This window comes from Rhinolophus sinicus, chromosome 13, assembly GCF_057876585.1.
Source record: "Rhinolophus sinicus isolate RSI-liver-muscle chromosome 13, RSI-T2T, whole genome shotgun sequence".
Taxonomy (NCBI): Eukaryota; Metazoa; Chordata; class Mammalia; order Chiroptera; family Rhinolophidae; genus Rhinolophus; species Rhinolophus sinicus.
The window spans coordinates 3,209,393-3,278,145 of NC_142513.1; the positions used below are offsets into that span (position 1 = coordinate 3,209,393).

Genomic DNA, 68,753 nt, shown 5'->3' on the forward strand with positions numbered 1-68,753 from the left:
TCTGAGAATCTAAGTTTCCATCGTGATAGAAAAGCCTGCAAGTATGTAAGCATCGTCATCGTTGTTTTATGTAACATGCAGTCCCTAAGAGGGGATATTTGTTACTGGAGCCAGTGCTTCACTGCGCGGCCCTGACCCTTAAGAAAACTCCTTACTTGCTTCTCTTCTCCAGTGGTTACAGTACATGCGTTTGTCAACTACTTTGTTGACGAAAAATGGAAGTGGAAGGAGCGAGTGGATTTGGTACATTTTGACACTAAACAAACTTGTAGCACATAGGAAAGCAGTGTGCAGGGCTGGCTCGTTCTTTTCTAATCAATCATTCAGGCACTTGTTCTAATAGGGCCACTCAATGACTTACTAAGGCCATATGGCTCAGCACTTTTCCTTCCCAGCCTTAGGACCAAGCAAACAGCTGTTCTTTCAGATCAAGGCAGTTTGGCCTGTGGGTATATCCTTCCGCCAGGCCTGCTCTGGGTCGCCAGCTCAGGTGCAGCCTCGGCATCTCTCTGCTCTGGCCTCCAAGACCAGTCTTACGAGACTGACCCACAGCCATGCTGGGGGCACTGCTCAGACTCAGGCACCTGGTGGTTCTCTCCCGACACTCTTGTGTTCTTCCTGGCTTTGGGACCTTCATCTGTGCCTTGCAAGTTCCACATTCCGGTGACTGTCCAGCTTCATAAACCTGTCCACACTCCTGTTGACCCCCATCAACACATAAGGCATGGAGTCACCTAGTACTAGCTCTTGACTTGCATTCCATTGATTCCTTTATTCACCAACACATGCTTATTGAGTAGGTGCTATGTGTCTGGCACTGTGCTAGGTCGTGGGTGGTCACTGGAGATCCAGCTGTGAGCAAGACAGACCCTCTCTCCACACTGTCCCCTCTGACCCAGTGCTCTCACCAGAACTAAGAAGATCAAAACCTAGGGTTCTTGCAGGCCCCCAAACCCCTCTGATCCTAAGTGCTGGGCTTTGGTTTGCTTCCTAGTCTAGAATGGTGAGTTTACTTTATACTTCATGGAAAAATCTCTTGGCCATTTTTTTGTAAGAGAGGCAAGTCTTTATTTTCCCTGTTTCACAAATAAAGTGGGTTGTGCTGGTTGCTTGGTTGCTTCTTGGCCAAATTCTAACAGATGTGAGTAGACCTTCCATTTTCTCAGCCAAAAAACAAACAAAGGTGGAAAGGACACACTCCTTTGTTTTATTCTGTCTCATTTTGCTTTGTTCTGTTTGGGGGGAAGCACGAGCACACACGATAGGAACGGAAGTGGACCTCTCTGCATCGGCTCTTCCTAAAGGTTTTCCAACCTGATGCTCATGTGCATAAAGGTTGTGTCTACACATGGCCAACGAGGTTGGCCACCCAATGTTCTGGCTTTCATCTTGGATGCCAATAATCCAGTTTCATCTTTCTTTTACGAACTGACTCAATCAACCAGTTAGGGCATCACGACAACATGGAAAGCAATGGACTCCCAGGGAAACAGAGGAGGGGCTACCTGCTGGGCCCACAGGTACATGCTGCTCAATAGTGTTGACTCCCAGGGCCTTGGCTATTCCTCTCGGAGTCATATTCAAGAACCTTCTCCCCTCACACTGTTCAGCTTCTCAGTGTCCTTCCCAGTGTCCTGCGGTCCTTCTGTCCTGGGGGCAGAGTCTTAATGATGAAATACTGCATTATTTTAAAGGGCCCTGTCAGTCCTTACAAGATGGTTCATGGCAAACAACCAACTTTCTATCCAACCTTCCATCATTTTGTGCTTGTTTTTAACACAATTTCTTAAATGTACATACAAAAAATGTGACACTTCTGCAGAACAGATCTCCTAGGAAGACCATAAGAAAGCAAAAAGCTGATTCCACCCCAAATTCTATGAACAGAATCCAGCAAGTATTACTACACTTCCACTTACATTCAGAGCATTGTAACGCACCCACCTTCTCACAGAAAAAAGAAGGGGAACCGGGCAGGTCACACTCTGTGTTCTGCTGTGGCTGGCGTCGTCCCCAGACCCTGGGAAACCAGGCAAGTACATTACACAAGTTTTGCGTTGTTATAGGGTCACCACTCCCTCCCCCCGTCCCCACAGCGTAATCTAGTGAAGCGAACATGGCTGGGAAGGCACTGTCATCTCTTTGCTTCCATTTCTTAGCTGTAAAGCAAGAATAATAGCCCCCACATCCTTTCTTTACAAGCCATCACACTGGCAAAGGAAAGGATCTGTGTGATGTGCCCTGAGCCGCTTTGATAAAAGACGAGATATTTATTAATCCTAGAATACTCATGGGTACTCATTATTGAATGGGTTGGACCCCAGGGGTTTGAAAGAGGTGCCCGTTGTTCCTTTGAAGCTGCAGTCAGCTAAACTGCTTTCAGGAAGTGGATGGTGGCTGTAATTGTTCACTACCTCAGCCGTTCATGCTGCTGGCCACTGAAATGTTATATCCGAAAGGTCATCAAGATAAGGTCAAGCCAGAAATTGACCGCACAAAAAGGAGCCGTCTGAATCCGTCCCAGGCCAATAAGCAGTTGCATTTGTCATTCCATGTTTCCAAGGTCCCCTGTGGATGGGGCTACTTGGAAGAGGAGCCCCCTGCAAAGCCTGGTCTCTTTCTGGATTGGTCCATTTACCTCCTGCAAAGATAGAAAACTATTAATAATTTACCTACAGCACAATGGAGGGGACCACCAAGCTCAACAGCAAGGGAAGAGCCAGGCCCTGTCCCCTTTTGTAAATCTAACCATGCCTCTCGCAGAGAGGGGGAACCTCAGTGCGAAGTATCACACACACCCCCCTTGATGACACGAGAGGCAAGCAGTTGACTTGATATGTTGGCTCTAGTTACCAAACAGCAGGTCACTGTCTGGGTGACTTCAAATAGGAAAAGTCCTTTACAAGAGGAGAGAAAAACGGAAAACGTGCCTTATATCTTCTCATAGGAATGCTGCTATGAGCCGTCTTTGGTCTTCAGACACTCAGCAGTTGGCCAATAGACCTCTTTTCACCTTTCCATCTCCTGAGGTGATAATAGAGACCAAACAAAATACATTAAATGAACATGAAATAAGGGATTGCAAGAACTGTTCATTTCAGGGCACGTGGGCAGTGATGACATTTTTATTATCCTTGTGAGAATTTCTGGCCAGGTTTTATACCTTTGTGTGTGAGAGTATATGTGAGGGAGTCTTTCATGGCAACAGCTTTTAGCATAGAAAGAGAATAAAGCTAATTTCGATATGGACTGCCTGATTATAGGAAGGCTGCTAATAAGATAAATTGAGTTAGCTCTAAGAAATTGGCCTTAATTTTTCAGGATGAGGAATTACTGGAATAGCCAAAGTCCTCCCAAGAGAAGAGATTCATTTCTTATGACAGGAATTCAGGGATAACTGGGTTAGATACTTAGGTAAACAGAAAACAGGGGGGGAAATATCACGTAGATCAGAAGTTCTGGACAGTTACTCGAAATCTTCAGTCACTAATGGGAACAAAATCGAATTTGACTTGAGAAACTTGTTAAATTAGAAGTAATGTGAGGTTCCTGAAACCGGGGAGCTCCCCTTCTCAGAGACAAGCAGGTGGGCTCTGCGCCTGAGGTCCCAGCAAGCCCCGGTGTTCCCCTCGCTTCCTGCTCCCTTCTTCCCGGTCAGTAAAATCCTCAGAGAGGACAGGTTATGGGATGTTGAAGTCTCAGGCTTGAGTTGTGCGGTCCACTTCTGTCTGGCTCATTCTGTGGCCACACTGACTCTGGCTGTCCATTTTGTAAGGGCTGTCTGGCTCACAAGTGAAAAGGTGAGAGTGTGCAAGGAAGGGCTCACTAGTGGGGCTTCCTAGAAACGCCTCACACTGTCTCCTCTCCTCCCACCTCTGCCCTTGGCTGTCTCTCACCCTAAGTACTTATTGTATCTTTCTCCTAACTAATCTTCGCATGGAGTCTCAGTTCCTGGGGTTTAAGAAAGCCTTAGTTTTTAGTATATAATTGGTGCCCAATAAGCCCACTGAATCCACGTAAAACCAACACCAAAATTTCAGAGTATATAATAGAAAACAAAAATGGTGGCTGAGACTTTGTCCTGAAAAAAATGAAATATAAAATGATGGTAGTAAGTTTATTTACACAAACACACGCACACACCTATATGCATATATGTCATGATACATATATTATAACATATAATTTATATATTATGAGATACACACACACACACACACACACACACACACACACACTTGGATTAAAATGTAAATCTATGCAAATTCTTATTACATCAAATGAATCAAGTGCTAGTTTTGGCCATAATTTCCCCACCAAACTGTAAAAAGCACTGCCTGATGTGTTTGAATTTCACAGACCAGATCTTTGCATAGATATTCAAGGACTTGATCAATCTTCCCATGGGTCTGTCCCAATGCTTAGCCATTCAAATCATTGACTCACGACATGCTTTTTTTTTTTTGACTTTCTCTTCTCGGTTGTTAACGGCCTTAGTTGTAGAAGTCATCTACTGGTGGCTTCATGTGTGATGGAGGAGGTCTCTCGCACCACTCTCCTCAACCTGATAAAATCCTGCACCTTGTCCAAGAGTTTCCATTTCACTTTCCAACCATTTGTGGTACATGTTTAGCCATGGACCACGAGGGAGAGACTAACTAGCAAACAACTGGGCTCAGCAAGTGAGGGTCTAGGCTAATGTTTTCACTGGGCACCAAGTTTCTAAGTATTTGGTTCAGTAATGAATATTTCCATGTTTTGATGATTCCCTGTGGAGCCACGTTACAGCAAGGACTCAAAAAATGAAGAGTTAGATAAGAAGGCCCCCCCCCATCCCTTTAACACAGAGGTTGTTATGGTCTGAATGTGTCCCCTCAAAATTCACATGTAGAACTCCTAACACCCTATGTGATGGTATCAGGGGGTGAGGCTTTTGGGAGGTGCTTACATCATGAAGGTGGGGCCCTCTTGAATGGGATTAGTGCCCTTAGAAAAGAGGCCCCCCAGAGATCCCTCGCCCCCTTCCACCATGTGAGGACATAATGAGAAGCTGGCAAGCCAACCATGCTGGCACCCCAAACTTGGACTTCCAGACTCCAGAACTGTTAGAAATAAACTTGTTTCTAAGCCACCCAGTCTGTGGTACTTTGTTATAGCAGCTTACAAGCTAAGCTAGAGGTCATCGCTTTGTACTTTAAATTGCTGTTGTGGACACACACAAATTACGATAATAAGGTCTATATTAAATCCCAACAGGAGCACAGAGGCAGAAACAAAGCATTGTACTGAGCAAGGTCAAAGGCATATCTGCGAGGCACGCAAGGGAAGTGGAGTATTTTCACAGTCTCAAGACATGAGTAAGAGTCTTCAGGGCAAATAAAGGGGCAGAGCATTCTAAGCAGAGTATGCCATGTACAAAGTTCAAGGGTGTGGAAGTGTGGCCTCTTGATGGATGGTGAGTAATGGATGTAGCTGTAGGGTTGTTGAGTTGGGAATTGAAGAACAAAAAATCAAGGCCAGACTGTTAGTTGTAGCCCAGGGCCTCTACACTGTGACACTGCTGACGTTCGGAGCCGGGTACTTCATTGTTGTGGGGGGACTGTCTCTGTCCTGGCCACTGTAGGGTGTTTAGCAACATCTCTGGTATCTACCTACTAGATGCCAATAGCACCCCCTCCTTATATGCGACAGCAAATGGTCCCCAGACATTGCCTAAAGTCCCCTGGGAGAAATCACCCTTGTTGAGAACCACTGGTGTAGTGTAAGCTCCATGAGGATAATGGCCTAGAATAGGTGACCAGTGGCTGTTTCTTGAATGAATAAACAAGGGGGCAAAGGCAAAAAGATTGAAAGGAGGAAGAATATGTTCTCTGACTCCTGTAGAAATACAGAGATGAATGTGGATAAAATACGTGGTTTTTTTTATTGGGGAAGGGGAACAGGACTTTACTGGGGAACAGTGTGTACTTCCAGGACTTTTTTCCAAGTCAAGTTGTTGTTCTTTCAATCGTAGTTGTGGAGGGCGCAGCTCAGCTCCAGGTCCAGTTGTCGTTGCTAGTTGCAGGGGGCGCAGCCCACCATCCCTTGTGGGACTCGAGGACTTGAACTGGCAACCTTGTGGTTGAGAGCCCCTGGCCTATGTGGGAATTGAACCAGCAGCCTTCAGAGTTAGGAGTGTGGAGCTCTAACCGCCTGAGCCAAACGGCTGGCCCCAAAAGACATTTTAAAGAGAAGGGAAGGAAAGTTGAAGAAGTTCACAGTGAATTCAGAGATAAAGGGGGGTTTGAAGTTTGAAGAGAATGAGTAAGACACAAAAGCAGTCACAAAGCTAGGAAGTAGGCCCTGAAGTGAGACACCCACTACTGGAGTCTAGGAAAGGTGGTAGGGAGCTTATTGTTTTAATTGTTATGTATTTCGTGTATATCAGGGGAAGAAATACTGGGTCTCTTTTGATAGCAGTTATTTAAAGTTTCATTCACAGTGTATTTATGAAGAAGCTGATGTAAAAAACTTAAGTAATAATGGAACAGATGGTATGAAGAGAGGGAAAATTGTGAAGATGGCGTGTGAATGACCGAAGTTTGGAAATAAAGGGAGCTGGGGCCCAGCTAAAGTTAGAGCACATGACCTCATCCATTTCTCCAGCCAGGCCTGTCTCTGGGCCCCGTGGGTCACTACCATCAGTGCTGTCATCTGCCCCTTCACTTGCCAAGCCCTGATCTCGGCCCTTGAGCCAAATCCTTTTCTGTGGTCTAGGAAGCCGCACTGCCCACCATTTTCTACGAAGGGGCTGCTGTTCATTCAGTCAAGGGTCTCTCTGCTCTACACACCAAACCCTCACTTTAAATATCTTCTAGTTTTTTCTTGATTGTGTTTTGGCTTCTCAGCCAGATATGAAGGTCCTTGCTGGTAGGAATCACATTTGCATTTTTCCCTCCCTCCCCCCAGGGAAGGGTGTGGGAATCTGGGGATTATGTGTCATCACTGGGGCAAGCGCCATAACAGCCAGTCACCTACTTAATTTCAAATTAATGACCTGATAATGACTTCCCTATTTCTGTGAGAGGTACTGTCAGAGATGCAATGCTTAGGTATCTGAAAACCATTCGATTCCTTTGGGTGTTTCTAAATGTGTCTCCAGGAGATAATGTATGTAAGGGTCTTGCTCTCCAAATTCAGGTACTAGGTGGTATAATGTCCACCTTGGGGACACAGAAAAGATACTTGGGTCCTAGATCTCTGTCCTTCCATGGCTCCACCCCCATCACTCTGCATGCAGTGAGTAAAATGGACTGATATAGCACGGGGGGGTGGGAGATAGGTGTCATTTAATTTTCACAACTTAAAAAACACACACATACAGAAATCTCGAACTGGGCAGAATAATATTCTCTAAAAGAAACAGAATAGGAATCCTGGATGGTGAACAGCTTCATGAAGGTCCAGGAACGGGATGGTTCCTGAACCAGTGTTTTAACATCCAGCAACATTAACTCCACATCTTAATCAAAGCGGAGGCACTCTCCACAACCCTTAAAGCATTACCTCCCCAAGAATTCACTCTAAGTACTGCAGGGCTCTTTTTTAAGTCCTAGGTACCACAAATTGCACTTATCCACATATTCTTTCCTTCCCGTCTAATGTAATTTTTCTGTTTTTCAATATAAAGGATTCAGCTTTTTTTTTTTTTAATTATCCTCCCTTCTAAATTAACCTGGCTTTTGTTTTTAACAATCAAATGAGCTAAGAAAGAAAATGAGGCAGTGCTTCTAACTAGCTTCTAAATAACCAGATGGAAAGATATTCCTCCACAGTCATCATTCAAAACGTCAAGATTTTCTGTTAGGGGGTACAAGGTTGTAGATTGTGCGGGGAGCAGAGGAGGGAGGCTTATCCCGAAAGCTGGGCCAGGCATTTTGTCCACTAAACAAGGCTCATCTGTAGATGAAACCACTTGGCATTCCCTCCTGCCCCCTCACTTCTTAGTCGTTCATTCATTTATGCAACAAATAATTGTTATGTAGGTACATGAGGATCATTGAACAAGTCTGGCAAGAACCTCACCCTCAGGGGCTTACAGTCTAGTGGAAGTTAAACTGATAAACTAGACGATTTCAGTAATTCATTCCACAAATAATGATTAGTTCATTTTTCAATCATCATTGAGCCTTTCCTATAGGCGAGGTACTGAGAATCATTATTATGCAAGAGCGTGTAAGGGCTTCCATTCAAACGAGGTTAATCAGAGATGATCTCTGAGTGGTGCTAAGAAAAACGCGACAGGATATTGTGATGGAGGAACGAAGCGTTGGAGCATCTTCTGAAGAAGGTTGACGAAGGCGGGCCTGGGGGGTGACATGTGAATTAAGACCCGTGTTGTAAACCCGGGGCTGTGAAGCTTTCCGTCTATCCGTCTGGCACTCGTGCTTCCTAACTGCACCCGCGTCGGGGCACTAGTCACACTGTCTGACGTTCGTTTCTCCTTGTCTGTCTGTCTCATCCCCACCCAGGGTCCTAATCTCCGGGAGGGCAGATGGTGTGAGCACAGAGTTGATGGGACGTCCCAAGCCTGGGTTGAGACAGGAGGTGACCGGTTGACTGGCTGGATGAACTCTGGAGCCCCCCAGTCTTGGCTGAGACAGGAGGTGGGGAGAATTTTCTAGGGGGGGGCCGTGAACACTGCTCAATGAGCACCGCGGGCACTGTCCCCGAAAGCCCGCTGACCGCACCCGTCAACAGGCCTCCCAACGCGAGGCGAGTACGGGCCGGGCGGGTTTGCACAGGCGCAGCGCACTGGTCCAATCCGTCCAGGAACCCGCTGGGCCTGACCCAAGTCGGCCCAAAGGTCAGCGGTCCCCGCGACACCCGAGAGGGGGCGGGCCGTCGGCCGCGTGCCGCGCCTGCGCAGCACAGCCGCGGCGCCGGCGTCCCCGAGAGCAGCTCCCGGAACTGCGCCGGCGCAGTGTGCCCGGCGCTAAAGGGCGGGGTTTCATTGCGCCGCGCGCAGGGCTGGGGCAAAACCCGGGCCGGGATAGGGCGTGGGGCAGTGCGTCGGGACGTCCTTCGCGTCGGGCCCGACGGCGCGTGCGCGCTGCGCGGCCGGCAGGGTGGCTGGGAGGCGGGGGGCCGCGGCCAGTGTGGCTTCTTTCCCACTTTGCGCTGCCCGGCATCGCGCAGGCCCCCGGCACCATGAAGATCTGGACTTCGGAGCACGTCTTTGAGTAAGTTCGGGGCGGGGGGCTGGGGTCACGGGGCAACTCGGGGGTGGGAGGGTGGGCCCGGCTGGAGTGCTGGTGAGGTCGAGGCGCCCCGCAGGAAGCTTCCCGACGTCGGGCCTACGGGGAGGGAGCTGGGCCTGAGCCCCAGGAGGTTCTGGGGGGCGCCCGGGGCGCTCTGGGCCCCAGGAATGGGCCCCAGGCGAAAGAGCCCCGACCTCCGGCCCTGGGGAAAGGCGGGGGCAGGCGGGCCGGCGGAGGCCGGACCCTGGCGGCCTGGCCCCTGGCGGCCTGGCCCCTGGCGAGGTGGGAGCGTCGCTCAGCACGAGGTGCTTGGCTGCCCTCGGGGGCGCATGAGGCCCCTCGTTTCCACTTCCGGCCTCCAAAACCCGTGGGACATGGACTCGAGGATCCCAGGAGGAGGGCGTGGGCCTTGTCAAGGCTCGTCGCCCGCCACCGTTTGGGTGGAGTTCCTTACCTCGGAATGTGAGTTTGATGAGCTCAGGCGCCCAGACGATGGAACCTTCCCGGCTGCTTGTTACCCTGAGGGCCAGAGCCTGGGAGTCGGGGTCCAAAGTTCAGTCGTGGCTCCGACACGCTGTGTGACCTTGGGGAACCCTTTTTCTGAGACGTGGTCCTGTCAGGGCCGGCCTGTGCACGAGGGGTTTGAGGCCCCGTGCAGTCACATCGCTGGGTTAGCAAGAAATGTTTAGTAACGGAGATGATGCCTTACCCCCACTGGTGGGAATTAAATGCCCTTCTGGTTCCATGATTCCACGTACAAAAGAGCCACATATATAAGCAGCTGTGTTTTTGCCTAGATAGTTATTCAGTTATCCCTAGTGATGCAGAATTTCTTCTTTGTGAGTGAGTGCGGGGTGGTGTCTCGTGAGACTGAAGAATGGAAGCAGGGACCAAGGAGAAGCAAAGTTTTAAAAAGAGGATAGTTTATTGAAAGCAAAGGGCTGAACTCCCGAGTGGAAGTGGGTCCCAAGTGGGGGTGCCCAGTGACTAAGGCAAACGCTCTTTCTTTTATAACTTCCCTTGCCTGCTTGGGGAAGGGGGCTGGCACCTTGTAATGGAATTAATCAGGTCTGTCCTGTTTGCCCATCCTGAAGGGATTAACCATATAACCCATTCCTATCTATCAGATCTGCTCCGTTTGTCTGGCCAAAAGTGATTTATGAGATAACTTATTAACCTCAAGTCTACTTCAGAGCCTGGAGTGTCAGGAAATGGCTATCTTTTGTTTACTCCACCAGGGACCTACTTCCCCGTCTGTCTAACAACCTGCTAACTAACCTGTCTCACTAGCACTCTGTATTTGACTGATTCGGCTTCTTCGCATTGATTTGAAATGTGTCTTTGTCCTAAGCACTGTTGTCATCTATATATTAATCCATTTCTGAGCTATCTGCTCAGTTTCACTGATCTTGCTATTGTAGCCACACTGTTTTAATTTTTATAGCTTTGTAGCGTGTTTTAGTTAACTATTTGATTTCTTTAAGCAGTGTTTCTGAGGGCAATTTTAAAAGATGTTGAAAACTTTTTACAGACTCAGTGAAACAGACACAGCCACGAGTCCACTGGATCCTGGAAAGTATAGAATGTTAGAATCAGAAGGGAGATTTCTTTTCTTCCTAGTTTATTGTTCCACGGGAAAGACCCAAATGCTGTAGTCTTTCTAATGATCTTTAACCTGGTCATTCTTCACTGCCCCATTTCAGCCCTTGGGATCGGGAATGGTTTCTTCCTTGCAGTCCTTTTCTGGATTTAAATGCTTCAAGAGTTCTTGGCCCTGTGTCTCCCTAGAACTTGCTTCTCCTGTCACCCCTAACACACTATGCCCTGGCTTGTCCTCTACCCCCACTCCCAGTCTTTCTCCCCTTTTTACTTTAACGTTTCCCTCTATTCTTCCCCTGTAGTGTAAGTGTTCCATGCGATTCTATCGTTAGCCTTCTTGTCTTGAGTTTCATCAGTGATTCTTCTCTTTTGCTCTCTCATTTTGTCCCAGACTTCCCTGAGATTTGATGAAAGCTCTAGGACCCTCCTCCCAGAAGACAGACATATTCAAATAAATGCTGTACATGTCCTGGGAGAAGAAGCCCTGATCCTGACTCTCCCCACATAATCAGGGCTTTTCCATCAAAGTCCCAGCTGATAGCTACACATTTATGCCACCCAAATCTGCACCTTGGGCTCTAGCATCTTGAACTTCAAATCCTTATTTTCAGGTCTTACCAGATAGCTCTACTCATATGTCCCGCAGGCTCTTCAACTCAGCATACCTGAAATTGAAGTCACAGTCTCCCCTCACAAGTCTTACACCATTTCCTTGTGTATCCCGTCTTAAGGATATTACTTTCAACATCTAAGTCATTATTCTGTGTCTTACCCATCTTTGCTTTTCCAACACTTCCTTCGAGGCCCAGCATATCGTTTGCATCCAGTTGAAGTCATTCATTGATTCCTTCAACAAATATGAATGCCCACTATGTGCCAGGCACTATTCTTTGGATTGGTTACATTTTGGTAAGAGAGTCAAGACATTGCTGCCACTTAAGTGGAGTTGACAGTGTCTCCCACCTCATTTTATAGGTGAAGACATTGGGTATGTCAGTAAGCTGCCCCCAGGTTCTCCAGACTGCCCTTTGGTGCTGTCTTTGAATGTCTTCCAGCGTGAGGTCTTGTCACATAATTACATTGGTACAGTTAAAATTAATGGTTGGAGGACGATTGTAATAGGCGTCCTTTGTCATGTTTGAGCCAGTTATGTTTCATAAAGCCGTCTCAGTGAAAGCCAAGTCAACATCGGTGTTTTCAGATTGGCTCAGAGAAGAGAGGATTAAATTGCAAATACTGCATAACCACCCTGAAGTCATACAATTACTAATTTTTTAGACGGGACGAGGGAAAGAGATAAGTGCAAGGAAGCCCGCTAACCCTGGTATGTGGCTAGATGGAAACAGGAAAGGGTGCATCTGATTTTCATTTTAGATAGTTACCTTAGTAACAATCAATGTTTGGCCTGTATCACTTCTACTTGTGGGGACTGTTTAGATTTAGAAAGTAGCTCCACTTATATACCTGCATTGATTGCCTGAGATTAAAAACAGAATGAGGTTCTTTTATATAATATTATAGCAAAAATGAAAACATTAAAAATAACGTCACTAGTTGTCCAGGGTCCTGGGAACTGAATGGTGTTGAGATTTTCCCTGTTGGCAGGAAGTAGCTGTCAGACTTAGTTCTCTGAAAAGTTAAGTTACCTTTCATACTCGGTGTAGTTCATAAGGGCTCTTTTGAAAAAGATGTCTGTTGTATAAGCATCTTACGCACATAAGTTGTGAAGTGAACAAATGTGCATCATATTTGAATCTCCCAGGCACGTTGCTTTTTCTAGAAGATAAAGATCCTGCAAGTTCCATGATATTGTTACCATTTCAATTCCTAGATGATAAGCAAATGCTTATTATATTAAGAATAGTAGAAAAATAGCACATTAGGAGCATCTTAAAAACATTTTATTCTGTTAGTGACCTTTTCAAAACAAATCAGAATCACTCCTTTGAGAAAAACAATGCATAAAGATTGGAGGGGCCACTGTTACTTATTACCTTAATATGAGAAAAACATTTTTAATACCATATTTAACTCAGTAATGCTGTGGATCTTTTTGTAGTTCCTGTAAGAATTTACAGTGCATGTAAGTTCTTTTACTTGTTACTTCTTTATAACAATAGAAATTTTAAGAAACTGTACTGGGGTACTCTGTAGGCTTCATGGATATTAATGGAACCGTATAGCCTGTGTCCTGGAAAAATACTGAAACCTACATGTGTTTAAAATATAGATAGAGCTCCCAGAATCATCTCGCAGTCAATGTTCCAGAAAATAATTGTCCCTAGATAAATTAATTAAACTGAACAATAATTTGATGGGTTATAAAGCTGGCTTAATTTATATGCATATTTTAAATGTTTGATTTTGGTTTATGTTGGCAGGCACCCATGGGAAACTGTTACAACAGCTGCAATGCAGAAATACCCAAACCCTATGAACCCAAGTGTGGTTGGAGTTGATGTATTGGACAGACATGTAGATCCTTCTGGAAAGTTGCACAGCCATAGACTTCTCAGCACAGAGTGGGGACTGCCTTCTATTGTTAAATCTGTAAGTGTGTCTCTATTCCTGTAGAAATGTGACTGCTGGAGAAAAGTTTTCTAAACCACATTATAATTTCAAATAGGTTGTGGGAGCTAGTTCCGAATGTCATTTCTGCATCAGTTCAAATTGTATTATAATAAACTTGAGTTATGAGTGTATAATGAATTAGAAATATTATTACAGTCTTCATGAAGGCACCCGATAAAACCTTCTGCAGGAAGCCAGCTAATGCTCTCAAATCTAAACGGAATTATTCTCCTCCTGCTTTGCCACCAGCTGGAGACCCATAGTAAAACTTGGGAGTCATGGTCTGTTAGTTGGTGGCCGTTAGCTCACAGTTGCTGCGGTCAGTGGCAGGTCGTGTACATTCAGTGAGGAGCAAATCCTTAGACTCTGCTGTTGCCATATTGGTTCCAAGCTCTGGCACTCCTCCCCATACATTCACAAACCGCATTCCATTCAGATACAAGCGAGCAGGCTTTAGTGAGTTGCTTTAATCAGCAAGAAACTGGAATGCCAGTTTATAATTGAGAGAACTCTGGTATGATAAGTGGACCCAGTTTTCAGTGAAAGAAGTTCTCTTTCTAGAAGGTAGGTCCACTCAAGAGAACTAAAGTACATATTTGTCAACAGCAAATGTCCTGATTGTTTCCTTTGTACAGACCGCTGCATCAGGTAGTGGGGACACAGAAATGAGCAAGACCAGGGGATTGGCTGGGGGTCAGCACCGGGGGAGTAATACTGCATGTGAGGTACTGTCTTTAGTGAGGTTCCTGCTTTTCTGCCAGGACAATGAAGCCACGACGCCCTGTCCCTTAGACTGCTCTAGGAACACCCCAACAGATACTTGCGCTCTCCTTTTTCTAGATGCCATGTGTCCCCCAAAGGTTCTGATGTCCGTATTTCAGGCTCACTGCTCCACAGTCACACGGTTTCAGCGTCCTGCCTTATATTGCAGTCCTTCTCAGTGGGTTGGTTGCCAGTTGCCTCTGGGCAGGGTTTCTTTCTGTGTCTGAATCTTATGTCATCTGTGGTGTGTGGATTCCTGTCACTCTCAAATGGGCCTCCTTCCTGACCTTTGTCTGATGCCTCATGTGTTTTATGAAATATTTTTGACGCAAGACATTAACACATTTTACTTTCAGATAAAATATTGATACACTTGTTAAGAAATCCTTCCTCCTCTGATTACTAATTCTGGATGTTTTATTTAGCTTATTGGTGCAGCAAGAACCAAAACATACGTGCAAGAACATTCTGTAGTTGATCCTGTAGAGAAAACAATGGAACTTAAATCCACTAATGTAAGTTTTGGCTCCCTTTTGTTTTTATTTTAAACTATTTGGCTTAAGTTTTTGTCTCCTCTGCAGTTGACCTACAGAGGAGTATAGCTGTCCATGGTGGCGTGGGAAAGCGAAACTGACATGCTGGATTGTCTGCCTGTTGGCAGCTTAGCCTCACTGCTCTAATGAGCCTGCTTATTATTTCTGGGGGACAGCACTCAATAAAATGAATTTGGGATGCTGTGCATATTATTACTATTGTAATACTTTTGTCAAATTTATTTTTTAATAAAAAGTAAGCAATGAATAGTGAAATTTAAGTTTCATTTACATAGTAACATCAAAGTGGTTTATTTGTTGTATATTTAGCTAGCAAGATTTTGGCTTATTAATTAGTTTGGAAATGTTTTTAACCTTGGTTTCCCAAATGATTTGATTTTTTTTATTCTATAGATTTCATTTACAAATATGGTTTCAGTAGATGAGAGACTTGTATACAAACCACATCCTCAGGACCCAGAAAAGTGAGTAAAAAATGTTTTAACAACCTTACTTTACAGGGTATTTTAATTTTTTTCAATCAAATATTTCCTTAAAAAGTGGAAGTTAGATCATTCTGAAGCTGTGTGAATTTGTTTTGTTCCAGAACCGTTTTGACTCAAGAAGCCATAATCACCGTGAAAGGAGTCAGTCTCAGTAGTTATCTCGAAGGACTGATGGCAAATACGATATCTTCAAATGCTAATAAAGTAAGTGCGGCTGTTCCTTCACTGCTCTTATTCCTGGGTTTGGTTTGTTGGAAGAGCTTAGTACTGAATGGGTGTTTGTCCTCATTAAGCTGACTCAGCCACAATGCAGTGAGACTCCATATAGACTGTTATTTGCACAGGCTGTGGGTTCCAGCACACCTGGGTTCACATCCAAGTTCTAATTTTTACCAGCCTTTCAACCTTGGGCGGTTAAGTTAACCTTCCTATGCCTCAGTTTACCATCTGAAGTGGAGATTAACTACCCATCTTATAGGGTTAGGCATGAAGAGTAAACAACAGAATGTACATGGCCCAGGGCCCAGCACATGGGAAGTGCTCGGTGATGTGTAGCTATGTTTCATTGTTTAAAGCACCAGTTCTCAACCTTTTTCATTATCATTTCCTGCCCGCCCCCACTTCCCAGATCCATTTGAGACATTTTTTTCCTAATCACTCTACCCCATGAAGTTATTTAACATGATAGATTGGATGGGTGGATGGATGGATGGATGGGCTTTGTACATAAAGAGGGCAATTTTTTCCATCACCACCCCCACCTAGCCCAATTGAGAACCCATGATTTAAACAAAGTAAGTTTAGAGAAAGAGATGCTTCGCGTACATCTTTGTAACGCCTTTAATATAATCATTTAGCTGTCAAAAGATACTCATACATGCCTTCTCTGTGCCAGGCAGAGTGCTAGGCTAGACTGGGTATGCAGCGGGGAAGAAAACAAATGTGGTCCCTGCCTTTGTGGAACTAACAGGAAGGTGACAATCACACAACATGTCGTTAGGAAAGGAAAAGTACAGAAGGGTCTGAGAGTATTTAATGAGTGTCAGTAAGTGACGTTTCTGTTAAGTGCTGAACGAGCCATGAGTTGGTTGCAAGGGGTGTGCAGGAAACATTCCAGGCAGTGGAGCTGCATGTGCAAAGGCCCTGAGACCGGAAGCACAAATGCTTCTTTTTCTTTTCCTCGAGGAACTGCATAGAGTGCCAGGAGAGAATGTTGAAGAAGTAGTCAGGGACCAGATCTTTCAGGGCCTTCTACAGGATTTTTGTTTAAAATACGGACATAAAAAGAAAAGGGTTTGACCTCACCCCCAAAAAGGGCACCACTCTAATCATGAAATAAGTAAAATATCATTATTGTCATTTAATTGTAGATTCTTTTGAGAACATCTTTTGCATTCAAAATAAAAATCAGTTGATAGATCAAGCCAGTTGCTCAAGTCATTTGATATTTGGTAAATAACATTAAGAAGGAAAAGCCAGGTCAAAAAATCATCCTGGTGAGGTTTAATTATGTTTGTAATGCTCCTGGTTACTCCTGGTGTGCCATTTGCTTGATACGTGCCTTTGCTCTCTTGGTAACAATAAACGTTTTGGATTTGTTTAAGGGCCGAGAAGCAATGGAATGGGTAATACATCAATTAAATGCTGAGATTGAAGAATTGACGGCTTCAGCAAGAGGGAGCATGAGGACACCGATGGCAGCGGCAGCATTTGTAGAGAAATGATGAATGTTGACATGCAGCACCCAGGACCCCGGGTCTCATTAGCTGGCAATATATTTATTTGTTATTTAAAGAGTACGACTATATTTTAGGTAGAATTTTTTTTTTTAGTAAACTGAAGAAAAGCTATGTGACTTGTTCAAAACAGAGAGGTGTAGGGTATCTAAATAAAAGGGCTCATCTAAAATTGTTAGTGTTTAAAATGACTGTCTGGCTTTGACGGTTCCATTATTTACGTGAAAAATTAATGATTTTTGAAAAGTACTTGGAAATTGGTTTTAGCATATTACAGCGCCTTAAGGTAGACTTTTAAAGCTTTTCATGCCTTGGCACTCTACCTGGCTTTGGACCAGCTGTAGAACAAAGCAGAGCGACCTCTTAAATGTACACAGTTGCCCTTTGCAGCAAACTTTAAGAGGGAACTCACTTTAAAAGGAGAAATTGTATAGTTTTAAAAGACATTGATTTGTATAAAATAACTTCCTCTGCTATAAACCACCATTAACAACCACACTTTTAATTTGGTACTTAATGACATTTTTGTACTGAAAAATATCACTAAGTACATAATGCCAATCAAAAAATATGACTTTATTGTATTAAAGAGTACCGTCTTGATTTGCCAAAGTTTTGTAACAAGTAAAAGTATTTCCTTCCTTGGATTTGTACTTTGTGACTTAGTATGCTGTATCGTGGGCTGGTTATGTTAACTGAAAAAAATAAAGTCATTACCGGAATTTTGCAGCACTCTAAACTTAAACAGAGAACAGCTGTTCACATCTTTTAGCATTTCACATTTGCCTAACTTATAAATTGCCATGTGTCAAAATCATGGTTCTGTAATTGCTAAAGCATGATATGTCAGGTTATTTGAATATAATTACTTTTTGAAGTAATTGTGACCACAAAACATCTTTTTTACATGAGGAGCTAGCTGTACATCACTTGAAATTACTCAAATGATGTCTTGCTCTGAAGCGTAAATCCCAGGTACTTAATGTTTTTAATAATATGGTGCCACTGCAGGGGCTGGGGGCGGTGAGGAAGAAGAATAGAGAGGAAAAGAGCATTGACCTAAACTAACCACTACATGAATTGCTGTGCAGCTTTTGTTCATGGGAAATCCTCATTTGGGGTGCCAAAGGGCAGCTGCACTCTGAAAAACCATCCAGTATTATATTTTGTTTCATATTTTGTAGCAGTCAATTATCCACCATAAATATTGAATACTTGCAGTTGTTGCAGATAGTGTTTTTGTTAAAAGGTGATTAGCTCTTTATTTTGCAATGCTTAATGTGATAAACTTCAGTCAGGTTTCCTATAAAAGAAACCAGGTAATATATGTACAGAAGTAGTACACCAAACTATTTAAAAGTTAGTGTTTTTCTACTTAAAATATTGTTTAGCAGAACACTTCTTAGGGCATTTGTAAAAGCAAGTTAAATTCAATAAGGTTTTTGATTATTTTTGGTAACCAGAGATGGTTTTTACAGTTGAAATATTTCAGCTAAACAAAACATTGCTAGATACTGATACTTAATAAAAAGGTGCCTTGTATAATTTCTGTAAATTATACTTGTTCAGAAAAAGGTGTAATGAATGCCTCAATGATAAAAAGATTTCTGAACAAATTTTATCCTGGCTTTTTTTTTTAACTCTGACCTAATACGATAAAATTCTCTAAATTGTTTTCCTGTGTATTTACCTGTTTTAGTAAAATAGCTGGTAGTTTATGGCTTTTACCTGTTAAAATAGAAATGTGCAGCAAGCAGATGCATTTGAGAGGATTAAACTGGCAAGTATTCAAAGATGAGACTCTGGGACGATGGAGCATTTATCCTATTTAATATTAAAAGTGGAAATCATGAATTAAGAACGTTTAATAAAAATCTTTATTTTTACTGTTTTTCCTGTAATTTTTTTAAAATGTGAAGAAGAGCAAAATGATTTTTTTTTCATCCTAAGAATACACTTAATTGCCTCTATAAACGGGCTCTGCGCTGCAAGGTTGAGCCTCCTCCAAACTGGACGCGCAGAGACTAGGGTTTTCGATGTCGCTGTGGAATCTCACGCCTCCAACCCTTTTTTCCTCCGATTTTTATTCCCACTCCTTGTCCAGTCATTTGCCTCCGGTCTTGGCGCACTTGACGGGTTGCTGTAAACCCTGGTAAATGTCCGGGGAGCCTGCATGCTTTGTCCAGATTCACTTGTTCACTGCAATTCAGAGGTGGAGGCACCCAGGTGTTTTCACTGCCAACGACGAGACGCAGCCCTCGGTCCGCAGATGGGCCGTCTGGCCGGGACCCCAGGGTGGGGTGCGCCAACACCGGCCTCGGACCTGGCTCCGCGTCTCGCGCCCCCGAAAGCACGCGGCCTCGGGTTCCCTGCAGCTCCCCACTTGCCCCGTCCGCCCCGCCGGGGTACTACGGAAGCCCGCGGGACACACACTCGGGCTCTCGCCAAGCCAATCGGTAGGCGCGGCCGGCCGGCCGGCCTGGGGATTGGCACCGCGGCCCGGGCCGCGCGCCCCTATTGGCTGCCGGAGCCGGGGATTCCACGGCAGAGCAGCAGGGGCTGTTCGAGAGGGCCGGGCGGGGCAAGCGGCGGTGGGATTGGCAGGTCCGAAGCCCCGCCCCTTCCGTTTCTCAGGCCTGACCTTCCGGCCGCTGGGTCGTGCGCTGAACCGACATTGACGCGTCCTCGCGATTCGACTCGACCAGCCAGCCCACTCTCGTGACATCATGGTGGCGTACTGGCGACAGGCTGGACTCAGGTAGGCCCGGGCGTCGGGAGGGGTGGGCAGAGAGCGCGCGGGGAAGGCCGTCGCGGCCCGAGGTCGGAGGTCACGCGGAGCGCGGCGGGGGTCCGGCCGGCGAGTGCGCCGTGAGTGGGCGACCCTGCGCGCGTCCGAGGCTGGGCCAGGGTCGCAGCTTCGAGGTGCAGGCGCGCGTCGTGTGTGCCCGAGCACCTGCCCTGGCCTGCCTCCGGGTGCACTGAGCGCCTGGCGCGCCACCGTGACCGCCTGTGGCAGCTGTGATGCTTTCTCAGACACAAGTCCCTCTGTGCAGGGTGTTTGGCCTTTTGAATTAGACTCAGTTTCTGTTGTAAAAGGGATGTGGTTCCATAAAACTTGGGACCCAGAGGACTGGGGAGCGTTCTCTCGGTGGAAACCACTCCCAGCATCTCTGATCTCGCTTTCCAGCATCAAAGTGGGGCCTTGTGTAATGGTGCACACTTTTTAAAAAATTGTCATTTTAAATTAACTCCTGTTGCTCTCAGGTTTCCTTATCGGTAAAACGGGTGAAAGCCCTTGGTAACCTGTAGGGAACTCTGCGCACAGGTGAGTGGTGGCTCCTGGGAAGTTCAAACATGGAACCCATTTGAAGATACACCATGTAGTGTAAGGGGAGACCGTCGGTCTAGGTTATCTACACCTGATTTCTTCACCTGTGCAACCAGTGGAGTGTCGTACCTTGCTCCAGGTGACACACTTTATTATTTAATTGGACAAAGTAGCACCTTCTAGCGCTGGCATTCTTGGGTCTAGGCCTGTGAGACTACTGAGCATCCCAAGAGTTTTCTGACTTGTGAGGTCAAGCAAAGTTTCGTAGCATTGGAAGGCTTATTGTTCCAGTGATGGGTACCATTTATTAAGCACCTACTATGTGAGGAATGTGGTGATTCATGCTTTTCACCCGTAGTCTCTCCTCCTGCCACCCACCGGTGGGGCAAGTATAATTATCCTTCTATTTTATTCTATTGTTTCTCTGGGTGAATAAACTAGCTGAAAAGATTGAACAGCCTGAAGGTCAGCCAATTAGTAAGAGTGGAAGCAGGCATGGGAACGCCTACCTTTTAGCCAAATAATAAATAAAAACCGAATCTGAAACATGACAAAATAGACAGCAGCACCCTCCCCTCCCTTCCTGTTTTCAAAAAGTGTTAAAAGTGAGCTGACATCTTTTGGATAATATGTTGATGGGAGTCCATCTACTAAACAGGAAGCAGACTGTTAGATATTTTGCTGTAATTGATGATGTTCTCTAAGGACTTTTCAGTTAAATTTGGAAACCTTGATTGGGAAGTATTTTTGATGGCAGACTTGTGAAACAGAATCCAGTATTCTCAGGAAAACCTTTCAATAATTAACCAGAGGAAGAACTTTTGATTCAAAATAGTTGTTTTCTCTTTTAATTATATATACTTCACCTTGTAAGAATAATATAAGAAAAAATTTCAAGTAGAGAATTGGAGGAAAGAAATCACTCATGTTACAGATTCCATTAACATTTTGGTCGATTTCCTGTGCTGTGGGATTTTTAAAAATATGCATCTTTTAAATTAATGTGTATTAAAGAGGGAAAACAGTACAAAGTAGAAAAACTAAAGATCACGCATCCTAACACTAGTTAAGACTGGTACATTTCTTTCTAGTCTTTTTTGTTTGTTTCTATAGATTCCTTTTGGTATCCTTTTGGTCATTTTTAAATCCACTTTTATAATAATGTACAATCAAACCAAAATTAAAAGTATAGGAAGAAACAAGAGGATCACAACCAGTCTGGCTGGATCATAGATAATTAACTTTCTGTTCTCTCATTTTCTCCCAGCTACATCCGATACTCCCAGATCTGCGCAAAAGCAGTGAGAGATGCTCTGAAAACAGAATTCAAAGCAAATGCCGAAAAGACTTCTGGCAGCAGTGTAAAAATTGTGAAAGTGAAAAAGGAATAATCTGTAAGTTCTGATTTATTTGGAAGACTTGCATCTTAAATTGTTAGAGTACTTTAAAAAAATCAAAGTAATTTTACTTTGTTTTGAGTTGTATCCTTTTTTTTTGGTCAGTCCGGATGTGGAGAAGTTAGGTAGTGGGATAGTAATTGAAAGCACACAGGTTATAAAGTCGGGTGGCATAACAGAAGAGTGATGTTTTGGGCCCTGACTAGCAGAAGTAATTGGCACATTGATTTTCAGCTCACTTAGCAATGCTTAGGAAAAGAGGCCTTCTTATTTTAATTAAACCTGTTTCATTTGCACAAAATCAAATAATGGGAGGATAAACTCCCCACTTTTGTCATTGTTATTGGAGTTATTAATACATAACAGTTCCAGAGCATGAAAAATCACAGCTCTTTGTATTTTGATTTCCCCCCCATCTGCGAGCGTTCTCACAAATCGCTGCCTGAACGGAAGAGCTGCAGATGCTGCACGGGCCCTGCTGTCCCATGAAGCCGGATAACCTGCAAGGCCCTGCCGTGAGCCCTGTTGTGCTCAATGTGTTGTGCCTGCAGAGGGTTTGGTTCATTTCCCTTCTCCAGAAGTGCTGGCAATGTCATGTTGCAGCCTACACAGGAAAAGACAGTTTTGTTCAGGCTTTTGTGCACCAAACTGCTGAAGTGATTTGATCTCTAAACCACTTTCTTGACTTTGTCATTTCGAAGACAAGCAAGGCAAATTTCCAGAGATGTTTTTCAGGTTTGATTTTCTTGTTTTGCTTTTTAAAAAGCTTCAGACCCGCGGTAGCAGGGAAACGTGATAAATATGAATCCTTTGGCAGCTCGTGGGTATGAGCAATTCTACTTGTTGGAACTGTCTACCCTAAGCACTTTTCATTTTCGTTTTGAATTAGTAAATATTTTATTACAAGTCTGGAGATGCAGTGTTTTGAATTTAGCCCTTTTTCTAGGGGCCCTCTGTCTAATCTCATAATTCTGAGTAATGAGACCTGGTTTTATGCTGGGCAGTTTTGTTTTTAAAGTGAATTAACAGAAAATCACTTAGCCTTTCTCTGCAGCATAGTTGAGCCAAACTGCATGTAACTCCCTTGACCTTGTGATATCCTTGGGGTCAGAAAGTCGTGCCCAGCTCCCTTAAACAAAGCATTGACCACTCTCCATATGTCCTTCAGGGGAGTCGGTCCCACCCCACAGCACAGGGGGATTTTAGTGTCTTTTCAAGGCAGAGCAGGTTGTTTATTGGTAGGAGAATTTGGGTTTTACTTAGCAGGAAGTACGTGCCTGTTCGGCTGAGGCTCTGCGCGTGAACCAGCACTTTTTTTACAGCCAAGACCAAAGTTCATCAACCAGCCGTGTGAGTGGAAGCCACAGTTAGCTTATACAGTTCAGTACAAGGAAGTCACTTCCCCCATTCAGGTGGGATTTTTAAGAAAACACAAAGGACCAGCAACTTTTGCTTTTTCTTTTTTCCTCCTAGGCCCTGACTAAAGCTTGAAATGCTACAAGTTGAAGATGTACGGGCAAATGTTACGGCAGATTGAAAACGATCTCACTTCATGGGGAAGAAAATACCTGTCTTGTTCATAGATTGACAGTGTCAATAAAGTGCAGTATGGTTTACTCATGCTGTTGGGTTTTGGTTTCCGTCGGACTTTTTCCTTTTCTTTATGGGAACTGTGTGCACAGCTGCAGGGTTATGACTATGTGAACCGAGATTTTGTGAGATTAATTGATGAAATTAGACTGTGTCATTGAGGCTCTCGTCCCTTATCTTTGAATTGCGGAAGCCACGTCAGAGTAATGGATGGGTCCTTAACCCACCGGCCTCGTCCTTTGGTGCAGGTGGCACTGCCTAGGTAATACTGCTTGGCCAGTGGCCTAAATGAAAATAATAACTGAAACCCTGCATGAGAAGAAAAACTAGGAAATGGTAGCAGTCAGTTTTTATTATGCACTTACAACCTATGGAGAAGAGCTATCACTGGTGGAATTTCAGCACAAAGGGCTTTTCACATTGTTTTATAAATGACTCTGTGGGCTGGGAGTCTTTCTCTTAGGAAATGAGGCAAAGCTATTCAGTCACCAGGTCGATGGCCGAGCTGCAGTCAAAACCTAAGATTCTTGCCTGCAGCCTCGGGCATGGTGATTACAAGTTAGGTGTTTGCAATGTGATTCGTCGTTCATTAAATATTTACCGGTGAAGAATTGTTGGAAGTGTTTTGTTTTCATCTTTCTTTGAAACTTGGCTGAGTAAAACTCCACTGCAAAGTTAACTGTTTGATTTTAACTGTTTTTGAAGAATGGAGAAATAAATTTGAACAGGGCATTTTGAAACACTGTTGAGTTTGTGCACCAGGGCCACTTTTCAGCCTGGTGCTGGAGCTAGCAGTAATTCATCAGGGAAGGAGCCTGAGAAAATGTCCTTGTTGTCAGCTCCTGGTGGTGACTTCCAGGACACTTGACATGTAGGTTTGATTTCATTCTCAGCACAGGGCTTACAAGGAGAAGTGACACGGCTCAGCTCTGCACCAGCCCACAGCCTGCGAGCTTGAGTCCTTTGCCTCGGGGCTGTTGTCCTGCTAGTTTGAAGTCGAGACACCTGAGTTGTCAGTGCTTCCTCCCGAGGTGAAGGTACTAGGAAGCACCTTTCACACAGACAGGACTAAACGGGCCTTTGTGCTGCCAGACAAATAAAGTAACTGATAGGCAAAGGGCGAACTGACTTCCAGCCAAGTAAGGAGAGAAGTCATTGCTTAGGGAAGCTGGCGGTTGTGATCATTAGAGGTGAGACAGAGACAGGGCTGTAGTGTGGCAAGGATTAAAGTAACTGAAAAACAGACGCTGCCAGCAAATATTCTTTAAGCCTCTTTTCTGTTATTAAGAAACACAAAACAAACCTGAACTGATAACTGATGGAACAAACTTTCCGCATCCAGCCCTGCTGGGTAGCTGGCAGCACTGCCCGGATTACCCGGGGACCCTGATCAGATCTACTTGTGGGTATTTCACTACCTAGTTGTGTGATTTTGTTACTGTCTTGCTCATTCCGGGTTCTCGTGTGTGAAGTGACTTTGACAAGCTCTGAAATTCTGATTCTACTGTGTCCGTCTCTGAGAGACCAATGTCACCGTAGCAACCATACCGCTAAAGGAGCAGTCTTCAGCATCAGAGGACGGATTTCTTTTGGTTTCTAGTATTGTTGTTTTTTAATCTATTTCTACCATACAAAAGAGTAGGCTGCTGAGATGCATTTTGAAATATTTTTAACTACTCAAATTAATCAGTCTGGGTGGTTAGACTCCAAGAAAAGGAATTTATTTAGTCTGAAATAAAACAATTTAGCCATTTGAAATTGAATTTCTTTGTACTTTAATGATTACTATTGAGCAAACAAAAATCTTTATAGTAATATGAAACAGCAGAAGTTTTTAAATTTAGATTTATATTCTTCCTTGCATCTATTTAATTGCCTTGTGAGATTTGAGAAGGAAAGTGCTAGAGAAAGCATGTGTTTCAACTCTTACATAACCACAGGTTGTAGGTCTTTTGAGCATCTAAGGCAGTTACGAACTTCAAACTAGGAGTAGATAGTTGCAGTTTCTTATTAAATCTGCTTTTGTTTTCAGTGATCTTGAGCAAGTAGAAAGTGTTTAAAAACTTTTTTTTTAACTTGGTAAATAGAAGGCTTGCTGTGATACTAGGAGCAAGACAATTTTCTCTTGCTACATATTTTAGTTACTTCCTCATGAGGCATTTGTGAAAAGAGTGAAGTTTCTCAGAATGAGCTACTGTCGTCCTCCCTCCTCCTGCTGCCTGATAATTGCAGATGACAAAGCAGGTCGGGAGAGTTCTGCAGTGAGGGTCGAAGCATCTTGCCTTTGCAGGCTATCCATGGATCAAGTAGTACACAGCTCACTGGTAATTGTAGAAGGCCATTAAAACCCTTATGGTACAGGAAGGGACGGCAGTGCTATATGTCAGAAATAGGTAAACTGTAATTAAGAAGTTATGGATGATTTGATTACACTCTTGTGTATTTGGTCCTGTTGTAATGTGAGCAGATTAAAATCGTGTAATGGTTAAAGCTGTGTCATCATGCAAACATTTATGGCAACTTCTGCAAATTAATTTGAACTGTGAAAGTTCCTTAATGAGATGATGTCCTCCGTAACCGAGAAGGACACTGCAGCCGTCGCTGCTTAATTTTTAGATTTGAATGGTTGCCGAGCATACGCTGCCCTTTTAAAGAGCCGAGGCTCCAGTGCAGTCTCACAAGGCGATCTCAATGGAAGGGAAGAGGGCATTTCGAAAACAGCCTTTACAAGGAAAACCAAAGATGATTCATGAACTCCCAGAGTCTAACGCTAATAAGAAACTTAAAGTATATAACTATGTTGGTTAAAAGCCAGGTATTCAGAAATGAAGATGGGGCACGATTGGAGTTCCTGAGTTTTGCTTGTCTTTGGAGGCTTTTATTTTTCGGCCGGGTGTTTTTGTGAAGAGGACCGTACTTCCTTCCCTTTTACCCTTTTCAGTTGGCACGTTGAACTGTGCACGGGTCTACAGTTTACTTGTGGACGCTGACTCACTGACCTGGGCGGTGATGCTCCCCATCTGGCAGTTAGGTACCTGGAGGCCGGCAAGTACTACAAGGTGGGGTGCTGGGCAGAGTCCTCACAGCCCTAGGATGCCCAGCGTGAGTCTGCGGTGCCTCTCAGTGCTGCTAAAGAGTTAACAAGTTGGGGCAGCCGGTTAGCTCAGTTGGTTAGAGCGTGGAACTAATAACACAAAGGTTGCCACTTTGATTCCCCACATGGGGCACTGTGAGTTGAGCCCTCCTTGAAAAAAAAAAAAGCTAACAAGTTAGTGTCAATTGCAGTGGTTCCCTGCACAGCCACATGTGTCATCCCGAGGCCTGGCACGTGCTGTGGCCTACAGGAAATAGCCAGTAAACACTTGTAAACAAAGGGGATGCTTTATGATAAATGCAGTCTGCTATGAAAAGAGTTCCTACAGTATGTGCTGAATATCAAACCATGCGTGTTGGGTGCCAGCAGAAGACCCCCATGCCTGCCAGCCACGTGCCCAGCCCCCGCCCCGCCCGCAGTCCAGCGTCAAAGCTAATGCCGGAGTGGCTGTGGATAGTTCACGGTGGTGCCCAGTGGGCCGGCTTGGCACTGCGGCTGGAAACACTCGTGTGCAGAGGAGCTCTTGTGTAAGGGCCTACGCCCTGCAGCTGACACTCACACGGCCTCTCTCCTGGCTAGAGTTCCTTATTTTCTGCTTCCGTTTCTGCCTCCTCCGCGACCTCTTCATTTTCCTCTAGAACTGCTCTGGCATCTTGGAATTGCTGGTACTCGGACACCAAATCATGGATGTTGCTCTCGGCTTCGGCAAACTCGTTGATGTCCATGCCCTCCCCGGTGTACCAGTGCACGAAGGCCTTCCTCTTGAACATGGCGGAGAACTGCTCGGACACCCTGGTGAACAGCTCCTGGATGGCCGTGTTGTTGCCGATGAAGGTGGCGGCCATGTTCAGGCCGCGGGGCGGGATGTCGCACACGGCCACCTTGACGTTGTTGGGGATCCAGTCCACAAAGCAGCTGCTGTTCCTGGTCTGCACGGTGAGCAGCTGGTCGTCCACTTCCCGGGTGGACATCTTCCCCCGGAAGATGCAGGCCACCGTCAGGTAGCGGCCGCGCCGGGGGTCGCAGGCGGCCATGGTGTTGCGGGCGTCGAACATCTGCTGGGTGAGCTCGGCCACCGACAGGGCGCGGTACTGCTGGCTGCCCTGCGCCGTGAGCGGGGCGAAGCCGGGCATGAAGAAGTGCAGGCGCGGGAAGGGCACCATGTTCACGGCCAGCTTGCGCAGGTCGGCGTTCAGCTGGCCCGGGAAGCGCAGCGACGTGGTGACGCCGCTCATGGTCAGCGACACCAGGTGGTTGAGGTCGCCGTAGGTGGGCGTGGTCAGCTTGAGGGTGCGGAAGCAGATGTCGTACAGCGCCTCGTTGTCGATGCAGAAGCAGGCGTCGGAGTTGGCGATGAGCTGGTGGAGGGACAGCACGGCGTTGTACGGCTCCACCACGGTGTCCGACACCTTGGGCGACGGCATGACGCTGAAGGAGTTCAGGATCCGGTCGGGGTACTCCTCGCGGATCTTGCCCATGAGCAGCGTGCCCATGCCCGAGCCCGTGCCCCCGCCCAGCGAGTGGACCACCTGGAAGCCCTGCAGGCAGTCGCAGGCCTCGCTCTCGCCCCGCACCACGTCCAGGACGCTCTCCAAGAGCTCCGCGCCCTCCGTGTAATGGCCCTTCGCCCAGTTGTTGCCGGCCCCCGAGTTACCTGTGGCAGACAGGAGTCATGGTCACCTTACCCAGACAGGAGGGAAGCGGGGTGGCAGGAGAAGGGCACCACCAGGAGGCATGCTTATCGCATCCTGGTGGAACCTTCCAGAAAAACTTACCGTGGACAAAATTGTCCGGTTGAAAGAGGGTTCCCAGTTTGCTAGATCGGATGCTATCCATCGTCCCAGGTTCCAGGTCCACCAAGACAGCCCGGGGCACGTATTTCTTATCTGTGTTGAAAAACAGGAAGTCAGCAAACTGTTGTTTTTCTGAAAGTTAATGTTTCATCAAAATAGAACCTTAGGACACTGGCCAAAAAATAAGGTATTCTAGAAGGTGTCTTTGATAGGTAGAGATTGGAATCATCTCCTTGACCCCAGTAACAATCACAGAAATGGATACAATACCTTACAAATTCTCTTTCTAGCATGGTTTTGTTGTATTGCCCATGACAGATTCTGTTCCTATTGGAAGTCATTCTGGTTTTCATTTTAAAACCAAAAAGGAAGGTTGGTGTCTTATCTGCATGTGTTAGACATGTGCCCCCATTTAGTGACTTCTTTGAACAGAGTTTGAGGACTTGACACTCAGCATTCCCATGTGACATCTCGTGGGCCCTGCTCTCTGTGCCCCCCAGGATTGGTGACCACTGCTACCAGAGCACAGCATCCTACCGTGGGCCTCGTTGTAATACACGTTGATTCTCTCCAGCTGCAGGGCAGAGTCTCCGCCGTAGCTCCCAGCTGAGTCGATCCCATGCTCCTCTCCAATCACCTCCCAGAACTGAAAACAGAAGGAGGGAGGTCGGGGGTTGGGGGGTGAACCCCTGGAAAGGCCATGTTGGCTCTAGCAAGCCAGCAGAGTGAGCAGGAAGATGGGGAGGTGAGCCGGGGCCTGCTTCCCTGGGTCTGCCTGACCGTCCCGTCCCCGAGACCCTTTCTGGTCCTTTTCATAGATGCCCTCTCCATGACGTAATTCATTCTGTGCTTCTACGAAACGCAAATTGAGGACTGCATTTTACAGCCACCTGAACTCCTTAAATGAAATGTCAACACAAACTATTCAACTGGATTTTGCTCCTGTTAAATTCAGGCCATTGTATACATTAAAGCTGTTTTAGGATTTCCCATCAGACAATGTATCTCTTAATTTCACCTTATAGTGCTTCAAGCTGGTATAGTCTAGATCCCATGAAATGAAAGGAGACTGAACGCTTATCTGATTTCACAATAATATCTCGTTTCACTTTGGAGATATGTTTTCATGAAGTTTCCCAAAAGGCCCATAACTAGGACGTCTATGCACACTTGAAGCAGTGTGCGTTTTTGGTGATCAGATGGGCTCACGATTCAAATCATACATAGCTTGTTCTCTCTGACTTTCAATCACATATCCAGTATTTATTAATACAGATACATGCCAAGCTCTTGGAATGGAAACAGTTACTGACATGACGTGTTTGTTGCCCTAGAGAAGCACATAGCACAGTGCAATGAAAATATTTATGTCCAGGTCCCCAGGGCCATGTTCCCAGCCACATCTTGTAAATGCTGGCCCTGCTTTGGCCATGGTCTTATTAACAGGACTATTTTGTAGTAAATTGCCAGCACTGTTCAGGGTTTTATGGCAACCCAAATTAAATGTGATTTAGAGTTCCTAGGGCCCCAAACAATAAGTAGTGGCCGGGGCGCTAACCACTGAGCAACGCCATTCTGGAGTAAGAGCCGAGACCCTATCTGGACCCTGCACTCCCTCTTGCGGTTATCTCTCCATATTATCTTCCAACTGCAGAGCAGCGGGCGCTCGAGCCTCCCACTTCTCTCTGTGCTAGTTTTGAGCGTCTTATCACTGTGACACGGAAGGATGACTACTTCTTTTCAAGCAGTAATATTCCTTGCCTCAGGTTTGAAGCACTTGCATTAAAAGACTAGTTTTTGCATAGCTGCATTAATCACAATAACCAAAACTCGGAAACAATCCAAGTATCCATTGACGGATTAGTGGATAAATAAAATGTGACATATACACTGGAATATTATTCAGCCTTAAAACAGGAAGAAAGTACTAACACTACAACATGGGTGAACCTTGAAAACATGCTAAGTGAAATAAGCCAGTCGAAAAGGACAAATACTCCATGATTCCACTTATAGAAGGTCCCCAGAGTAGACGAATCCCTATAGACAGAAAGGAAATAATAGTTGCCAGGGGTTGGGGGAGGGGAAATGGGGAGTTGGTGTTTAATGGGGAGAGAATTTCAGGTTTGCAAGATACACTGAATGATACACTTTAAAATGGTTCAGATGGTAAAATTTATGCTGTTTTATCATAATTTTTTTTAATTAAAAACAGTTTTAATACAATTCATACTTGTAAAAGTAATTTCAAAATAGCAGAACAATCAGATAGCTGTCACACTCTACAATTGGTTATCTTAAAATTAGGGTTGGAGACCTTGGGCTCTGCCATTGGTTTTCTTAGTGTTAGCCAACTGAATCATGTCCTTTGTAGAAGAATTTAAGGGGGGAGGAAAAAAACGCACTTACACTCCCGGGAAAAGGGGGTGTATTTAAATTCTCTCTGCTACTGTACACAAAATTTTTAGGTTTACCTCTACTTTTCTATTATATTAAATGAACAGTAGTTGATCTTTTTTAACTTCATAACAAACTATGGGAGAGGAGGGAAAGATATCTTAGTGACATGGTGTAAAAAATTTCCCAACAAACTTTGGAAAATTGTTTTGAAACAAATTACTGTTTTTAAATATGAAAAGTTCATCGCTTAATGTGATAAAAGTGGTTGACGTGTATTATACACATGTAAAAGTCGACATAATTAACATGAATTAAATCAACCCTCTAAGCCTTTACTATGTCCTCTGTCTCTTTAATTAAAGGCATTGTTTAATAAATCAAATATTGAGCACACATATGCACTGGGCGAGGCTTATTGTCTCCCCTGCTAACTCGGGGGTATTTTCTTAATCGGCTATTCCTATGGACCGTGGTACAGCAAGAACTAGCAATCGAACTTTCCTTACCTTGTATCCGATCTGGTTACCGCACTGGCCAACCTGAATGTGTACAATTTCACGCATCCTTGCTCTCCGCCCAACTATAAGATCTTCACGGAATCCTCAGACTCTGGGAGAGCTGCTCTTCACTGGTGTGAGCCCAACACGACTCTGGTCATTCAGTGATGGGACCAGCTGACCCAGCTACCCTCCCAGAGTGACCCAAGGGTGTGTCCAGCCCAGAGGCCAGCCCTCAGCCTTCTCCACTCTCCGCCTGTCATCCTGGTGAAGGGGGTGTTTTTCCCTCTCCCAACAAAGAATATTGCCCAGTCATTTCCCCGAGTTTAAGACCAAAGGCTGCCTTTGTGCAGTGCCTGGAGGTCCTGTACCAGGTGTGGGCCTGCTGTGGTGGACTCTGGGCTTCCAGCTGGTGAGGCGTGCGGTGTGAATACTGAGCTGAGGCCCCTGGCTCACTGAGGTGATGGGGACCACCGCCAGAGCGCCCCTGTCCAAGCCAGTTGTATTATTAAAAACCCTTTTGTCTGAACCCATCACTTGGCAGATGAGACCATGCGTGATGTCCCAAAACATGAAGTGGCTTCACCACAGTCACACAACCATGCTCGCTCAAGAACCTTGCATGGCCCCCATTGTCTTCAGCCGTGTTTCCTAAGGAGTCTGAAAGCCACTGGCGGCACTGGGCGACTTTGAAGGGAACATGGGTAGACAGTTTTTATGTTGTATACCTTAATGTGGATAGAAAAAAATAGCTAGTATTTGTAATAGTAAAATAATAAGAAAAGTTTCCTTTTTGAACTTGGCCAAAGTTGCAAAGGTGATATGTGATTGTCAGGAGTTTGGGAAACCATAATTGCAAGACAAATCTAAGCTCCATGGCTCACCATCAAGGCCTTTCCCAACCTGGCCCCAGACCCTTCCCCACCCCTTTCCCAGACTTTGGGCCTCACCAAGCCAGTGCTAGCGAGGACAGGAAGACGTTTCCACGTGGGACTCCTGTGTTTCCCCAAAAAAAGACCTAGCCAGACTATCAACTCTAATGCGTCTTCTGGAGCACAAATTAATATAAGACCCAGTATTATATTATATTATATTATATTATATTATATTATATTATATTATATTATACCGGTATTATATAAGACCTGGTCTTCTATTAAAATAAGACCGGGTCTTATGTTAATTTTTGCTCCAAAAGATGCATTAGAGCTAATGATCCAGCTAGGTCTTCTTTTCAGGGAAATATGCTGTCATGTCCGTGACCTATAGCTGTGCTTTCCCTTCCTGCATGTTGGCACGAGCTCACTTTCCCCTCCCTCACATTTCCCACTCCTCTGCCACCTGCTCTGTCACTGCCCTGCAGCCTTCTGCCCAGGCCTGGGCCTGGCCGGCCGTCTCCTTGGCCCCTCGCCTGGTTTCGTGCACTGCTGCCCCGCTTTGTCCCGATGTCCAGGGTTATTGCTTGCCATCGATTTCCTTTACCGGGGTTTCTCCGAGAGCCGTACAGACTCCCAACAGCGTTTCCCTGACACCCACCCGCAGCCCAGCTGCCCAGCAGAGAGCTCCAGAGGTGCAGGCCCAGAGCAGGCAGAGCCACATCCCAATCCTGGAGCCCCCGGCACCTGGACAACCACAGCTGGCAAGTGCCTGCTTCTCGAGGCCTCTCTCCAGAGTTTGCCAGACACCCCAAGGTGGGCCCCCACTCACTGAGCATCTACCAACAGGGCCCTGCCCCATGCGGGGCATGCACTGGGAGTTGGGGACTCAGGAATGCAGGAGACAGGTGTTGGGCAGCCCTTGAGCTCACAGAGCTCTCCTGATTTAGGAAGAAACCATCGCCCAGGATGTGGATCCAAAGGCAAGACTGAACTGGACTCAGACTCGGAGCCCCTGGGCCCTCCCTCCCCTGCCTCGGACCCGCTGGGTAACGTAGGCTGAGGGGTCGGCCCTGCCCCCTCCCAAGCCCCATCCTGATGGTCAACCCTGTGCACTTCCTACCGGCCAGGGGAGGCCCGAGACGTGAGGTCAGATACGGGCAGGACAGCGACTAGCAATGGACTTCCTGGGGGGATAGACTCCCCTTGCTCCCAAAGGAGATCATCCCCACAGTGAAAGCACCTGGGCTGAGCACTGCAGGGCACACCCAGAGGTGGGGGCGGATTCTGTCCCTCGGGAGCCAGCTCCAGGATGGCTCCCGTGCTGTCCAGTGACCTCCCGTGCTGTCCCGTGCTTCTCTGAGTTGGGAATTTGTTTCTATTCAAATATGAATCCCCGCGCCCTTCACCCGTGCTTCTGATTCCAACCCTGCCACCCCCACAGGTAAAGAGAAGAAGGTGTAAATTCAAGAAGAAGAAATTTGCAGGTGCCTAGCAGTCTTTTTCGCAAATTAAAAAACACACACAGAATAAACCTTTCAGCTTCCAGAGACGTCGCCCTATCCTGCTTCCCTCAGTGCCTCCCTTGAGCAAGCCTTCCCCCCTTTCCTCGTCCCTCTGTCCTCCCCGCATCTGCCCTCCCCACCCTGCTCATCAAACTCCTAAAAGTTCCAGGGCAGCTCTACTGCACCCCTCCTGGAGTGTCTGTGACCAGCCCCAGGGCAGGGTCAGAGCCCCCCCTGCCTCCTGTGGCCCCAGCACTTTACCACATGCCCACGTGTTTGCTAATTACTTACAGACATGCCTTATCTCCCCACCAGCCTGGCAGCTGCCACTGCCATTTCAGCATTGAGGTCCCTAAGTGCCTGATGGGCAACCAGGCCTCAGTAAATGTTTGTGGAGCGCACACTGACAGCTGGGCAAGTTTGAGTGGCCATGCTCAGGATGGCAGGTTTTCTTAAAGCCAATAATGCACTGATTCACGAATATGTCCTCGTGGGGCTGGTGCCCAGGACTTTTTCCTCCGTCCCCTAAGAGGTGGTCTAGGCTGAAAGTATAAACTGTTCCAAGAAACCTGGATGTCAGGAGTGGCTTGTAGAGGGAGTAACCGGGAAGCAGTGGCTGCTGGAGGGGCTGAAAGGGGCCGTGTTGGCCACGGGGCCGGCCAGAGGGGCGTTTTTTATCTTCCTGTGTTCATTCTTCGCCGTATGAGCAGGGTCCAGTGTGTTGGGTCCCCCCACCCCTCCGCCCTGGGACACATTCCTCTTGGTCATCTCCGTTTGCTCACGGAGGAAAAGGCTAGATTTCCAGATGAGCGCTTAAAAGGTTTTTCTGTTAATGGGGCAGTTGGCAAAACGGAGGGAAAGAGGAACCCTGTTTGCCTTGATTCCCAGCTCCGCGGGCAGTATTTACTCAGTCTGGGCACTGTGCTGAGCTCTGGACGCTGCTGGGGGCAAGGGCAGATGCTGGGCAGTGAGCCTGCGGTCCCCGGGCCAGGCCGGCGGCATGGGACCCACCTCCTGCCTAAACCTGAATTTGCTCAGCTGTGAGACAGGATAAACGGTTGGTCCCAAGCTTGCTGTGGGGACTAGCGTGCCTTTGCAAGCAGTGTTTCTCGGGTCTGCTTCTCAGGATGGAAAAAGCTGTGGCTCACTGTGTAGACGGCACCATTCAACCCTAGCTATTGAGCACCTACCGTGTGTCAGGCTTGAGCTAGTTGTGGGCGCAGTGGGCTAGCTGTCTGAATTTAAAGTTCCTAGGTCTGAAAAGCAGTCTGCTCTGTTCCATGCCTTTGTCCTGATTGATGAAGGTAGCTGTTCCCCGAGGAACGAGCTGTCCTCTGACTGCCATTTAGTAAAAGCCAGGGAAGTGGTGAATATACAGAGCCTTTGTCAGACCAGGGGTAGCGGTCCCTTCCCCAGGACACAGCCAAACAGTCCCCCTTGAGCAGCAGGTGTTTCCCAAAGTCTATTCTCTTGCCAGGCTGAAGGTGACCCTCTCCCTCCAGCCCTGAACTGTTGCAAGTGATTAAAAGTGGCCATCTGCGATGAATGACAAAGTCTTTTCCCCCCTTCCCCCACACAAGGGCTGGCCAAAGTGTGTTAGCAGTGACTGCGCTGGAGCGCAGAGGTTCGGGGAGCGATGCCCCAGAGGGCAGAGGGCAGAAGCGTGCCTGAACACGCCTGGCAGGGAACACGTGTGTGAGGATGCCCACTGCCGGAAGACATCGATGATTAAATACCACCGGCCAGCCAGGAGCTGAAACACCCTCTCCTCTGACACAGTCACAGTCCACGAGGACATGCGGTGGTAGCAAGCCTTTGTCTGGATGACACTTGGATCTATTATGGGAACAGAAGTTAGATGATAAGAAAAACCAAGTGTCACCCAGAAACCCCACATCGGCCGCTTCCACACTTCCCCTGGGAGCTGTGTCCCCAAGTGGTCAGATGGAGCCCCCCTGCCCCCCCCCCCGCTCCATTTGACAAATGAAATGTAATTAGGAGAAAAACAGAGGACTCAGAGAATTCATTGATTTCATCCGCCCCGATGTTCCACTCTGAATACATTGAAGTTCCTTGAATAACTCATAGAAGATTGTTGAATTATAGTGTTTGCTTGTGATTCAGAAGCAGAAATTTTTCCAAATGTCTTAGCAAGAAAATGACATCTGAGGGGCCATTATAAGTGAGTCAGCAGGTGTGGGCAGCTCATCAGATGAACTGAGTTCCACTTTCTTGCCCTCTGCTTCGATGTGTGTTCTCTTAATGTAAAAGAAAGTTCTGGGAAGAAGAATAAGTAATTGTAAGAGAAAAGGAACTGGGAGAATGTCTCCGTGTTTCCTTACGCCAGGCTGCCAGGCTTCATGGAGGAGCCTCAGACTTTCTCCCCCGGCCCAAGCGTGGTATCGTACCCACACCACGCTGGCCTTGATGGGCTGCCGTCCCTCCCTTTCCAGCCTCCGAGCCCAGATGTGGAAATGCTGTGCCATCCCTTCCGGTACACCTAGGATCGGAGTCCTGGGCTGTGGCACCTCTGCTGTGCAGGAGGAAACACGCACCCCCCTGAACCGCTGTGAACCTCCCCCAGCCTCTCCATCACCCAAGGTGGGCAGCTCCTGAGAAGCCGCGTCCTGCCGCAACAACATAGATAAGCATAATAGGGCCAGGCCCCTGGAGCTGAAATCAAACAAAAGTAGACACTTCTTCTAGCCCAGTGTTTGTCCAAGAAATCTCTATTGTACGCATCTCAGAAATCCATCCGTTTGCACACAAATATTGGCTGAGTGCTCTGCTCTTTGGGGGGCTCGCGGGACCTCGGGGAAGTGGGGGGACATGGGCCCTGTACTCACTTCGGGGACACAGAGACACAGCAGTACTTTTCCCTTTCCACTGGCCGTTACCAAGTTCTCTGCCACCTCATTCAACCGCCTTGGAGCTGGGTGATGATGGTTCTCTCCATTTTGCGGAGTAAGCAGAGGCTCGGAGAGGAAATCAGCATGATCAAGGTTAACACGGCAGAACCAGGCACCGGCCACAGGTCCTCGGACCCCTACATCGTGGGGTGCAGCTCGAGGCTTCGGAAGGCAGGCCAGCGAGATGCCTCCAGCTGGGCACCCGAGAAGCCTGAACAGCTATTTTCACCTTCCTCCTCACCACTGGCCCGTGCCTGGGTCCTGACAGCCCTGCCGCCCAGGTAGGTGGCCCCTTGTGTCTGCTGCCGCAATCTCTCCAGCAGCACCCTAACCCGTCACCACCAGCGCTCCCATCTGCAACGACAATAGCTTCTGACTGCCACTCTCGCCTCCTTCCATTTCATCCTCCGCGGCCACCAGAGGGATCTTAACAAACATAAATCAGATCTCGCCTGCCGCCCTTCAGGAAACTAGCTGCCACTAGGGTGAAACCACCCCTCTTACCACAGCCGGTGTGTGGTTGAGATCCTTGCTGGGAAAACACTAGTGAGAGGAGTGGGAAGAGAGCCGAAGAGGACAGAGGTGCAGGCCTACCCTGAAGATGGAGACAAGGAAAAGAGGCGGGCGGGAATGAGGCAGGAGTCCAGCCTTGATGGCAGAGCCAGCAGCGGTGCTCCCTGCAGCCCGGAGGTCTGAGAGGTGCGTTCAGGGCCACCTTCAAGCTCTCCAGGGACCGCACCCTGCCTACCTCTCGCCAGCCTCTCTGCTGCCACTCTCCCCAGCGGCTCCTTCCAGCTGATCATACCCACCAAGCGTGCTTGCATTTCAAGGACTTTACGTACTCTTCCTTCTGCTTAAGAAATCCAGCATTTTCCATGGCTCTGTCCTCATCATTTAATTCCAACTCACTGGAGAGCTAAGAGAAGTGTCCAGGCCGAACTCCCCAGAGCCCCTGCCGGTCTCTAAACCCTGCTCCCCTCCACTCAACTGATCCATCTCCAAGCCCTTTTCTACTTTCAGAGTCTGTTCCTTTATCTACATGCCCCTCACCAAGGTGTAAGCTCCCTGCAGGCAGGGACTTCCCACTGCTGTACCCCAGGGATGGGACACTAGTTTGGCACATACTAGGTGCTCGACACATGTCTGCTGACGGCCCGACTGTAGAGAGCCGACCGAGTTGACCAGGTGAATGACCAAGGCCACTGAAAGAGTTCATGGGCCAGCTCCCAGGTAGGCCATGTGTGACGTGCCGGGCCATGGCTGGCACGTTCTGAAGGCGCGGCTGATGGGCCACCGTCACCAATGTGACCCCAGGGAGCCATTTTCCCTCCCATGCAAGTGTGTGCAGCCAGGAAAGGGTGTGGTGACGATGGCGCCTGGGGACAGCAGCCGGGTTGACAGCGCCCCTGACCCGCCCCAACGCAGGCCTTTGCTGTGAAGGCCTCTGGGAGTCAGCTGGAGCATCCGACCCAGTGGGCATGTGGTCCTGCTAGAGGAGCCCCTACAGCTGGCAAGGAAGCCAGACTTGCCTCCCGAGCACTGTCAGCATCCATCAAAACAAATGCCGGTTTCCAGGATGTGGCTAAACTCAGGAATGTGGGATAATAGGAAATGTCTGCAGCTTGCCGGTGGGAGCCAGACAACATGGCATGAAGGAACGGGAGAAGAGGACTTTGAGGCAATTCCACAGTAAACAAAAACTCAACCTGTATTTTCTCCTCCAGGTTGGGCGAGTGGGCCAGCCCTGGCCTCACTAAGTTATATGTGCTCTTTATCGAGACGAAGGGGAAATCAACCTCATTTTAAAGAGTGAGTAGGTTTTTGTGTCATGGCCTTGGGTCGTGTATGTGCCAGGAGACCTTATGGGGGGGAGGGGTGGCTAAATTCAAACCTGCTACCCACAAACCTTATGCTAAGTACAGGTCTCTTGACCTCTCTGGAACCTCAGTCGTCCCACCTGTAAAATGGGGCGATAACATCACCTCACTGGGTTTTGCCAACATCAAATGAAGGCAGATGTTTCCCAGACTGGAGACTATTCTACAATGTCATTGTCTCTCCTTACAAGCACCACTGGGGAGCAGGTACGACTCGGTTACATCCAGGAAGAAAATCCCAGGGCATAAAGCAGGTCGGCTTCCAGGAAGAGGACTTCACTCTGAGTCTCAAGTACTTATGAGATGTAACCCAGATGGGCCTGTGGGGGCACACACAGCCGAGGAGAGCGCTGCTAGCGCCAAGCTCAGGCAAGGAGGCCTCAGAGGGCAGCCAGCCGAGGGGCCCTGTCCCACTCCTCCTCCATTCCAGGCCACAGGAGCTGAGTCACAAATGTCCTCACAGGCACCAAGGGACAGTTCCCAGGTTTGCAAAGTCCCGGCCGGAAGCTACCACTCAGGTGCATTGGTTTTGAAGAGAGAAGGGTGGGCGGGGCGGCCCGTCCAGCAGGTTCCTTGGTGTGTTCTTCCTCTTCCTCTGCTGCAGCTGCCTTTTAGGTTAATCTGTGTGCCCTCCGGAGAGCTCCTGGGGCCAAACGCCCTTTGCTAATAGCAGTGCACCCACCTGCATTGCTCTGTGTTCTGTGGCCAAAATTTGGGCTGGGTTGGTTGGTGCCTGCCCCGCCTGTCAGAGTGGTCAGCCAGGGGGACATGCATCCATCCACTGACCACAGCCACGTCCAGTTGTGAAGGAAGGACCCTGGGTCTGCTTGGCTTCGTGTGTTTGACCCATCAGGGGCTGAAGAGACAGAGTGTGTCATATCAGTCCTCACTTGTTTCTTGCCTTGAAAATTGTGGTTTCAAATGTCTAGCCTCCTCCTGCCTGATTTTCCCCTCACCTTGAGTTTGAGTTGCTTCTATGTCGGGGAAAGCCCAGGGCCACACAACTTGTCAACTCCAGATGTCCTATCCATTAGCAGCCTGAAAGTGTCACCATCCCTCCCTCCACTACCCTGCAGTCCACAGGGTTGAATGACCTTCCCACGCCCTCCCTCACCCTTGCCCAAGACCCTGGCCTCTGGAGGCCAGGTGAGCAGGCAGGCCTGTGTGGCCTGCAGCAAATGAACTGTGCAGCCCAGCCTTACACGGAGCAAGGGGCCCTCTGAGCACGGGGCCCTGTGTGACTGCAGGTCACCTGACGAACTGACTGGCGCCGAGGGTTACCGGCAGCTGACTTTCCAAGAAGACAAAAGGCACTTCCAAGGATGGAGCCCGTGACTGCACTTTTCCTCAGTGATAGCTGTTCAGGAACAAGAACTAAACTTCCGGCTGATAAAGCCCTGCCCTGGGCCGCAGAGGCCTCGCCTGCTCTGACAGGTGTCCTGGCCCTGCAGGGATCCCTTGGTCATCTCAGCACTTCCCAAGGTGGCCACAGAACTTGCTGCAAGTCAAGGAGGCAGTCATTTTGATTTCTGATTGCCAGCTGGGCACAGGCTGAGGCGAGTACCCTTTCATGGTAGTAAGGGGAAGAGCAGGGCAAGCTCCCGCCTGGGGGGCCCCACAACAAAATGCCTGGACCCTGTGCTTACAAGACGAGGAAGCCTGTTGTGTCTCGTGAGGAGCAGAAGGGAGGGAAGGAATCTTCAGTTATGAAATGAGGCCGGCGGTCCCACTTCTGCTTTTGGTTCCCAATTTGACTCTGAAGAATTTTGTTAGCAGGAAACCTTTTCAAGCATCTTTGGAAAGCAGAACCAACGATTTCTTTGCCAAGTGAAGTTTTCTTTGGGGGCATTTGCGGCCTTCCTCCTCCGTGAAGGGTGAACCTCTCTCCAGAGGGCCGGGGCCCTTGGGAAGCAGGGTTCAGAGAAATCAGGCCAGGGCCTGATTTCTGTGGGGACAGTGGCTTCCTTCCAGGACTTGGGGAGACCCCTGTCCCATGGGGGGGGTGCGGCCTGGGCCCAGGTCGTATGTGGGGACAGACAGCACGGCACAGGGCCCAGGATCCCAAGAATCAAAGGCTGGGGAGCCATTCAGACCCTGCAGTTCCCACGCCAGGCCCCCCGGACCCTCCAAGGTCTGACAACGACGTGCTCAGTCAAGCCACCAAGCTACGTGGCTGGTGGCCAGTGGCGGGTCAGGTTTGGGGTCTGGCGCCAAGCCAGGCTGATGACCCCGAGTCCAGGCCCCTCCCCCTGCCCCGCGGAGGAGGAGGCTCGGCCCTCAGCTAGCTCGGGGCAGGCAGTGCCCCGGCGGCCGGGGCGGGGCGGGGTCACCGGGGGCAGGAGCGGGCGCCCCGCCCCGGGGGTGTGTCCGGGCACCCGCGCCACCACCTTAAGGGCCGGGCGGGGCCGGGGCCAGAGCGCCAGGACCGGGGCACCGGCGGAGGGGCACCCAGCGCGGAATCCGGAGCGGGATTCGAATCAGGACCCGGAGCAGGATCCAGAGCGGAACTGGGCGCGGGGGCCATGGCGTCGTCCGGGCCGGCGGGGCCGCTGCTGCTGCTCGTGCTGCTGGCTGGCACCGCGCGGGCCGGCCTCCACTTCCGCCCGGGCCAGGGCTGCTACCGGCCCCTGCGCGGGGACCAGCTGTCCAATCTGGGACGCAGGTCGGCGCCGGCTTGGGGAGCTTCTCGCGTGCTGCTGCCTTTTGGGGACCCTGCCGCCTCCTTGGAGTGCCAGGAATCTAGGCGCCCTGCCTCCCTTGACCTTTGAGGGTCAAATTTAGTACCTTTGTTTTGGAGGTCACGCTTGGCTTTCACATCCAGGGGAGCCCTGGTATTTGCAAAGCTGGACAAACCCCACTTTCCTGGCATTTGGAATAGTGCTTGGGGAGGAGTAAGTTTCCTGCATTTGGGGTGCCCTGCCTCCATCATATTCTGAGAGGGCTGGGGTCTTCTGCTGTGAGATGGACTCACTCCCACTCCCTCTCATTTGGGGGAGGAGGTGGTACCGGGGACCCCTGTCTGTGCCCGTGGCCCAGCAGCCCCAGTGCTGATTCTGTGGGTGGTGGTCTCTTTCCAGGACATATCCCCGGCCTCATGAGTACCTGTCCCCATCGGATCTACCCAAGAGCTGGGACTGGCGCAACGTGAACGGGGTCAACTATGCCAGTGTCACCAGGAACCAACACATCCCTCAGTACTGCGGCTCCTGCTGGGCCCACGGCAGCACCAGTGCCATGGCGGGTAGGTGGGGGACCCGCTGCCCCCTTGACTGGGCCAGGAAGGCCTGTCCAGGCTGCTTCCTTGTCAGCACAGGAGGGCCGCAGCCCAGGGTCCCAAGGGCCTGTGATTCCGTGCCAGAGCTCAACCTGGGATGGGGAGGTGTGTGGCCCTCAGACCTGGGGGAGCTGACCTGTGCCTCCTGCTGCCCCAGACCACCAAGGCAGGCCGAAGTGGCATAAGCTGGGTCGTGTCTCCACTATGCAGGGTAGGCCCCTGGGGCCCGTCGGTGGCAGACAACACTAGGGCTGGAGCCCAGTGGCTCCCAGGTTCCTCTCCCAAAGTTTGTGAACCCGGCCATTTGGGATCAAACCAGAAATGCAAACTCCCCGAACTCCCTGCCAGTGTTTGGGATGGAAGTGAAGCTGCCTTTCAGCTACAGTTAATATTTGAGGTGAACGCCTGTCTTGCCCTTGGAACTTAAGTAAGGTTGGCCCCTTCCCTCGTCTGGGCCTTAGCCGTCGGGCCAGTGAGGAAGGAGAGGCAGCTGAGGCCCATACCACTTGGAAGGCTGTGGGGCCTGGCCTTGGGAGAGGAGGGAGAAGGGCAGACTTCACACCAGTGGGGCCTTCCTGCAGCCCAGGCCCACCTGGCAGCCTGCGAGCGGGGCTCTGGCTTCTCCAGTGGCAGCCCTGAGTTCCAGGAACCTGCAGTCACACTGGAAGTCCCTTGGAGAAGGGACTCCCATTGGGAAGCTGGCCCCTGAGGGCTGGGGTCTCCTCCCTTGCTGGGCACGCCTGCTGCAGGAGGGGTATCTGGGGGGGTCTCCCTGGTGGCCTTGCCCCATCTCCTTTTGATGACAGATGAGGAGACTCCTGAGGGTTGGAGTATAAGGGGGGCAGGTCGGCTGAAGCCCCGTTTGAAGCTACACGAGCCCTCAAGGGAGCTGGAGATGGACAGGGCCAGAGGCTGAACGACTGGGAGAGATGGATGTGGGCAGCCTCAAGGCAGAGTCAGAGCAAAGGCCAGGCAGGCCGGCAGGCGGGAATGGCGCTCTGGTTGAGGAAGTGAAAGAGGGCCTTTGTGGCAGAGCCTAAGTGTGGGGGAGGGGAGAGGGGAGAGCTGAAAAGGTCACAAGGGGCCCTGCCCCCAGGGAAGCCTCAGGACCTTAGAGAGAGAGTCATGTGCCAAGATTTGCATTGGTAAGACTACAGGACTGGGAGGGGATGGTTAGAGCTGGTCGCTTTTCAGATGGGTCAACCTGCCACAAATCTGGAGGGGAATTTCCATCCTGGGCAGAGAGAGGGTCTCTCTCTTTCTCCTCAACCCTCTAACATTTTCCCCGGTAGCAGGGCCCTTCTTCCTCTTTCACTGAGAAAATATGCGTAGAAGCCCCCAGAAGGGGATTTCCACGGGCCCTGGCCCAGCTGCCACCTAACTCAGCTGATCCTCGCCTGTCCCCAGGCGCCCAGCACCTGAGCACCTTGCCGAGGCCCCTCCTCCCTGGGCTTGGACTGGACCAGGACTGTGAGCAAGGGCTTGACCCCACCCCGCCTCCAGCCACCACCCCACTGCTGCGCTCCCTGAAGAGGTGTCTGCAGCCCATGCTTCCTCTTCTCCATCCTTGAACCCACTCCAGCCTCACTTCCACCCCCCACTCCACAGGCATCATGCTTGCCAAGGTCATCAGCAAGAGGCCGCCATGCTGGCAGGTCCAGTGGTCAGGCCTCTCCGTCCTGGGCTGTGCTTGCTCAATCCTCTTTGTAACTCTTTCCTTGACTTTCTGCATACACCCCGATCTCCTTCTTCCTCTTCGAGGCTCCTCAGCCTCCCAGCTTCACTAGTGAAGGTCTGAGTCCTTGGCTGCAACCAGACCCTTCACCCGAACTCCAGCTTGAGACCCAGCTGCCCCCTCTCCCTCTCGCTTGGACACGACTCCTCAAAGCTCATATGCTCAGATCGCAACGATTCCTCCTTCCCACCACCACCCTCAACCCTGTCAACACAAAAATATCCAAACCTGGAGAGAATTTTTCTATGAGTTTATTTGAGCCCAAACTGACAACAATTGCCGGGAGCAAGGTCCCAAATGCTGTTTTATGCATTGGGAATGAAGGAGGGGACGCGAGAAGAGTCCCTGCGGGTGGGGGAAGGGAGGCGGGGATTGCGGACAGTTAACAAGGTCTTCTGCTCTCTTGAAGGTCAGAAAAGAGGCATTTCAAAGGTGTGTTCACCTAGATGTACAAGGGCAGGGCTGGCTTAAGGCAAAGATAAACCGTCCACTAAAAAATGACATGCCTGGGGATGTCAACCCACCATGACCTGCCCCATTAGGGATTCATGGTCAGATTATCCTGTGAGGTGACTTTCCATAGAACCCACACCTCCAAACCTGGTCCTTCTCCGGTCCTCCACGGCTCACTCTGAAAACATCACCCATCCAGTCTCTCAGGCAAAAGACCTGGAGTCTCGCCTGACTCCTCCACTTCATGCCCTGGTACAATCTGGTGACAAAATCTTGTCGGTTCCGCCTTCAAACTATCTTGCAAACTCCTCTGCTTCTTAGCACCTGCACTGCTACACCCAGCCTGAACCCCACGTAAGCTAGCCTCCCTGCCCTCCGGTCACAAACAGCTAGGCCAAGCCTGTTCAAACCCAGGTCTGCTTGAAACCCTCGAAGATTTCACGCAGATAAGACACAAAATTCTTCCTTGACCTCTTCCAAGCGCCCGTGTAAGCTGCTCCTGGTCCCGTGTCTGGACCCAGTGTGCATGCCGCGGGGCTGGGCCACGGGATGGACCTTGTCACGCCAGCCCCTGCTTTCCCAGACCTGCCTCCCATGGGTGCCACCCCAGCCAGGGGCTCAGCTACCCTCTGTACCCGCTCGGAATTCTCTTCCTGTTTTCCTCAAAGCACTATATTGTCCCGTCTCCCCCACCACATGGCCTTCATGTGGCGAGAAGCTTCTGTCTGTCTGGAGGTGGGCCAGGGGCTGCAGGGAGGGAGGCAGGGCGGCCCGGAGAAGGCCAGCTGCACGCCGTACAGCGGCAGCACAGGTGAGGCTGCTGTGATTTCTGCCGTGGGGGCGGGAGCATGAGCTCACACCTGGCGGGGTATGAGGTTGCGAAATCACCTTGAGACAGTGGAAAGTGAGCTGATGGGAGCTGGGGCAGAACTGGCTGCAGGGCGGGCGCTAGCAGGTCAGTGGGCCACGGGTGGGTACAGTGGCTGCCTGCAGCTGTCCCTGGCTGCCCACGGTGAGCGTGGACCCGGCCCATGGGCAATGATTGTCACCCTGACCAGCCCTGGGCTGGCTGCTCGGAGCCCTCCCTCTGCGACCCCCTAGGCCACAGGGGCTGAGTCTCTGCCAGCCTCCCCCCGGGACCCTGTTGGCCCTCTGGCTCACTGCCTCACGCAGTGCCCCCCGGTGTCTGTTCCTGCCTCTTTCAGTTCTGCATCGGGCACTTCGGGGGCATCCAGAGCCCCACAGGACAGGCCTGGCCCTGCCCGCATGGCACTTCCAGTCGGATGGTTTGGGCAAACACATCAGTGCCTGGGAAGGGCCAGGGGAGGCCTCCAGGAGGTCTGTGGACAGTGCCCTTCAGAGAGGGGCACGCAGCCGCAGGAGCGGCCGGCAGAACAGGGTGGGTGCTGACCTTCCTGGGCACTGCCTTGCAGATCGGATCAACATCAAAAGGAAGGGGGTGTGGCCCTCCACCCTGCTGTCCGTGCAGAACGTCATCGACTGCGGTGAGGCTGGCTCCTGCGAGGGGGGCAACGACCTGCCGGTGTGGGAGTACGCCCACCGTCACGGCATCCCCGACGAGACCTGCAACAACTACCAAGCCAAGGACCAAAGTAGGAGCCCCCATCCCCTGCCCAGGGAAAGTGCCGCCTGAGCCCAGGCCAACCCTTGCTTCTCACACTGTCGGGCGCTGGGGGGAAGCTTGAACCCAGTGGGTCTGGGGGAGCAGGAAGCTGGAGCCCATAGTCCTTGTTGAGAGTAACAGGAAGGTCTGGGAAGGGGTGTCTCCAGCCCTGTGTCCCTGTGGCCAGGCCTGGCCGCGGTTCTGGGTTCTGGCATGTTGGCATCTTCGTGGTTCCATGGGCCTTTTAGGAGAGGCGCAGGTGGCCCTCATCCAGGGGAGAGTACGCTTTTCAGGAGCCGGGTGGGGAGAGCAGGCAGGCTGCCGCCCCAAACTGGAAGCAGGCAGGCCCAGCTGGAAGAATGTCCCAATGGCCTGGTTCCCGCCCCGTGACCCCAGGCCACGTGCATTCAGGTGGATCTGGGGCCGAGGGGCCACTGCATGGACCAGCAGACCAAGCTGGCCTGAAATCTGTGGAGTTGGCACATTCCTTTCAGGCTGCTCCCTTTGGAAACGAAAGGAAAGAAAATGGCCAAACCCGAAGCCCATAATTGGCAGTTTCAAGTCACCTGCCTCTGGAGCAGAGTGCTGGGACGAACTCAAAAGCCTGTTTGAGATGAGAAGGGCTGAGGGTAGGGGGAAGCCCAGGGGCTTTTCCACCCCCCTCCATCTATGGAAGGGTCAGCCCAGCCCCTGTGCCCTCGGAAGCAGCACAGCACATTCTAGGAACCATCTCACGCCCACAGGGCTCTCAGCTTGCCTCCTGGGCCATATTGCCCAGCCAGAAAGAATTCCCCCAGACTGGTTGGGTGAGTCTTGTTGAAGTGGTAAACGCAGCAGGGGTCAGAGAAGCCGGAGAGGGACGGATGGAAGGTGGGGGGGAGTGACTGCCAGGAACCAGGAATCAGGTGGTCCCTGCGGCCACGCCCTGCTCAGCTCAGCCCTGAACTGGTGTCGTCCAGCCTAGGCCAGGCCTCTCTAACCCCCCTAGCGTGACAGGGCCAGATGGAGCTCATCGGGAACGTCACTGTTTGCAATAAATAGTCTGGTCCTTGTATTAGCAAATGTGGCCCCAGAGCCAGCACTTTCCAGTTGTACTGAGCACTGGGCATTTGGTGGCCAAGGGACACATCCAAGCAACAATTTAATCCTCCAGGAGTTTATAGTCCTGGGGAGGAATCTGGGTAGATAAGAAACTGACAGTAACAGGGCAGGTGGAATAAGTGAAAAGATCGGTCGCGGGCCTGCGGTGGATGGTGTGGAGTCTCGCAGAGCTAAGGACTAAAACTTTGTTTTGTTTTAGCCTAATTCTTGGTACCACCTCAAAACAAAATAATTAGAAAATGCAATTCCCCCCCCCCCAAATGATTGGCCTATTCACTAGCCAGCAATAGAATCATAAGAGCTTACAATTGAGTTACACTCTGGTTTTAGCTCTAAGAGGACTGTGAAAGGGCCCTTCTCCAGGCCTTTAAAGGAAAAGAAAAAAAAGGCTGTCTTCTGAGGGCCTACTGTGCGCCAACCAACGTGTCTTTCCTTTTCGCCGAGGCCTGGGAGAGGGCTTTTCATAACTCCTTTGCAGCGGAAAGAACGGCATGATTAAGCAGCACCAGGTACCAGATGATGTCCGTGATTCGCTAAAGGAGACAAGCGGAGACTGGGTCTGGGGTGCGCGTGTTCGCGGGGTAACGAGGGGGTGTTCTCACGCTGCCTTTCCATGCCACCCCCAGAGTGTGACAAATTTAACCAATGTGGAACATGCACGGAATTCAAAGAGTGCAGCCCTATCCAGAACTACACCCTCTGGAAGGTGGGCGACTACGGCTCCCTCTCCGGGCGGGAGAAAATGATGGCTGAGATCTACGCCAACGGCCCCATCAGGTGAGGGGCCCTGGCTGTGGGTGTGTGGGCCGTGGTCTCCAGCCTTTTCCTCCTGGCCCACTCCCTCTCGGCTGGAGACAGCTGCACATGAGTTTTCTCTGAAGTAAAGCAGAGCTGGCCAGGGGGCCCTCAAGGTGCTTGAGTGACACACATGTGGGAGGGTCCCTGGGTTGCAGCGGGGCTGTGGGGCTGTGGGGACCGGTCACCAAGTGAGGGACGACGGCAGTGTAAGCAGTCACCTGATGTGCCGTGTGACTTGAGTTTACACCCATTTCCATCCAAGTGCTGATTCTTGAACTGCCTGCTCCCCCAGCTGCGGCATAATGGCGACCGAGAAGATGGTCGCCTACGCCGGCGGCATCTACGCCGAGTACCAGGAGAAGGCCGAAATCAACCATATCGTGTCCGTAGCTGGCTGGGGTGTCAGCGATGGAACCGAGTACTGGATCGTCCGGAATTCATGGGGTGAACCATGGGTAAGACGTTCCCACTGACCCTGCTGTCATCGACGGTTCTGTTGGCTGTGGAGCCAGGAGCATGACTGCCCTTTGGGGTCCGGTACTTGTGCTGCCGGGGCTGTCCTGTGCATCGTCGTGTTAGCAGTACCCCTGGCTCCCACCCACTAGATGCCAATAGCGCCTTCTCCCTGTCCCTCCCTCCCCCCACCCCGTGATGAAATGTCTCCAGACATTGCCACATGTCTCCTGGGGAAATCCCCCCGGGTGGGGCGGTGGGGGTGGGGAAGGAAGCACCGCCTTAGAAGTTTCGGTTTAGTTTATTCCTTTACAACCATCTCATTCTTTTTCTTGTCCGTTTTAGCTCCTAAGCAATACTGTGTAATTTTTTAAAAAATACTTTTCAGTTGGGTCAAAAATACAGGGGAGGTATACTGCCTGCCAGAATTGTAATTTCTAAGACCTAGTATGAACCATGGAGGTGGACCGAGAAATTCCATTATTATGAAATGGGGGGAAGTGATTAATGTAGAAGTGATGAAATGTCAATTTTTAAAAAATCAGATGACCACAAATACAGCTATGACTGGGAAGTGAAGTCATCTGGTCCTGAGTTACATTTTAGTTACATTAACTAGCTTTTGGCACCCAGGGCCATGTACCCCTCGTGTTACATATTGTTACATATTAACCAAGTTAAACATTTCCCGGAAGGTATTTCCAAGCAGGGGTCCCAGAAAGGGGAAGGAACAGCTGAGCAGGTGCTCTGGGGCTGAGATGAGGCGGAGAGGGGGCCGGTCTCTGTGTGGGTTGCGGGGGTCAGGAGACTGCAGGCTGAGAGCTGACACGCCCCCCACTTCTCACAGGGCGAGCGAGGCTGGATGAGGATAGTGACCAGCACCTATAAGGACGGGAAGGGTGCCGATTACAACCTCGCTATCGAGGACACCTGCACATTTGGGGACCCCATCGTTTAAGGCGATTGTCTCTGGAACAGCAGTTTAAGAAGTGTTGCCGCGAACCATGACAGAAGGGACCCTGTCCCGTGGGCACTGGGTTGGTACTGCCAGGGTTTGAAGGAGCTGGGGACAGAGAGGGAAACCAAATTGATATCTGGGCACTGGCACCTTGATGGGGCACCTGTCAAAATGCCGACCAAGGGGGTCCTGGCTGAGCGTTGCTGAGAGTCTAACGTGGGACCATGTGGACACCGTCGCAGGACGGCTCCCCTGCCCAGTGACTGCAGCAGACCACCTGCCTGTCAGAGAAGTGGCCTGCGAGGACATTAAATCCCGTGACCCCCAATGTCTTCAGCTGATGGTTTGGTATTTTCTGTCTGGCAACTGTGGTCAATAATGTGGCATTTATCACCAGTGCTTATGTCACCTTGGAATCAATGGGGGGTGGAGGGGGAAATGGCAGTTTCAAATTGCCCCAGTGATGAATAAAACACACGACTTCACACGACAACTGAGCCTGAGTGTGCCTCATTTATACACGAGAACACCTTTCTACACCTTTCAGCCCAGTAGAAAGGCTTCTATTTGTTCTTGGAAAATTAAAACAATTACAGTAAAATATCAACTAATCAGGTTCTTGTGAGAAAACTAAGTCAGCTTTTAAAGTAGTTCATTTAAGTGTCTCCATTTCTGACTCCCCACCACCCTTGGGGCTGACAGCTGGCTCCATCCGGAGAAGCGACGTGATCCTGGACCCCACAGTGGGGGAAGAATACTGTAAATGACTTATAAGAAGGACAGAGGACTGTTCGTAGTAGCAGTTTTTCACTTATACTGCTAACATTTTCCTTTTTAAAAATGTTATCTCCTCCCCCCAGAATGCATTTCCAAGATGCTGACTGAGCCTCTTCAAACAAGTTTCTGGAATGTTCTGCTTCAGCTCTGGAGGATGCTCTAAATTAGTTCACCAGGATGAAATTAGACTTGCAGTGAGCTTTAACAAACAGAAGGAAAAGTCAGAGATTAGAAACAGGAGGTAAAAAAATGACATTTAAAATTGTAGCAAAGGGACAGTCACATCAACCCTACCTACAAATTCCGTCACAGGGTCATGTTCGCCTTCTGTTTTAATGGTGCCTGCGATGCTGTCATTTTCTAAGATGGGGAGGAAAAGCTGCACAAAGTCTGAGGTGTACGGAGGAGCTATGACATCCAGGACCTGTGGGGACAGACAGCAGGTTACTGCCCCCGCTCAGCCCGAGAGCAAGCTGACGGAATGGCAGGCAGTTTGGAGAAAACCCCCCTCCCCTCCCTGTTTCTCGCTTCCTGCTGACAACAGCAGTGTCCATCATAAGGCCCCGGGAGGCCATGGAGGTAAAACACGAGACAGTCCCTGTGGGTAGGAGGTGCCCGGGAAACCTATCTACGTCCCTACCATCAGCATGATTATCAGAAAGCACAGTTCTCAGAGTCAGGGTACAAAACGAACTAAATTAAGCCAAACAGGGCACTGCTAGGGTAAACAGTATGAAACATGAAACAAATGGCGTGTTGCTGACCTCGGTTACAAAATAGCGAATGAGTGAAATGTCAGTGTCCAGCTTCTCCAGACACTTTCGGATGTAACTGACAACAGGAAGTACATAACCTCGACTCAGCAGGTGAACCATTCTGTCCAACAGGGTCTTCTTCAACTCGAGCTGCAAGAGGGGGCACAGGGCTGTCAGGAGGCCCCCACGCAGCACAAGGCCCGCGGGACGCCGCTCACCTGCTCCATCACGTCCAGCTGGCAGTGCTCGGTCTCAAACAGCTTCACCAGCAGCTGCAGGACCTGCGGGTGCAGGAGCTGGTGGCACGTGCTGATCTACAAATGGGCCAAAGAAAGCCTTGCTGAGCGAGCCTGGCGCTCGGGCCTCTGGGCTCACCATCAGCATGCAGGGACCGCTCTGTCACCACAGCCACCATAGACAGCTGCTCGCTGACCATGGCGGTCCTTAACATCATCCCAGAGCCGGTCAGCTTCTGTGCCATTCCCCATCCTTTCAGGGACACTTGATAAAACAGAAATCTACAGAGTCAGGGCAACTAGTTCTTGCAAAGGAAAAGCCTCCTTTAGTACAGAAATAACTAGCTTTACACAGTGTCTTCCGAGCTCACTGCACAGAAGTGCTGGCCACACAGGCCTAAGAGGACAAGCACAGACAGAGCAGCGGGCCCCCGAACGTCTCAGTCCGCGGGCGTTGGTTGCCATGTGATGGGCTGCAGTGGGAACTGAGCATTCCTTTATACCAGTCGGCCTGTGGGAAATGGGTTGTTCTACGGCGTCTGCCTCACAGTGGCAGAACCTACGGACAGCGTTCAGTGGGGGCTCCGTGTGCGCTGTACGTGGCCCTGCGGCCCCCTACCTCGTCCAGCAGCGCCAGGTGGACTGGTGTGTGGTCAGTCTGCAGCTGGAAGTACCTCGGTTCCGACACGGTCCAGTCCACCCACTTCAGCACACCCATTGCTACCACGGGGAACCTACAGGCAAACGAGGCAGGACGCTTCCTTTACACAAAGGTGTCAAGAAACCAACAACACAACTAAGCGGGGCTTAAAAGACAATGAATCCCTCCCGTAATTCACTCCTCTTTGCGCTCCCTGGGAATTGTGTGTCAGTGACGATGGTGTGAGGAGGCCGGCACCATCAGTGCCGTCGGGACCCCAGTGGGCGAGTGCTCAGCTCACTGCAGACTTTCCTGGTTGGCACGGAGAAGCTCCTGGGTGCACAGTGCCCCGGGAGCCAGGTGGGCTGGCCTGAAATTTCCTCTTCCCTCGCATACCCTTTCCTGTCCCTAGTACAAATCAATAGGGCAGAGACCCAGAGACCCACAAGGACAGCCCACTGGGAAGCTTTCCTCGTGAACTCTTATTTACAGAATTGCAAATCACTTCTATGTAAGCAATACGTTGTTGGTCTAACTTTTACTGTAAATAGACCCTTTTCTTCAAGTCAATGTTTATAATCCTGGTTGGTCTTCCTTTCTGTTAGTCAAATTTGTGAACAGACCTCTGTCAATAACACCTGAAAATTACCCACGCTGCTAAAACCATTTACAGTCCTCCATATATGTTCAAAGAAGAAAAAGGAAATCAAATGAATGTCTTTCTGAAGTTTTTTTGAGCTTTCAATATGGAGACTCGAGCTACCCTCCCGAAGGCGAGTTTCCGAGGTGAGTGCCCGTGCCTACCTGATACACTGGTACAGAGTGCTCAGCTCTGCCACCAGCTCGGAGGCCCCTTTGTTCTCGTTGCAACACAAGTTGTGGACAGTTTCAACAGCTTTCGATGTTGACTTCAGCTCGTCTTTATTGATGCTCGCTCGTTTGTTCTGAAAACACAAGTCGCTGAGTCCGGCGGAGCTCCCGGCCTGGTGGTGGGGTGACAGGCAGTGGCCACTTCTCTCTGCAAACCACCCCCCGTCGCTGAAGTCAGGAGTCAGCTGACTGGCAAAGCCCCACTCGCACGGCACACAGAAACTGACAGCCGTGGAGACCAGCAGTGTCCCGCGTCACAAGTCAGTCTGAGTGACGAGTGGAGGTGCTGTGCACATTTTCTGAGACATTTAGCACTTTGACTATTTTATGGATAAACACTAAAAAAGACATTTTTGATACTAGATGGGCTCAGGATTTCTCGCAGCCCAATTCCCAAATAATACCAGAGAGGGGGTGGTTACTCGTCTCCCTGCCAGCCCGGCCTCTCGGATGGACAATACCTTCTTCCACGTCTCCACCACACTCGCTGCATACGCCAAGATGTGGATGTACTTGTGCTTGTGGTCCTGGTTGATCCTGGCCCCCGGTTTAAAGAGTGACTGCATGAACAGGTCCAGGAAGGCTGGCACCCGGATCTGAGGGGAAACAAAGAAGGCTGAAAAGGAAGCTGGGAGGGAGACGGCGGGTGAGTCCACACCCTGCCGCATGCGTGCTCGCAGCCACCCCAGCGCGTGCTGCAGGCCCAGTGTGTGACAGTGAAGGACCAGCAAAAGGACAGAAACACTTCAACAGGAATGTGCACTCAATGACTTCAGAAAAGTAAGGCAAACAGAATTTCCAAACTAACCCTTCCAGCTCACATGGGGGGTGTCCCACCTTATGATTAAATTGAAAAGCAACTTACGAGTTCAACAGGAGGTGGGTCCATGCTTGTAAACATCTTGAACAGGACTGTGATGTCAGCTGGGTTCAGAGCTCCCTTGGACAACATGGCCCCCAGGGCCTGACAAGCCCTGGGGTAGGAGGCAGCTGTGCCCAACGCTAGCGTGATCTGACTGGCATCGTGGCCTCTTGATGGAAACAAAATCATATACGCTATGGTTAATAAGGTGGGATAAAAGGTTGGTAACGCTTCCCTTCTCCCCTTCCCTCCCTCCTTCCCTCCTTCCTTCCCTCTTTCCTCTTCCCACATTTCATGCTTGGAATTATTGGGATCCCTTTATTTTTTCGTATTTCTGTTATTTGCTGGGACACTGACTGACCCAGGAAAACAACATTTGGAACTAACTGGGAAAGAATGATTCAAATACAGCTCGCAGACTTTCTGAAAGGAAACACACTTTTTGAATACCTTATTAAGACTCCATTAGTAGAAACGAAAGACAACAAGAGCTAATTGTGTTCTAAGACATGGACTATAATACCACGAGGAGTCTACGGAATAACTGTTTCAGGTTATTTGTTGTTGATGAATGCCAGTGTGAAGGCACGGACTCATGACTCCAGTGAGCTGAACAGTCATCGGCACCTAACACTCGTTAGTGCTCTAGAAAGCACGCTCTCCGCAGGAACTGAGCCGCCCGCACTGCTCCAGCCCTGCTGGCCAGCAGGCAGTCTACCCGTGTGCCGAAATGACAGGACCCAGAGGAAGAAGGGCGATGGGGTGAGGTGGGGGCCCCAGTGGGGGGCGAGCAGACCCTGCTGTCACCTTTCCTGCGCAAAGCGCTGGACCTCCTGAGCGATCCTGCGGACCGCCGAGCCGCCCTGTTCTTCCTGCGCCAGCACGGACATCATGGCCTGAGCAAACAGGTATGTGTGCTCCCCGTGACACACCATTTTCTGGAAAATCGCAGAGAAAGAGTTTGGGGTGTCATGACTGCAGCAATGGCAAACGCAGAGAAAAGAGTCAGATGGGGACAGTTGTCCTGCACGAAGGAGTTACCCTCGGAGGAGCCTTCTGACCTGGACATTCTCTAAAGGAAAGGGGCCTTTCATGTTTGAAAATGCTTGACCCAAAACAGCCTCCTTCAAAGAACTTACAGCAAACTCAGGGAGATTTTTTTCAAGGTTTTCTTCTCCTCCATCCAAAATTGTCGCTAGAGAGGTACGGAGTACTCTAGAGAACACTTCCAACTGCTGACAAGCTGTGGACACACTGGTTATTTCCCCTTGGTACCCTGCGTCAGAAATAAGCTACGGTACAAAAATAAGAGGCCAAACAAAGTGTCAACAAGAAGTGACCACACGTTTCATAGAAAGTTGGCTTGCCGTCTATTTGTGGTGAGAGGGACAAGCACTGGTCTGAAACCCTTCCTCTGACCCCTGCTTCACCTCTAACTAGGTTTGTGGCCCAGGCTAACCACCCCGGCTGGTTTCTCTCTGTATAAGATGAAGGACACACACCAGATACTCTTAAATGTTCCTCTCAGGACACCATGGACTCTAGTAATATATTCCTGCCAAATCTCAACACACCGTCCACACTGATCCAAATCCAGACACAAATTCTGTGCTTTTCTTTCTCAATGTAAGACTTACTAAAGTGAAACGATGAAGGCCTTTACCAAAAGAACACGTATGATCTTTCAAAGAAAAACGATTACCCACCAACCAACCCAACATCAGCCTTGCTCACAAACACTTTTATCTTTCCTCTAACTCCAGTGCTCTTCCTACCTTAACAGTGAAGTTAAGCATCAAACAGTCTGGATGGGCTTCCGCCAGTTTGTAAAACAGATCTCTCCATGTGGTGTGTGCAATCATTTGTTCAAGCCACGCTGGGGTCTGCCAACAAACAAACAAACACACAGCAAGGGGCCCAGCTTTGGCTTCAGTGACACTTACGCTGGATAAACAAGCACAGGACCTTCCAGCTGGAAGAGCACAGGCCCAGCGAGCATCCAGATCTGGCCCTGCAGTCCCAGGGTGGAGATGCCCATGGGCGGCTAACTGGCAGAACTGGGCCCTGGACGCCCAGTCAGAGCTTCTGGCAGACCTAGCGCCACACAAGAACACCGACAGGGCCTCCTGGAGACACCGAGAGCCTAGTGGAAGCGTGTGTACAGTGGCGCTGCATCACGTGCACACAGTGAACTCATGCGCAATCAGCCATGTGCCCTGGGCATATGAGAAAAGGGCAATTTAAATATTAGGTCGGTGCAAGAGTAATTGCGGTTTAAAAGATTAAAAACTGTAAAAAACGCAATTACTTTTGCCCCAATCTGACAGCACAGGTGGTTCTGTGCGCCACCACCTGAAGTGGCACCTTAGCTCTCGTACTGTATGGCTGACGGACCCTGGGCTGCACCCTGAAGCCACCGGCACAGTGTGCCAAGGCCAGGCTCCCCACGGGCTGCTCCCACCACTGATGGAGGGTGGCTGGGCTCCAAGCCAGACCTGTTCCTAGGAGACATGGGCTCCAGTGACAGGGTGTTGTGGCCTAAAGACTCTGGTGACACTGCTGAAGCTTTCTGAAAACTGCACTGTCATCTGAGACTCCAACCCAAGCGTCCTTCCTTTCTTCTTGTCTTCAGGGGTCAGACCTGCATCACCGCACCCCCAGCCTCCCCCACTGTCCCTCCCAGGTGTGTCCTCTGTGATCTCCTGCACCTCCAATCGTGTCTTAGCAGCTGCTTTTAGGAGGACCCAAAGGAAAGCAGCGCACCACGCACAGAGCCTGCGCCCTGCAGTCAGAACGCGGGAGGTGGGAACTGCTGCTCTTCCCCTGAGCGCAGCACCTGTGTGCACCATCTCCACGTGCAGGATCCCAGACACCGACGGGCCGTCTGAAGGGTGCCTTACCACAGCGCGGTTTCTGCCGCCCACCCTGATTCAGTCCCGTGCCCAGCTCTAACATTACTTACACAACAGGCCACCAGTGTACACATGGAATGAGCAAAAGCCCCTAGGAATCGGTATTAGAAAAAGAAAAGAGATTCCTCACCTCTCCTTCTTCAGTAAAAATAGAATCTGCTTTGCGGGGGTCAAAATGTTTGATTAGTAAACTCTTCAGGTGATTTTCCACAGTTTCCTGAACCTGCACCGGTTCAACACCTGAAAGAAAAGGGCACTCTCTCAATTCGCTGTATTACTTTAGAAAAAGTAGACAGGTCAGAAGTCTATGTATGAGTCAAGTACCACAGAATCGCTTCTGACAACTTAGAATTTGGGGCCTCTCATAAATGTTAACGTTTGAGAATCACATTCAGTGGTAAGAACCAAGAAAGAGCCCCGAGCAGGACACATGAGGGTGCTTGACCTTGTCCACAGGGAAAGGTCATCTGCAAAACCTCGCTAAGGACAAGGAGAAATTGACAAAATAGACAAGAGGGAGGAAAGACACACGCTTACACAGGAGAAGAGGGACACTCGTCCCTAGTCCCTGTGACAGCAGCGCCTGGACTCATTTCCTGACAGTGTCATCAGTGATGTCGTCTGTACCCACTTCAGTGACTTACAGTATGGCTCTACCTCGATCACAGTAGCTGAAAGCCATCGTCACACCCACTCTTTAACTGTCCATCACTGGCTGCTGGCTGTAACAGACAGACCTCTACAGAATGACACACGGAGCAACGTACACTGCGTAGTCCTGGAAGTGTGCAGCGTGGTATGGAAAACAGCCCAGTGGGCACGGCACGAGCTGCCTATCTACAAACCTCAGTGATCGAACCACAGAGAAGAGTCAAGCAGACAAAGGTGCGTAAGCAGTTGAGTCCTTACGTAAGTGAAAACCCAGGAAAACAGAACCTTTCCAATTGATCAGCACTACAGTGATCCAGAGGCCTATTAACAGGGGGAGTGATGAGCAGCCAGGACCGACCACCCATGGAGCACCTGTCTGGATGAGCCACTCGGCCAGCAGGTTGACGGTCTGAGCCACAGCAGTGTAGTTTTCTGACAAGAGCTGGATGACGTTCTCTGGGGACCCTCCTGCCTGAAAATACCTAGAAAAGGTAACCAATGAGCTATTACGCTAAAATGAAGGCAGACCAGCACGGGGAGGGATGACGGCACGGAGGGGAGGTAAGAGGGAGACAGCTAGGTTATCACGAGTTTTAAAGTGCGGGGCCTTCCGTTGCACATTATTCTTCCTTTTACACGTCCTCTTCTGGGTCTCCTGTTACACAACTCTCCCCAAATTCCCCCACCCTCCTCCCAGCACAAACAGCCCGTCACGTACCGCTTCAGAGTGTTAAAGATGGAGGGTTCCATTATGTAGTCCCGGGTGGAGAACTTGTGTAGGCATTCCTGCTGCACCTCGGCGTCGTCTTCCCCCTCTCCATAGTCGTCCTCCTGCTGGTGGGAAATGCCGCGGGCCACGCTCGTTTCTCAGCAATACAAATGTCGCCTAATCTCACCTCAAATCTGTGTAACACTGTCCCTTTCAAAAGTACTCCACATCCATTATTTCACTTGGCTTTCATGAGAATGTCATGAAGTGGGCAGGACAAGTAATGAGTGGCTGAGAAAATGGGACCCAGAATCACACCGAGTGGGTCTGTGTCATGACTCCACTCTGCGAGCTGTGTACAGCGGTCGTGTAAGTTACCTAATCTCTCTGGGTACCCATTTCCTCCTGTTAAACCGAGGTAATCATAGTAGCCACTCCCGTCTAGCTGTTGTCAGGATTCCATGAGCTAAGTTTGAAGAGCCAAGCACAACCTGACATTTACTAAGAGTTCAACAGATGTCAGCTATCATTGCTCTCTCCCTGTTACTACTTCCCACGTGCCATTTCATGCTTTCCAACAAAGTCGGTCACGGTGTTCTCGAAGGCATAAGCCATGCGTTTCCTGTTAGAAAGTAAAGACCACTGACTCGCGGCGAGTCAGCAGGCCTGGCTGGATTCTAGTCCCAGTTCTGCGTGGAAACACGTTCCTGATTCTAAGGACAAAGCAGGGCGGTGATGTGACAACTGTGGACTGAACGGCCCCAAGGTCTTCCAGCTTTGACACTGTCACCCTAAATAGCCAGCAGGTGCTTTCTGAACAATGACTATGTACTGAGCACTGTGTTTGTCACCAGGGAACCTAAGAACATATAAGAAGACATGTCTTTTTCCATCAAAGGAGTTCACAAACCAGTAGGTGAGACCAACCACCACGCACCTGACTCTAGCATAACGGGTTTAAGAGGTGGCCCAGGAGTCAACCAACTATGGCCCAAGGCCACATCTAGCCCTCCTCTTGTTTTTGTAAATAATATTTTATTGGGACACATTATTAAAAACAGTATCTACAGCTGCTTTCCCCCATAACAGGAGAGTTGAGTAGTTGTGACAGAGACCTGCAGAGCCTAAAATAGTCACCATCTAGCCCTTTACAGGAACGTTCACCCCCACCCCCAGTCTAGTTTGACATCCTGAAAGCAAGTGTTGTGGGAGCAGTCTTCACTGCGGGGGCAGGGTCTTCTCTCAGACAGTTTTTGTGCCGGGAGCCTTGGACGAGGCTGTGAAGAAAGGCCAGGCTTCACCCTGGGACCCCCCATGTCTGCATTCTGGGGCTTCTATCCTGGACCCTCTTTGCTTCTACTGCACCTTCTCTGGGGCCATGCCACCTCCCTGCTCGTGAACCTCTCTCCCCCTCTCCCACCTCCCTCTGCTCCAGACTCAAGCATTCAGCAGTCTATTCTCATTCCCAATCATCTTTCACACGGATTCCACAATGAGCTTCATAAGCCACAAAGCTGATGTCTCTCTCTTGCTTCAAGTGTCCTATCTCAGAAAAGACACCCAAGCTCTAGCATGACCGTCACCTTCCACCTGTTCACCAGGCCAGTCTCATCTGCTGCCACTCCCATGGGCACCCTGCAGCCAGACTAAGCCATTTGCATTTCAATGTCGCTTAGCTTCCACGGTGGCCTTAACCTCCCGGTGGCCTTAACGTCCCAACAGCCTTAGGACACATCTTCCTGCCCCCACAACCCACCTAACGGGGCCTCAACTGACTCGAGTTTGGGTCACAAACATTGACCCACCACTACCTTTCGAAATCCCGCTTATGCCACCCTCCTGTCACTTTTCTTGACGTTCTCTCTCCTCCAGCAGTCAGATGACTGTGAAAAGGACATCTGGTCCACCCAGATGTCATCAGGAGAGTGGATGAGGGTCGTGATTCAAGTTCTCCAAACATGCGCCTCCCCAGCCGCCGTGGGGTCCAGCCCTGGCTCTGCCATCGCTCGCTGCAGAAGCTAGGGCACGTCACTGGGGTGCTGTGTGTAAAAGGAGGACATACGCCCTCGTTCCAGCGCTCTGGGACTCCAAGGCTCGAGGTGACAAGTGCTGCCATTCTGAACGGGATGCTGCAAACACCCGCCCACTACTCAGCTAAGTTTCCCTCATCTGGACCACTTGGGTGACCAGCGGTTTGAAAAGTAGCGATGGAGACAACGGACCTGGGGGTTAGCAAGTGACAGCGCCTAGCACTGGGCCTGGCCCCCAGTCAGTGGTCAGCGGGTCACCTGACGCCTCGACTGGGGAAACTGAGGCCCACTGTGAAAGCAGCGGCGCAGGGCTCGCCCCGCGGGTGCCGCCCCTCGCCCCACGCCCACGCATTTGCAAGTGCAGAAACCGAGGCCGGCGAGGCCGCGTGCGTGACCCCCGGCGGGCAGCGGAGAGAGGGGCGGGCCCCGCCGGCCGGGGGTGAATGGCGGCGAAGAGTGGGGCGCGCTGTGCTTAAACCACACGGTGACCGCGGGGCCGGGGCGGAGGGGACGGAGACCAACAGTCCTCGTCGGGGCCGCCCGGTGCCCCCCTCACCTGGCCGCCATCCGCCTCGTCGCCCCACTCGGCCGCGCTCCCGAAGTAGTCCTCGTCCATGATGGCGCCCGGCGCGGCCCCCGCCATCCTCTCCCGCGAGCGCGCGCGCGAGTAAGGCGCATGCGCACGGCGGAGCGCGCGAGTGCACGCGCGGCCCCGCGGCCCGGCCCTCCGCGGCCGCGCGCCTCGGCCGGGGTGGGGGAGGGGCCACGAGAAAGGGGCGGGGCTCCAGGCGTCCGGGGCCCGGCGGGAGCCTGCGGGAGGCGGGGCCTGAGCGAAGGGCGGGGCTACCCCACCCACGTTGATCCTAGTACCCAGTGGCGGGTGGAGCTGGGCGGGGTGCGGGCCGAGGGAACTTCCTGAATTGACCCAGGGGCATAGCCTGGATTTAGGTCTGTGGAATTTTAGCGGTGGTTAGAATGTTTGAACTAGACTCGCGCTTGGTTTGGGTTGGGGTCCCAGACCCACCCGCTTCGTCCCTGCAACTTTCAGTCCGGAGAGCAGAAGTGTCCTTATCTGACAACTGGGCACATGGCAGAGCCGACCTATCAGGCAAAGTACCGAGGGCCCGTGAGAATGTTTTAATTTCTTTTATGACTATTATAACAATGAATCCAGCCTGGATTATATCAGTATATATAACCGGTATAAACAACACATGCAGTGTAATTTGTAATTTTTAATATTTCTTTACGGAAGAAGCGCTCACGAAGGCCAAAATGCCTAAGGCCCACAGATGTCATAACGCAGCCCTGGAAAAGACGGCCTACCTGTGGGGTTGCTGCTGAGGACAAGTGAGATGATGCTGTTAAAGCCCGCAGCTCGCTTCCCAGCAAGTAGGAGGTCCAAAGGAGAGCCTGACGGGCACCCCAGAAAGTTGTGAGCAGAGATGTTAACACCGTCTGATCTGGATGCTCTGAAAAGTGATGCCCACGTCAGTGCCGTGTTTCCCCGAAAATCAGACCGGGTCTTAATTAATTTTTGCTCCAAAAGACGCATTGAGGCTTATGTTCAGGGGACGTCATCCTGAAAAATCATGCTGGGGCTTATTTTCTGGTTCGATCTTATTTTCGGGGAAACACGGTAAATTAAGAGCAGTAGAGACAAGAGCTGTAGGTATTGACAACTGCGACGATATATGAAGGGCTTACCAGGCAGGCACTGTGCGTTCATTCCTTCCTTCTTTCATTCATTCGACTATTGTTTATCCAGTGCCTATAAGGGCCTGGCTGCATTCTACTCCCTGAGCTCATCACTGAACAAATTGGACATGGTCCTTGCCCCAGGGGAGCCTACGTTCTACTGAGGGAATGGAACTGGAAACATAAAATAATGACAGCGGGTGATAAGTGCTAGTATTCTGAGATAAGAGGAGAATGACTTTGGGCCATCAGACACGGCTTCTCCAGAAAACTTATGTTTGATCTGAGAGTTATATGACAAAAGGAGTCGGAGAGCACATTTTAGGAGAGCGTAGCTGCTTGCCATGTGTCCTGGGAACACAAGGGCCACTGAGACTGGCCCCTCGCAGGCCAGGGAGAAGCCCAGATGAAGTGGGCAAGGCAGGCGGGCCCAGATCTTCGCGGGGAGTTAGGTTTTTAACCGAGGGCTGTTAGGAAGGGTTTAGTACAACAATGTATGTAGAGCCCTGAGCGTGAAGCTTGCACACAGTAGGTGCTCAGTAAGTATTAGTTATTATGATGAGGACGAAACCTTTGGGAGTTTATTGGTTTGCTCGCTTTGAGGGAATAACAGGACCATGTCTGTGTTTTCAAAGCTGTGTCCCATAGCTGAGGCAGGAGGCCTTACCGAAGGGAGCGTGGAGGTGGGAATGAGAGTTAAGAGGCCTCAGTGAGAGGTAGGGGACGCTGAAAAGGGGCGGGGGTGGCTGCTGTGAGATTGAGTTGCTGTGAGAGAACATGACAGCCTTGGGGGAGCCAAGGAGCAGTCTGGGAAGATGCCGCTGAAACGTGCAGCCTGTGTGCCAGGGATGGCCCACTGCGGAGACAGGGAACCCAGGCAGAGAGCAGATTTCTGCAAGGGGCCATAATGAGTTTGATAAGGGGTTCAGATTGGGATGCACTGAATTAGAGGTGCCGTCAGAGCACCTATTCGGAAATGTCTTGCCGGTGACTGGAGGTGTGAGTGTGCAGCTCCTGACTCAATGAATGGAGTTCCAGCTTCTATTCAGAAAATTAAAGTGTGTTAAGTTAATGAGTGCCCCTGCTGATGGCTTGTTTCTGGGTTCATTTTCATGTGCTTTTAGGAATGTTGCAAAGAATGGATGGCTGTTAAACACTTACTCCCACTCCTCTTGGATTTTCTTTTATTAAATAGTGCCTGAATTGAAAGCAGGCAAATTAATATATGTGTAACTAATTGCTTGTATAGAAGCAGGGATTATTTAACTCACCTCGCCCTCAACCAAAGGGTTACTCATTCAATGGATTAACAAACAACCCCTAATGAAAGCATTACATTCGGTCTATAAATCGCAATGGTTTAGAATAATTGGGCCTATATGTCTTGCCTCCTGAGATATTGTTGACTTGTCTTTTTTGAAAAGCCTCATCTAAAATGTCCAAATTAGTTTGCATTCCTAAAAATATGTATTTAAAGTCATTTAAGGTATTTTCCTGTTTAAGAAAAATTCTGCTGGAAAATTTTCATGGAAATGAGAAGTTGGTTTCACTTAATCCCGTCAAGGAATATTGACTGAGTGATTACTTGGTGTTATGGGCTGGGATGTAGCTGTGAACCATAGACACGGTCTGTCTAGTGCTAATGGCAGAATAAGAAAAGCCGTCTGTCATGACAGGGAAGGTGCAGAGGGGAGGGGGCTTGAGCCCAAGCAGATGTCAAGGAATAACTTTCTAGGGAAATGATGTGTAAGCTGAGACTCTAGGCTTGAACCTGGAGTGTGAGAAGAGGGCACATAGAGAAAATAAAAGATGACAGTGAAAAGGAAGTGGCTGGAGTGCAGACACGAAAAGGGGAGAGAGAGAGAAGCCAGAGAGCTAGGCAGGAGCCAGAGGACCTAAAAACTTGCGAAGGGTTTGGACATTGTCCCCCAAGGTAATATGTAGCCTTTGAAAGCTTTAAACACAAGAGTGATGTGATTAGATGTAGGGTTTTCAGGAGATCAGTCTGGCTGCCACGGAGAAAGGATCTGAAGGGAGCAAAGCGGAAGTTGGGCGGCCAGTTAGGATGCTATTGACAAGACATCCAAGTGGGACTTGATGGTAACAGATAAAGGCAGGCTTGAGGGCGAGGCGAACACGTTTGCGAAAGGCTTAGGAGGCCAGATATGTGGCGTTTGAAGGGTCTTTCCTGAAGAGTGTGTCATAAACATGCAATATTTAAATCCTTCACTTTCTGTTTATGCTTCAGCCAACCCCTCTCGTCTTCTGTCTCCTTCATGACGCTGAACAACACCTGCCAATGCCAACCTTTTTTCCATATGCAGAGAACTTTGCTGTCTTCATTCTATTTGATCTCTCAACACGAGTTGACACAGACAGCTCTGACCTTGAAATACTACCCTTCCTCTGTGTCCGCAGCATCACGCCTTCCTGATTTTCCCCCTCCCTCCTCAGCTGTCCCTTCTCAGACTTCTTCCCCTGCTGTTCCTTTACTTGTTCTCTAGATATTGTCGTTTCTCGGGACCCAGGCTTAGAGTCTTTTCTACCTCCACTCTCAACCATCCCACATCTTTAAAACCATCTATATGCTGAGAACTGTCAAGCTTGTATCTACAACCCTTGTGTCTTCCCTGATGTCCAGGCTTGGGTATCTAAGAGACCTAACTGTCCTTGACTTCACCATTAGGTTTTCCTAGGGGCATCTCAACATCTCTATGAGTACCGCAAACATGGGCCTTCTGCAGGAAATGGGGCCACCGGCTCCACAGTTACCAATACCAAACACTTGGAAGCCATTCTTAACTTCTGTCCCTGCCTCCCCCATCCAGTCCAAAGGCACTCCCTGATTCCTAAAAGCCTACCTTCAATCTAGCCACTTCTCTCACCTCCACTGCCACCTTCTTTGTCCAGTTTCCCCTACCTCTCACCTAATCCACGGTGGTGGCCTCAAGTAAATACCACTACATCTGTCCTTACTCTAGGACAGTCCATTCTCCAAATAGCCACAAAGTTTTACCTTTTTAAAATTTTGCTAAATCTCTTTATCATAAAGAAAAACACCAAAGATTGCAAAACTCCCCCTATTTTTTGCTGTAATTTGTGTCCTTACAGTGCAAGTAAAATGGACAAAAGTTATGGGACTTGTAGATATGCCAGGTAGGTGTCAAGGGGGAAACAGGGTGACCAAGATGAGTATGACCTATGCCATCAAAGAGCTGAAAAATCTCCTCTATCATATGGAGGAGATATGATACGCAAGTAGGTAATTCAAATATGAGGGTAAAAATGACATATGCTGTGAGAGAAGCGCTGATAAAATTCTTTTGAAATTCAGAAGAGGAAGACCTTATTTCTGGCTGAGATGTTTAAGGAATGCTTCTTGGAAGAAATGGCTTTTGAGCAGATACTTAGAGGGTAGGCGGCCTTTAAGCATGTTGAGATTAGAGGAAAGGACATTTTAGGGAGAAGAAACAAGAAGCAAAGATATGAGGACTAAGGAATGGTTCTGTTTGGTTGGTCCCTAGGAAAGAGAAAAGGGCAGTGGGCGATGAAGCTGGAAAGTAGTGTGAGATCCTGGAATGCGTTGAACCATGTGCTGAAGATTTTAGCCGTCTGTCCTATAGGGTATAGGCAACGGAAAACTGAAGGTTTCTGAGCAGGAGAATCCCATGAACAAACTTTATTATGATGAGAATAATCCGGCAAAATTGCAAATAACGATTTAGAGGATATACAGTTTCCATCCCTAAATTCATTGTCTGCTTCTCCAAAGTGACTCACTTGCCATCACAAAGTTTTTTTGTTTTTTTTCAATACTCCTCTCTTCAAGAGGTGGGGCTTAGAAAAAGAACAAACTAAACCAAATTCAACAACATGGTCTACAACAAAAAGGACTGTAGACCATGACCAAGTGGAATATTAACGCCCTGTGCAGTTCCAGTCTACATGTCAGAAAGTGTGACCATCAAAAGCTCTTAAATGTATTTCCCACCATTCAAAAAATTATCCAGGTTAAGACTGCTATATCCTGGCTTCAAGTCCAATTTTGTAAGTTGGGGACTGGATGAGGTATCCACCCCCAAATCAAGAAAATGTGGGCTGGAGAAAAAAAGTGCTATCATGTGATACAAAATGGCTGCCAGGGTCCCACCAATGTTACAGGGATTCTGATTGACCCAGTTTGACTTCAGTGTCTACTCCTGGGCCAATAAAAAGTGGCCAAGGGACAGTATTACGTTCTACAAAATGTCAGTCAGGCTCCCACCATTTCTGTTGACCACATAGAGCTGAGGAAGGAGCAGTTTCCAGGGGGAAAAGAAGAAACTGAGTGGCCACCACAAAATGAGTCCACTAAATTGCGTCACTGCCTTCCCATCCTTTGTTTCTCATTCATAAGGAGAAAACACTCACAACGTCCTGCCACCCAAACCAAGCACACTGTCTCCTCTCACCTGTTATCTGAGCGGCACCTGCTCTGTCTCACACGAATTCCTGCAACAGTACTTTGGTTTCCATTGCCTCCTCCTTTCCTCGAGGTCTCACATTATCACCCGTCCCTTCTCTCTCCTTCGTGATCATTTTCTCCCTCTCAACTGGATCCATCCTATTGACATTTGGAAATGCTCCAATATCTCCTACTTTAAACAAACTCACCAACCCAACCTTCTCCCAACCTCACACAAGTCCAGCACTTACCCTGTTCTCCACCTCTGTCCCCGTTAAGTTTCTAGAAAGTCTATACTGGCTCACCTCCTCTTCATTCCTCACTCAGCTTCAACCTGGCTCTTACTCTCATCACTCACAGAAAAGCTGCTGCTAAGGCCACCAGTGCCTTCCACGCCACTGACCGAGAGGTCTGTTCTTAGTCTCTTGCCTCTTTTCTGATGTCAGCGACATTTGATATTGTTCACCACTTTTTCCTTCCCTTGAGTTGGTGACCCCACACTCCTCTGGCTTTCCTACTATTTTTCTCCTTAGTCTCCGGTCTCTCTTGCCAACCCCTCCTCCTCCTTCTCTTGGCCATTAAATGTTGGAGACTCTTGGGGCTCGGTCCTAGGCCTTCCCTCTCACTCTATATTTGCACCCACAGCTCAGGCTCAGTGATTCTTCTGCCCTGATGACTCCTAAATGTGTCTACCCTGCCCTGGTTTCTCCTCCGTGCCCCAGGCCTTTATACCCACCTCCCACCAACAGCTGTTTTTTTTGTCTGTCTGAAGGCATTTCAAACACAACCTGTGCGAGTTTGACACCATGGGCTCCCTCCTCCCGTCCTTACTGACCCCTGCTCTTTATCTTGGTGAATGGTACCACACGTCTGATCAAGTCATGCCTGAAACTTCTCTCTTTCACCCATTTCCAATCCATCACCTAATGCCCCTAATATTGAATCTTTCTGCTTTTCTCTGTCTTCACTGCCACCGAACTAGTCCATCGTTTCTCACCTCGACTGCAGTGTCAGCCTCCTAAGATGTCTTCTCTGTGTCCCCTCTTGCTCGCTTTCATTCCACTGCCAGGTGTGGTTTTTATGTTGTTGTTGCTTTGCTTTGTTTGTTTTAGCTGTCTTACTGCCGTTGTTCTACCAAAATATTTCACTAGCTTCACCAAGACCCAAATTCCACGTGGTCTGTTCCAGCCGTGTAATCCCTTCTTTCAATTCCCCAGCATGCCGCGCTCTCTCCAGCCACAGGTCTTTGCATTCGTTGTTCTCTCTGTTTGGGTTATGATTCCCATCTCTCCTGAGATTAAGTCACTTTTAATCATCCTTTAGACCTCAACACATACACCATTCCCCTGGGAGAGCCTTCCCGATTCCCCAGAAGAGGGCAGTTTCCCCTACTGTATTTTGTTGTAGACCAGTGGTTCTCTACCAGGGGCAATTTTGCCCACCAGGGGACATTTGGCAGTGTCGAGACATTTTCAGTTGTCACAACTGAGGGGGTATGGTGGGGTTTGATACTGGCATCTAGTAGATAAAGTCCAAGGGTCCTACAAAACACAGCACAGCCCCCACAAGAAAAAGTTTTCCAACTCCACATGTCAATAGTGTTGAGGTTGAGACACCCTGCTGCCAACCTCTGTTCCTCTCCTTTGCAATATGTGTCTCAGTTCATTACGAGGTATTCATGGTGTTCTTCTTTGATTGGTGTCTGTCAGTTTCACAGTGAGTTTCACGAGAACTGAAACTGTGGTTCTTGTTCGTGAGGGGTCCTCCATGCTTGGAACACCCATACGCTAATTGACTGGTGCAGACACTAGGACAGTGGGCAGTATCTTTCTCTCTCTTTCTGGTAAGAGCATCTTGATTGTCCTGTGGGCAACGTCTTCTTCAGCATTTCATTTGGTCTTGGTGGGTGCATCTATCACACTACCGTGGGCATATGACCCACAGCAGACTGATCAGACCTCTCTTGTTTTTGAAAATAAAGTTGGAAATTTTCCTAAATAAACATGGAATAAATATTGGAAAACAGCCATGCTCGTTCATTTATATCTTGTCTATGGTTGCTTCCACATACAACAGCAGAGGTTTGTAGTGGTGACAGAGACTGTATGCCCTGCAAAGCTGAAAATATTTAGCATCTGGTCATTTACAGAAAATATTTGCCAACCCCGATCTGAAGCCATAATTGATGACTTCTCACTGCTGAGATCCTTGGAACTGTTCTGGACCTTTCTAAGGCCAACTTGTTCACTTTTCCTTCAATTCTGTCACCTTCCCAGTAATACTCCAGTAACCCCCTTCGCCTACCCCCTTTTTGGAGTTGGATCAGACAGAATAGATTTCACCTGTCACATAAGGAGCTTTAACTAACCGAGCACACCAATGGAGGCATGTTAAGTACACACTAGGTTGAAGGGTGGTCACCCAAAAGAAACATCCGCGTCCTAATTCCCAGCACCTATGGATGTGACCTCATGTGGAAAAAGGGTCTTTGCAGATGCACTAAGTTACAGATCTCAAAGTGAGATCATCCTGGATTATCTGGGTGAGCTCTAACTCCAATGACAAGTGTCCTTACAAGGGACACAGAGGAGAAGGCCATGTGAAGAATGGAGGCGGAGATTGGAGAGATGTTTTGGCAGTCACAGCCAAGGAATCTTGGAGCCAGGCGAAGACGGAAGAGGCAAAACAGAGTTTCAAATATTTCTTCTGTTGCTCTGTCTTCTGGTATTCCCATCACAGGCATGTTCCACCTTTTCTAGCTGTCTCACAGTTTGTGGGTTTTCTGTTGGTTTTCCCCCCAGTGTTTTCTTTCTCTTTGCTTTTCAGTTTTGGGAGTTTCTACTGTCCTATCCCCAAGCTCAGAGATGTTTTTTCTCAGCTGTGTCCAGTGTACAGGCATAGCTCCGATGTATTGCAGCTTTGTTCCTGAGCATTGCAACAAAGCACATCTGGCAATAAAGCGAGTCATAATCTTGTGCTGGTGTGTGTGTGTGGGGGCGGGTCTTGCCTTCAATTTGTGAACAACGTAACATCTGTGAAACGCAATAAAATGAGGTATGCCTGTAGTAATGAGCCCCTCACAGGTGTTCTTCCTTTCTGTTATAGTGCGGTTATCTCCAGCATTTCTCTTCTATTCTTTCTTCGAATTTACATCTCTTGGCTTATCCTGTGTGCTTGCGTGCTGTCTCCTTTTTCCATTAAAGCCCTTGGCATATGAATCCTAATTTGTAAAAACTCCTGCTCTAGTGATCCCACCCTTCCTGCCATCTCTGAGTCTGGCTCTGATGTTTGAGCTGTCTCTCTCTTTTTTCTTTTTAAAGAAATATATATATATTTAACTTTTATTTATGTTAAGTGTGTTTTTCCAGGACCCATCAGCTCCAAGTCAAGCAGATGTCCCAATCTAGTTGTGGAGGGTGCAGGTCACAAAGGCCCGTGTGGGGATCAACCCAACAACCTTGTTGTGAGAGCACCGCACTCTGACCAACTGAGCTAACCGGCCACCCCTGCGCTCTCTTTAAATTGTATGTTTTGCCTTTTAATTTTTTTTGGAAGGTGGCCA

General features: G+C 49.4%; 5 protein-coding genes across 14 annotated transcripts; 3 read left to right on the forward strand and 2 right to left on the reverse strand.

Annotated features, from left to right (window-relative positions):
* Nucleotides 1-9,039: 9,039 nt before the first annotated feature.
* PRELID3B (PRELI domain containing 3B) lies at nt 9,040-18,837 on the forward strand. Its single transcript, XM_074317416.2, has 6 exons — nt 9,040-9,221; nt 13,220-13,388; nt 14,597-14,686; nt 15,119-15,189; nt 15,312-15,414; nt 16,815-18,837. The coding sequence occupies exons 1-6, from the start codon at nt 9,190-9,192 to the stop codon at nt 16,932-16,934; spliced, it is 585 nt and encodes a 194-aa protein (XP_074173517.1). The 5' UTR covers nt 9,040-9,189; the 3' UTR covers nt 16,935-18,837.
* A 707-nt stretch (nt 18,838-19,544) lies between these two features.
* On the forward strand, nt 19,545-23,287 carry ATP5F1E (ATP synthase F1 subunit epsilon). Its single transcript, XM_019757167.2, has 3 exons — nt 19,545-19,704; nt 21,542-21,668; nt 23,145-23,287. Exons 1-2 carry the CDS (start codon nt 19,673-19,675, stop codon nt 21,663-21,665), a joined length of 156 nt encoding a protein of 51 aa, XP_019612726.1. The 5' UTR covers nt 19,545-19,672; the 3' UTR covers nt 21,666-21,668; nt 23,145-23,287.
* A 1,732-nt stretch (nt 23,288-25,019) lies between these two features.
* Nucleotides 25,020-31,270, reverse strand: TUBB1 (tubulin beta 1 class VI). Its single transcript, XM_019757168.3, has 4 exons — nt 31,055-31,270; nt 28,686-28,794; nt 28,131-28,241; nt 25,020-28,009 (listed from the first exon to the last, which is right to left on the reverse strand). Exons 1-4 carry the CDS (start codon nt 31,109-31,111, stop codon nt 26,931-26,933), a joined length of 1,356 nt encoding a protein of 451 aa, XP_019612727.3. The 5' UTR covers nt 31,112-31,270; the 3' UTR covers nt 25,020-26,930.
* A 9,310-nt stretch (nt 31,271-40,580) lies between these two features.
* CTSZ (cathepsin Z) lies at nt 40,581-49,100 on the forward strand. The gene is made up of 6 exons (XM_019757157.3): nt 40,581-40,873; nt 41,289-41,452; nt 45,107-45,286; nt 47,025-47,175; nt 47,489-47,651; nt 48,497-49,100. The coding sequence occupies exons 1-6, from the start codon at nt 40,734-40,736 to the stop codon at nt 48,605-48,607; spliced, it is 909 nt and encodes a 302-aa protein (XP_019612716.1). The 5' UTR covers nt 40,581-40,733; the 3' UTR covers nt 48,608-49,100.
* A 1-nt stretch (nt 49,101) lies between these two features.
* Nucleotides 49,102-59,751, reverse strand: NELFCD (negative elongation factor complex member C/D). Of its 10 annotated transcripts, none has more exons than XR_002139645.3 (15): nt 59,606-59,751; nt 57,029-57,144; nt 56,683-56,792; nt 55,790-55,899; nt 54,523-54,630; nt 53,887-54,039; nt 53,555-53,685; nt 52,751-52,916; nt 52,347-52,481; nt 51,820-51,959; nt 50,995-51,109; nt 50,358-50,453; nt 50,238-50,289; nt 49,679-49,808; nt 49,102-49,583 (listed from the first exon to the last, which is right to left on the reverse strand). XR_002139645.3 is itself a non-coding variant. In XM_074318204.2 (15 exons), exons 1-15 carry the CDS (start codon nt 59,690-59,692, stop codon nt 49,549-49,551), a joined length of 1,812 nt encoding a protein of 603 aa, XP_074174305.1. In that variant the 5' UTR covers nt 59,693-59,751; the 3' UTR covers nt 49,102-49,548. The 10 variants fall into 10 exon arrangements, 7 of the variants coding, with proteins under 7 accessions (XP_074174305.1, XP_019612714.1, XP_074174306.1 ...); XR_012491425.2 differs by having other exon boundaries at nt 51,820-51,998; XM_074318204.2 differs by having other exon boundaries at nt 50,149-50,289; nt 51,820-51,998.
* Between the last annotated feature and the right edge of the window lie 9,002 nt (nt 59,752-68,753).

Coding starts and splice junctions, on each gene's coding strand:
- PRELID3B (XM_074317416.2), top strand. CDS start 9,190: ATGAAGATCTGGACTTCGGAGCACGTCTTTGA. Junction 14,687..15,118: donor TGGAACTTAAATCCACTAAT/GTAAGTTTTGGC, acceptor TTTATTCTATAG/ATTTCATTTACAAATATGGT. Junction 15,190..15,311: donor CATCCTCAGGACCCAGAAAA/GTGAGTAAAAAA, acceptor GTTTTGTTCCAG/AACCGTTTTGACTCAAGAAG.
- ATP5F1E (XM_019757167.2), top strand. CDS start 19,673: ATGGTGGCGTACTGGCGACAGGCTGGACTCAG. Junction 19,705..21,541: donor TGGCGACAGGCTGGACTCAG/GTAGGCCCGGGC, acceptor ATTTTCTCCCAG/CTACATCCGATACTCCCAGA.
- TUBB1 (XM_019757168.3), bottom strand. CDS start 31,111: ATGCGTGAAATTGTACACATTCAGGTTGGCCAGTGCGGTAACCAGATC. Junction 28,795..31,054: donor GTAACCAGATCGGATACAAG/GTAAGGAAAGTT, acceptor TTCTGTTTTCAG/TTCTGGGAGGTGATTGGAGA. Junction 28,242..28,685: donor GTATTACAACGAGGCCCACG/GTAGGATGCTGT, acceptor TTTTCAACACAG/ATAAGAAATACGTGCCCCGG.
- CTSZ (XM_019757157.3), top strand. CDS start 40,734: ATGGCGTCGTCCGGGCCGGCGGGGCCGCTGCTGCTGCTCGTGCTGCTG. Junction 40,874..41,288: donor CTGTCCAATCTGGGACGCAG/GTCGGCGCCGGC, acceptor GTCTCTTTCCAG/GACATATCCCCGGCCTCATG. Junction 47,176..47,488: donor TACGCCAACGGCCCCATCAG/GTGAGGGGCCCT, acceptor CTGCTCCCCCAG/CTGCGGCATAATGGCGACCG.
- NELFCD (XM_074318204.2), bottom strand. CDS start 59,692: ATGGCGGGGGCCGCGCCGGGCGCCATCATGGACGAGGACTACTTCGGG. Junction 50,454..50,994: donor ACCTGGCGCTGCTGGACGAG/GTAGGGGGCCGC, acceptor GCCCATTTGTAG/ATCAGCACGTGCCACCAGCT. Junction 50,290..50,357: donor AGCTGGACGTGATGGAGCAG/GTGAGCGGCGTC, acceptor CCCCTCTTGCAG/CTCGAGTTGAAGAAGACCCT.